Source organism: Eptesicus fuscus, chromosome 18 (genome assembly GCF_027574615.1).
Source record: "Eptesicus fuscus isolate TK198812 chromosome 18, DD_ASM_mEF_20220401, whole genome shotgun sequence".
NCBI classification, from domain to species: Eukaryota; Metazoa; Chordata; class Mammalia; order Chiroptera; family Vespertilionidae; genus Eptesicus; species Eptesicus fuscus.
The window spans coordinates 6,238,829-6,299,776 of NC_072490.1; the positions used below are offsets into that span (position 1 = coordinate 6,238,829).

A 60,948-nucleotide genomic window follows, 5' to 3' on the forward strand; every position below is an offset into this window, starting at 1 on the left:
TCCTTCCTTCCTTCCTTCCTTTCTTCCTTCCTTATAGAGCCAGATCCAAAGTCACAGTCTACTCTTTTTAAAAATATATATTTTTTATTGATTTCAGAGTGGAAGGGAGTGGGAGAAAGATAGAAACATCATGATGAGAAAGAATCATGGATCGGCTGCCTCCTGCACGCTCCCCACTGGTGTTTGAGCCCACAACCTAGGCATGTGCCCTGACCAGGAATGGAACCGTGTCCTCCTGGTTCATAGGTCGACACTTAACCACTGAGCCGCGCAGGCCGGGCTCACCAGGGGCTTTTTCTGACAGGGGCACTGCATGCCTTCATTCTGCCTCCTAACAGCCTCTCCTCCTTTCAGAGAAGGAGAAGCCATCCTAAGACAGCTCCCAGACTCTCACCACCCACTCCCCCACCTCTGCCATCTCCCCTCCCTCTTGCGGCCCTGGAAGAACTGCCCTGCACAGAGCTGCTAGGGGGCCAGGCCCGAGGCTCAGTGCTCACCGCTGCCCCCGATAGATCTGGGAGCAGCAGAAGGGGGAGCCTGAACCGCCTCTGCCTCTCCTCCCACCCCACCTTAGGCCTGGGGACTGAGGACGGGTGAGTTGTGTCTGGGCAGATGGAAGAACTTCCCTCAGTGGAGGTGGGACCTTTAAGGGGAGGGTAGGGGCTCCAGGAGCCGGGACCAGTCTGCACAAAGGCCTGGAGCTGGCTCACGTGGAGACTTTCGCACCTGCCTTGCCCCAGCCTCTCCCTGGGGTCTGTGGCCAGTTATGCCCCTGGAGTAGAATGCCGCTCCTCGCCATGCCTACCCCACCCGAGCACTCCCCGCCCCATTGTGACACTACTTCCTGGCCACCAGAGGAACCCAAAGGTTCTGCTGCCAACCGCCTGATTAGGCCTGGAGTATGCTCAGGTGGGTCCTGGCTTTGGTTGTGGTTCTGTCTCCTGGGAGGAGGGACAGGGCGGGTGGGGAGGGTGGCAGTTTTGATGACACCTGGCAAGTGTGGGGCCGTATTCTCAGCACAGATGTGGACAGGAGCCTGCCAGGACCGTTGGACTGTGGGAGTGTGGGAGGAGCAGGCTGCCCTCACAGGCGGTGTGGCTTCAGTGTGGCATCTGGCCATTTCCTGCCTCAGATGGAGATGGAGCATGGCTCCCGGCTATATGTTTATTTTCCAGGCCTCGGTTTCCTCTTTTTCTGTTGTCATTCCTCAACCTAGGATATTTTTTCCATTGATTTTTTTTTTTTTTTTTTTTTGGAGAGACTGGGTGGGAAGGAGGGAGGAGGCGGGGGAGAGAGAGCAAGAACATTGATGTGAGAGAGACACATAGATTGGTTGCTTCCCGCATGCACCCTGAATGGGGCTGGGGTTCAAACCTAAAACCCAGGTAGGTGCCCTTGACCGGAAATCGAACCTGAGACCCTTCAGTGTTTGGGCCGATGCACCAACCACTCAGAACACCGGCCAGGGCTCACGGTCCTCTTTTGTACATTGAGAACCAGTGACCTGGGGCCTGTGCACCTGGCAGGGCACCTGTGGAGTCAGTAGAGGGGGCAAGTGCTCCAGGGCCTTGCTGACTGTCAGAGCCCTGCGGGCATTCAGGGGATGCTGGGGGACACTGAAGGCAACCCCGAGGGCAAGGCGGAGGCAGCTGGCTCCTGGAAGCCAGATCTCTGTGGGCAAAGCAAAGTCCCCTCCCTGGGAAGTCTCCTCCATCCACCTCCGCCGCCCTCAAACCTTACACATATATGCACTGTATTAGTTTTCTAAGGCTGCTGTAACAAATGACCACAAATCTAGTGGCTCAAGACAACACACATTTATTACATCGCAGCTCTGGAAGTCGGGCGTCCAGAATGGGCCTCGCTGGGCTCCAGTCAAGACATCAGGCAGCAGGACTGCGTTCCTTCCTGGAGGCGCTAGGGCGCATTCCTTCTGCCTTTTCCAGGTGCTAGAGCTGCTGCAGTCCTTGGCTGCACTTTTACATTCCCAGCGGCAATGTGCAAGGTCCCAATTTCTCCACTTCCTCAACAACACCTGTTGTTTTCTGGGTTTAAAATAAAAAAAGTGCTAGCCACCCTAATGGGTATCTTTGCACATATTTCTTTAAAAATATTTTTTTTCTTTTAATATATTTTATTGATGTTCTTACAGAGGAAGGGAGAGGGAGAGAGAGTTAGAAACATTGATGAGAGAGAAACATCAATCAGCTGCCTCCTGCACACCCCGCACTGGGGGGATATGCCCGCAACCAAGGTGCATGCCCTTGACCGGAATCGAAACGGGGACCCTTCAGTCCTCAGGCTGACACTCTATCCACTGAGCCAAACTAGTCAGGGCTTAAATATACTTTACTGATTTTTTACAGAGAGGAAGGGAGAGGAAGAGGGAGTTAGAGACATCAATCAGCTGCCTCCTGCATACCCCCTACTCGGGATGTGCCTGCAACCAAGGTACATGACCTTGACCGGAATCGAACCTGGGACCCTTGAGTCTGCAGGCTGACACTCTATCCACTGAGCCAAACCGGTTTGGGCACACATATTTCTTAAAATATGTTTTTATTGATTTCAGAGAGGAAGGGGGAGGGAGATAGAAATATCAATGATGAGAAAGAATCATTCATCGGTTGCCTCCTGCTCTCCTCAAACTCACAACCTGAGCTTGTCCCCCAACTGGGAATCGAACCGTGACCGCCTGGTTCACAGGTTAACTCTCAACCACTAAGCCATGCTGACTGGGCTCATCCTACTCTTTTGGTGCCTCACTGCATCAGCCCCATCTCTGTGGCCTTCGTTCCTGGCCACTCCTGATCAGATTTGGGGGTGTTTTTGTTGTTGTTGTCTTGAAATAGTGTTCTCTGGACAACTCTACTTTTGCAAGAGTGGTAGTGCCTTGGTGTGTGTGTAAAGTAAGTTTCAGCAATTGGGAAATTGTCAGAGAACCTAGCACTTAGCAGGGCATTGTCTATAAGAGTGGTTCTCAACCTTTCTAATGCTGCGACCCTTTAATACAGTTCCTCATATTGTGGTGACCCCCAACTATAAAATTACTTTCGTTGCTACTTCATAACTGTAATTTGCTACTGTTAAGAATCGTAATGTAAATATCTGTGTTTTCCGATGGTCTTAGGCGACCCTGCTAGCGGTTCACAACCTGTGGGTCGCGACCCAGGTTGAGAACCGCTGCTGTAGAGCCAAAGACGATCAAAAAACACAGATATTTACATTATGATTCATAATGGAATGAAGTAGCAACGAAAATAATTTTATGGTTGGGGGTCACCACAACATGAGGAACTGTATTAAAGGGTCGCGGCATTAGAAAGGTTCAGAACCACTGATCTAAAACATTAAAGAAATAGGAATGGGCGGGCCAATGGGGGACAAATTAATTAAGAAACTTCAGAAGCAAAGGCGGGAGCTACAGAGAACATCAAGGTTGGAATCCAAACTGTTCCAAGACAGAGAAGCCAATTTCTAGTCAGTGGCTCCACGCCAGCCCCTGACCTGGTTGGTAGACACTGAGCCGCATCCTTTCTCTGAACAGATGGCTGGTAAAGACAATCCAGTGGAGCTCCAATCCCAGCCTTCCCACAGGAACTTACAAGGGCATGAGGCGGCAGAACACCCCCGTTCCTGGTCTGTGGAGTTGTTACGCAAGTTGAGGACCATGGAAATCAACCAGAATGACAAGTTTGCCAATATCATGGAAGCGATGGGGACGTTTGGCCCATTCCAGAGAAAGCTGGTGGCCCTGGCCTTCATCCCCCACCTCCTGGCGGTTGTGTTCATATATGCCGACCTCTTCGTGGCCGCAGAGCAGAAGGCCTATTGCAACACCAGCTGGATCCTGGCTGTGGGCCCTAACCTGTCAGTGGCTGAGCAGCTGAATCTGACCCTGCCCCGGCACAGCAATGGCAGCTTCATGACATGCCGCATGTTCCTGCCTGTGACCTGGGATCTGGATTCCATCATCAAGTTTGGCCTCAACTACACACAGTCATGCAGCCATGGGTGGATCTATCCTGAGAGCAAGAGGAGATCAGTAATCAATGAGGTGTGGCTTGTCCTGAGTTGCCTGTAGCATGGGCCGGGAGATGTGCCCTCCCCCTCCCCAAACAAGTGGAGAAACTGAGGCTCAGGGATGGTTAGCAGTTGGCCCAAGGTCACCCTGCAGGGGAAGGGCCGGGGCAGAAACTTAGGATTCTTGCTGCCCAGCCCTAGCCTTGCCTGTCTTAGCCAGAAAGCTAGAGTGGATTTGGGGGTAGGGGCAGAGGGCAGATGGCAGGGTTTGCCATCTCTCCAAGGAGCTGCTTCTGCAGTTGTGGCTCTACCCTCTGCCCTCTGAACTCACAGAAGGTCGGAACGGAAGAAAAAAGCAGTCTAAGATGCAACCTGAGCCCTTCACAGCACAGACCTGCCAATCTGAACCTCTGGGCTGGAGCCCAGCATCTGTATTGGGGGAAGGGTCTTCAGTGATGTTGGCCTTTATACAGGGACCTCTCCACCTACCCCATAGCTTGGCTCTGCCCCTGGTCCCTCTCTTCAGGCCTACCTCCCAGAGTCTGCCAGATGCAGGATGGAAGGCAGGGGTGACAGAGCTGAGGCCTGCTACCTGTCCCTGTCCCAGGCCCCTTCTGTCTAAACACCCACTCTGGGAGGAGGCTCTGTCTCGGGAACCAGACGGCTGACCCTGGGTGGAGGCCTGTGGCCAATCCCTGCGTGTAATCCCCAGTTTGATCTGGTGTGTGGTGAGGACTTTTCCCCGGAAGCCGTGCAGTCCATGTTCCTGACGGGCCTCCTGACAGGGGCACTCATCTTCGGGTTCATAAGTGACAAGTGAGTCTCCCAGAGTTCCTTCTGGTCCCTGGGGTGCCCCTGCCTCCTCCTCGTGGGCATGCAGAGCTGAGGAGTCTCAGGCTGAGGGAGGCGAGGGTGGGGACACTCTGGAGGTCCATGGATGGCTCAGGACCTGGCCCGAGTGTTGGGCTGGGTCCAGACACGGAGGTCCATGCGCTTGGCACAGCCTTCCTTCAATGCCCACAGGATTGGCCGCTACCCCTCCATGCTGCTGTCGAATGTGGGGATAATCATCTTTGGCTTTGGGACAGCCTTCGTCAACAGCTTTCACCAGTACCTGTTCTTCCGCTTTGGGGTGTCCCAGTCCCTGGTGGGCCACACCATCAGCAGCATGGCTTTAAGTGAGGCCAGGCTGCATGGGGTGGGGTGCATGGAGGGGAATGTGCACCGGGATGGTGGGTTTGGGGAGGCAGGGAGAGGGGTGGGGGAGCTACGAGCCTGCAGGACAGAGTTGCCATCCAATGGCACGTGGAGTGGAGGAAACAGCCTCCGCCTCAGGCTGCCTGGAGGTGCAGAGAATGTGTGCCCAGTCTGAACTGTCCCAAGGAGGGCTGGGCATCTCAGAAGGCTGGCTGCAGGAGCAGCCCCAGGGACCCTGAGCTGACCAGGATTTTGTCCTCTTGGCCTCTGCACAGCTGTTGAGTGGCTAGTGGGCGAGCACCGGGCCCACTCCATCATCCTGAGCCAGAGCATTTATTCTCTGGGGCTCATGTTCCTGAGTGGGCTTGCCTACAGCCTTCCCCACTGGCGGTTGCTGTTTCTGTTGGTCACAGCCCCTGTGTTATTCCTCATCTCCTTTATCTGGTAAGCCATGGGGCACGGGGCATGGGGAGGGCTGGGTCTGATTGAGTGTTGGGAAGGATCCTTGAAGGGATGGAGTGAATGGATTGTTCCCTGGGAGGAATGTGGGGATGAGATGAGAGAGAGCCAGGGGCAGAGCCTCTGGAACCCCAGCATTAACCCCCCTCAGAAGAGACCCTTAAAGGGATGTCAGACAGCTGGTCAGAAAACCAAAAGGCAACATGTCAAAAGGCAAGATTCAAGGACAAGGAATGGTCAGGTTGAAGGCAAACCAACCAAAAAAGTCTAGTAAAGTTGGGCTTGATAACCTTGAGTTGACTTCCCTGGAGCGACAGGGAGTTGAGGAATGAGGAGGGCCTGATAAACGGAGTTGCTTTAGGGGACAACCTTTTCAGTGTTGGGCTGAAGTCCCAGCTATGTGAATGGGCTCTAATAGAGGGCGTTAGGCATGGAAGACAGTGCCCTCCGTGTGCCTGGGCAGGTGAGGATGACCCTTGAGATAGAAAGTAGTTGAGCTCTTCAAGGTGGCAGAAGGGAAAGACACTGCCGGGCAGGGGCAGTAATGGCCAGGGTGACACTGAGCAGCTGCGGGACCTGTGTGTGGCTTAGGCAGGGGAAGGGATGACTTTCAAGGAGGGACAGAGGACATCTTGAGGTTGATGGTCACTTGCAAGGCCTCCATCATCTGAATGGCCTCATGCTGGAACAGGCTGGCCACCACTGAGGCAGGGATGGGGCCCACTTGGTTGTCTGGGGCATCTTGGAGTGATGGATAAAGGAGGGTGTGCTATGCAGGATTTTCCCAGAGTCCCCTCGGTGGCTGTTGGTGAAGGGGAAGGTGGAGGAGGCCAAGAAGGTACTGTGCCATGCAGCTGACATAAACAAGAAGACCATTCCTTTAAGTCTGTTGGACAAGGTAAGAGGCCTCAGGCCCAGAGTAGGGCAGGGCTGGGGCTTGTGGAAGGGCCTCTTCCCAGCCTCATCCTTTCAGGTGTGACCTTGGCCCTGAGGGTGTCTCCAGCCCACTTGCTTGAAGGGAACAGTGACAGCAAAATCAAATCTCATCAGGGGAAGACCAGAGACCAGGCTGGCACTGTGGGGGCAGGTGGACCTTGTGGGTCTTGTAGGGGTGGAAGCAAGCTGGGGTCTCAGCTCTGCCTCTGGCTGGTCCTGTTTGTCCTGTAGCTACAGGTGCCTGGAAAGAAGGTGACTAATGCCTCAATCCTGGACTTCTATAGCAACAGGCAACTGCGCAAGGTGACCTTGGTGATGGGCTGTGTGTGGTGAGTCCCCAAGGCTGGCCCTCAGGGACTGCAAAAGGAAGTGCATGCCAGGAGCTCTGGTGAAGAAATGGGGCATGGCCTGGCTGCAAGGGAGCAAGGCCTAAGGACCGGGCGTGGCCCATAGATTCCATATCTGTGTTTATTTCTCCCTTCCATTCCCACACTGCCCCCCGCGCCCCCCCCCCCCTCCCACTTCCCTTCTATCTTAACTTTGGCCCTTCTGCATGAGGGTATCTGTGTGTGTGTCTCTCTCTTGTTCTCTATGAGTAGTTCTCTTCCGGCCTCCTTCCAGGTTTACTATTGGTCACAGCTATTCTACGCTGACCTTGAAGATGAAGGATGTTGGTGTGAGTCCCCAGATGAGCGAGATAATTCCTGGCATAATGGGGATGCCTGCCCGGCTGTGCTGCATCTTTCTTTTTGAGCATTTTGGAAGGAAGTGGTGTATGGCTGGGGCTCTCTTCCAAGGCAGTTTCATGAACTTGCTTATCCCTTTCATCCCCTCAGGTACAGCCTCCCTCCCTCTCCCCATGCCTTCTGTCCAATCCCTCCCTCATGCCTCCTGCCCTGTCTCTCCAACAAGACACCCTGGGAGTCAGCCTCCTACACCTACAACCCACCTTCTCTGCAGGGGCCCAGGTACCTTCAGAGCAGGCACTAATCGCTAGAGCACTGCCCTCCCTGGGCGGTGGGGTCCCCAAGACCAGGCACTCACAGCTTCCAGAGGCCTGGGAGAGGGGGAGCTGTGTGGAGGAATCATCCCTGCATGGGCAGCCTTCTTCCATCTGCTTTCAGTCCTCATTAGATCGGGTGGTTAAATGTGAACAGATGCATCCCTGGGTGTGCACAGATGCATCAGTGCAGCGAAAGGTTGCTGATTCAATTCCCAGTCAGTCAATATGCCTGGGTTGTGGGCTCCATCCCCCATAGGGGGTGTGCAGGAGGCAGCTGATTGATGTTTTGTTCTCACATTATTGTTTTTTCTCTCTCTCTCTCTCTCAAAATCTATTTTAAAAAACCTTAAAAGAAGCCCTGACCGGTTTGGCTCAGTGGATAGAGCATCAGCCTGCGGACTGAAGGGTCCCAGGTTCGATTCTGGTCAAGGACGTGTACCTTGGTTGCAGGCACATCCCCAGTGGGTGGTGAGCAGGAGGCAGCTGATCGATGTTTCTCTCTCATTGATGTTTCTAGCTCTCTGTCTCTCTCCCTTCCTGTCTGTAAAAAATCAATAAAATATATTTTAAAAAATCTTAAAAGAACATGTGAACAGCTCTGGCCAGTTTGGCTCAGTGGACAGAGTGTCAGCCCGCAGACTGAAGGGTCATGGGTTCAGTTCTGGTCAAGGGCACATACCTTGGTTGCAGGCTCAATCCCTGGCACCAGTGAGGGCCTGTATGGGAGGCAACCAATCGATGTTTCTCTCTCACATGGGTTTTTCTCTCTCTGTGTGTCTCTCCCTCCCTTCCACTCTCTCTGAGAATCAATGGAAAAATATCCTCAGGTGAGGATTGACAAACAAACAAAGACAAAAATAATGTGAACAGATGCAGCAAAAAGAATCTTTCCACTGCTCCCCAAGGCCTTGCTCTGAGCTGTAGCCTCTGATTGGAAAATGCCTGTTAGCTGTAACTTTACAGGAAAGCAGAACTGCCCGCTGAACCCAGGGGCACAGCATCCTGGTGTCCCGTAGGCTCAGAACAAAAGAAGGAAAGCTGGGGGTTTGGGGAGCTGGCAATATTTTAAAAATTTCAAAGAGCCCTAGGGCGAATGAGTACCCGCCTCCACACCCCCAGGTCACGTCACAGGGCTCGAGAGTGACAGGGCTGAGGATGTGGACATGAAGATGTCTGTTCTCACCCAATCAGCATCGCTGCCCACATGGACCCCTTAAATGCTAAGGCCTGGACTAGGGCCACTGTGTCCAGGGTCTGCCTCAAGGGGGCTCCCTCTCTTTCTCTGGGGGTTGGAATTGTGAGCCACTTGACTGGGTGGGACCTTTCTTTTCTGAGATGTTGGTAGTGTGGACTGGCTAAAACAAAATGGTGAGACAAATTCATTTTTCAATTTCTGTTGCTTGGTGTTTGGTGGGTTTTTTTTAGATTTTTAAAATATATTTTATTGATTTTTTACAGAGAGGAAGGGAGAGGGAGAGAGAGTTAGAAACATTGATGAGAGAGAAACATCAATCAGCTGCCTCCTACACACCCCCTACTGGGGATGTGCCCGCAACCAAGGTACATGCCCTTGATCGGAATTGAACCTGGGATCCTGGAGTCTGCAGGCCGATGCTCTATCCACTGAGTCAAACCGGTTAGGGCATTGGTTTGTCTTTTTAAGTGAATCTATAATGAGTCAAGCAGAAATGTTTAAAACTCTCCAACGAGTGAGAGAAACTAGGACTAGAATGTCCACTAGATAGGTCTGCTCTCATCCCAGGGCCAAGAAAAGCTGGGTTCAGATTGGGGGGTGGGGCCAGCAGGACCAGGATCCAACAGAGGCCGACGAGGAGGGGCTGTGAGCCCTCAGCTCCAATGGGCTTCACCTGCCTGAGGCATGGCGTTTCCTGGTTTCTTTCTCCCTCCAAAGGTGCACCTATGGATGGGGGTGCCTGTAGGGGAGGATGTGGAAGACAAGAGACCGTCTGGAGGCACAGATGGGGGGCTGAGTCCGGCAAAGTAGATGGTGGCCCTAGAGGCTACAGGGGTCCCTATGGGACCTCCCATCCTACTGACAACTCTCCCCCTGCTGGCTGGGCCTCGGCACACAGTCCTTCCTCTGACCAAGTGCCTGAGTCGGCTGGCCAGGTGGTGGGGATGGACTGTTGAGATGCCTTCTGAGAGGGATTCAGGGAGAGCTGATGCACAGGCCTCCCCACCTGGCCTGATGGGAAGATGGCCCCAAACTCAGGTGGTCACATTGTCTGGTACAGAGTTGAAAACCACGATGTTGTTGTTGATCCTGGTGGGACAACTCAGCCTGGCCGCCTTGATGAGCATGTTCTTCGCCTACAGTGCGGAGCTCCTGCCTACCATCCTCAGGTATGACCTGGTGGGAGCAGGCCATGGGGGTGAGAAGGCAGGACAAAGACAAGATGCACAGCAGCGGCTAAGCTTGGGCATTCACCCCGTGACAGGCAGTGTGCTGAGAAGCTTACATGGAGTATTCCATCTAGCCCTCACAAAAACAGCTCCCCAATACCATCATTAGCCTACGTAAGACAACAGAATCCAAGAGGTAAAGGCACTGGCTCAAGGTCAGACAGAGCGAGTGGCAGCACTAGCGCTGGCCCCAGGCGTCTGCCCCAGTGTCTGCCTTGCACTGACCAGCTAGGCCACTCTGAGTCTCAGGCCCTTCAGTGCGGGAGAGCTCGCTGATGGCCCAGTGCCCTCCTACCCACGCTCTCTCCGCACACCTGCTCAGTGTGGCGTGGGGCTTACTTCTCCCCGTCCTGACCCCATGAAGTAGGCCCAGAGAAACGACTACCTACTTTGATCAGTGGAGAACTAAGTTCTCCAAGGCCGCACTGTGTGAGGACAGGGTGGAGACTGGAGGGTGTGGGTTTGGGGGAGCTGCTGCTTCCAGCCTTTGGGCCTCCGAGGCCTCTTACACAAGCTCTGATCTTTCCTTCCAGGACAACGGGTCTGGGGCTGCTGATTCTGGCCTGGGCATCTGGAAACATGGTGTCCCTGGCACTCATCACCTGGAGTCCGCCCTCCGTATCCAATTATATTGGCTACGTCTCAACCATTTTGTCCCTGTCCCTCTTCTATATGCTTCCAGAGACGAAGAATCAGCCCCATGTCGATATTCTGGAGCAGTTTTCCTCATACAGAAGGTAGGTGTGTGCGGGCTCTGGTCAGCACAGGGCCTGGTTCTCAAGCTCTGAAAGTATGTCAAGTGCTGTCCATTCCTGCCCCTTTGCCCAAAGGGCCTGTGACATAAGAGCCACTGTGACCATAGCCTTCTTCCGGCTCTCCTGATGCTGCCACCCAACTCTCCCCAGCCCAGCCTCTGCTCTCCCGTCCCGCCTGGGCCAGGTCCTTCCCTCTCTTTACCTCCTGGAAGCCTGCCTGGCCTTGAGCACTGCCTCATAGATGCCCTGGGCTCCCTGCCCTCCCAGGGCAAAGGGCACTGGCCGAGATCAGCTCTCTTGGCCTCAGCAGCTCAGGACCCTGTTTAAGAATTAGGCTCCACCCCATCCCCTTCATGGCCACGCTGGTCTCCTAAGTGCCCGCTGGAGAAGACTTGTGATTGGCAGAACCATCATTTCTGGGATTTGGGCCAACAGAGTGCATTACTCTCTCCCCGAACCAGAGGGGTCCCGAGCAACAGTGAGGGCCCTCTGCTCATACTACAGGGGTCGCTGCCTCTCTCCTTGTCCTGCCTTCCTCCCCACCATTCTCCTCAGACTCTCTTTGGCACCACCAGGGTTGGGCTGTCAGTGGTCAGAGCAAGCTATAGTTCATGGGGAGACAGATATGCACTCAGTTATCAGTAATGGGCTCTGACAGAGGGGTGTCAGACCTACAGGCGCCCCAGGAGAGAGGACCATTCATCTGGGGAGTTGGGGAAAGCTCACTGAGGAAGTGACACGTGAGTTGGGCTTTGCAGGATGAATAGGAGTTTGCCCCGTTGTAAACAAGGGCGTGTAATGCAGCAGAGCGACAGCACAGTAGTTAAGAGCACGGGCTTTGGAGCCGGAAGGCCTGGCGTGCTGTCTCTGCTACCACTTCCGAGATGTGCACAGGGAAGTTACCTAATATCTCTGAGACTCTTCATGTACCTTGAGTTTCTTCATTTTCAACATGTAATGATAACATAGTGATAACAAAGCTAACAGGCATTGAACATGTACTACGTGTCAAGTCCTGTCCTCTACATGCCTGTTCACACTTTATCATAAGCACCACTACATGCACAGTAGGTCCTGTCACTATCCCCCATTTTACAGATGAGGAAACTGAGGCACACATAGGGTAAAAAACATGCAGCCCAGCCTTCCTCTCTCACAGGGTTTTTGGGAGGCGTAAACCCACATAAAGCTTGGCACTGTGGTGAAGATGGTGGGCAGGACCCCAAAGGCGCAGGAGGTGGAAGGGTCTGGCTAGGGTCAGGAGACGGAAGTGGCCCGATGCTAGAGGCGGGGGTCCAGCGCAGGCTCACGCCCCGCAGGTGTGGGAAAGCCCCTCCTCTCAGGAAGGCAGAGCCGGTCATGGGGAGGGGGAGCTGCCCCCGAGGTGCTGCTTTTTTCAGCTCCAAGACTTAAGGCTCATGACTTGTTCTCCAATGGCTTGTTCAGGGCCTTTAGCAAGGATATGAGCAAAGAAGACTTGTTGGCTGAGACTAAATTATGTGGTGAACTGAATGAGGAAGTGGCAAAGATCACCCTTCTCAATGCCATGATGGAACCGGAACCAGACTTATTCAGCCCACCTTTGACTACCAAAGAAGAGTCCACAAGCAGTCAGGAAGCCTGAGGGCAAGGCCCTCAGAAGATCTCGGATGGAGTTGAGTGGCTGAGTATGGGGCCGTGAACTTCAAGCCGCAAATTCTGGGCCAAGTTCAGCTTCGGGGACAGGGTCAGCCCTACTCTGAGGTTAGCCCTCGAGATCCAAAAATAGCTCCTCTGGGGGGAGCTAAGGCGTGATTAATTCTAATAAAGGTACCATGTTAGACTTGAGATGGCTCCGCCCAATTGGTTTTGGAGAACCTGGAGACCCAGGCCCAGAGGATGGTGGGTCGGGAAGGCTCATCCAGAGTCCTTACTGTCTTTAGTTAGTTACTCCTTGGGAACAGCAAGGAGCTCCCTGGTTGGGGTGTGGGGTGGGCCGTGTCTGTGAGGGCCAGGAGTGGGCAAGGGCAAGACTGACCTCCACCTTGCCACGTCCTCTAGCCCAGGCATCTGCTAGTGTGAGTGCGCTTCCCGCTCCAGTGCAGGCCGAGGACACACTTCAGTCCCACTGGGCGCACCTGTCAAGATGGGGCTGGGAGGTGCAGGAACAATGAGAACTCCCATCTGCACTATCACATCGAACTTTACTTCCCTCCCTCCCGGCCTTCCTTCCTTCCTTCCTTCCTTCCTTCCTTCCTTTCTTCCTTTCTTCCTTCCTTCCTTCCTTTCTTGTAGAGCCAGATCCAAAGTCAGACAGTCTGACTCCAGAGTCCGCTCTTTTTAAAATATATATATTTTTTTATTGATTTCAGAGAGGAAGGGAAGAGAGAGAAAGATAGAAACATCATGATGAGAAAGAATCGTGGATCGGCTGCCTCCTGCATGCCCCTCACTGGGGTTTCAGCCCACAACCTAGGCATGTGCCCTGACCAGGAATGGAACCGTGACCTCCTGGTTCATAGGTCAACACTCAACCCCTGAGCAACACTGTCAATTTTCCTTTTGACTCTCCCAAATAAGCATGGCCTTGGGGATTACCTATCTCAGCCTCCTATAGGGGTACCTTTCCTGATGTCACTAGCTAGGCTGACCTCTGACCTCCACCACCCTGGGAATAAGTCCCAGACCCTAGCTCACAGTCCCCACTGCCCTGAGCGTGAGTCTGCCTTCCCAGCGTGAGAACTCCCTAGGTAGAACCCAGGAATCCTTGCCCATTAGCCAGATGGAAACCTTTGGGTCAGGTCCTGGGCTCCACCTCCTCTCTCCTTGGAAGGGGTGAGGGAGGTGGTTCCTGAGGGCAAGGCCTGGCTCCTCCTCTCCTCTCTCTGCCAGTTTATTGGAAGATCAACTCACAAGGGAGGAGCTAACTCCCTGGAGCTTCTGAGAGCACACAGAAGGGAGCAGGACTGGGAGGCCTTGGGTCTCCTGGGCGGGGCTGGCGTGCAGAGCAGCCAGGCCAGCGTGGCTTCTGGCACCTGGTCCCAAGCTTGGTGCTTTGAGCGTGGCCTCCCAAACCTTGGAACAGCAAGAAGCTGGTGCCCTCGCCTTCTCTTTCAGCGTCATTTTCTGGTCCCTCTGTTGTTTCCCAGGATCGCCCAGATAAAGGATCTCATAAAGTGTCACGACAGGATGGTTTCGAGGCCCCCCCTTTCTTTTTCTGGGGGACTTCTCTGTGAGCTGTGAGGGCAAAATATTAACCACGTTAAACACCTCACCTCGAATTACTTTGCTGGAAGGATTCAGCCAGCGCTGTGTTGGTGGCCGCAGGACAAAGCTGCTGGCAAGCCCTAGCTCACCCCTGTGTGACTTAGATTTTCTGCAAGTGGCCAGGATTGTCAATCAGTTCCAGATAGGACCTACCTAGTTTATCCAATCAACAGCTAAGATTACCTGGAGTTTGACTATATATATATAGTCAAATATATATATATATATATATATATATATATATATATATATATATATATATATTAATTTATTATTATTTTTGGTTCATATACAACAGAAATTTATTTCCCATAGTTCTGGAGGCTAGTAGTTCAAGATCAGGGTGCCAACACATTGGGGTGGGACCCCTCTTCCTGCTTCATAGCCAGCATCTTCTTGCTGTGTCCTCATGTTACAGAAGGTGCAACATTATATATTTTAACAGGCTAGACCCATGCTGTCCCATACAATAGCCCCTGGTCAGATACAGCCACTGGGGGCTTGAAAGGTGGAAAGTTGGAATTGTGATATGCTATGAGTATAGCAAACACTGGATTTCAGCGACAGTACAAAAACAAAACAGGAAATACCAGTATTTTTATATTATGTGTATATATATATATATATATATATTTCCTATCTAATAAAAGAGTAATATGCAAATTGACCATCACTCCAACACACAAGATGGCTGCCCCCATGTGGTCAAAGATGGCTGCCCTCATGTGGACACAAGATGGCGGCCACAAGATGGCCAGCAGGGGAGGGCAGTTGGGAGGGACCAGGCCTGCAAGGGAGGGCAGTTATGGGCGATCAGTCCAGCAGGGGAGGGCAGTTGGGAGGGACTAGGCCTGTAGGGGAGGGCAGTTAGGGGTGACCAGGCCTGCAGGGGAGGGCAGTTAGAGGCAATCAGGCTGGCAGGGGAGCAGTTAGGCATTAATCAGCCTGGCAGAGGAGTGGTTAAGGGGTGATCAGGCTGGCAGGCAGAAGCGGTTAGGGGCAATCAGGAAGGCAGGCAGGCGAGCAGTTGGGAGCCAGCAGTCCTGGATTGTGAGAGGGATGTCCTACCTGGATCGGGCCTAAACGGGCAGTTGGACATCCCTCAAGGGGTCCTAGATTGGAGAGGGTGCAGGCTGGGCTGAGGGACACACCCCCCCCCTCACGAATTTCGTGCACCGGGCCTCTAGTATATATATAAAAGACTAATATGCAAAGTGTCCTTTTGGGAGTTTGACCGGGAGACCAGGAGTTCGATTGCTTGCTATGATGTTCGCTGACCACCAGGGGGCAGCACAGAACATGGTGGGCGACTAGAGGCATGGCAGGATGCTGAGGTTACAAGGGAAGGAGGAGGCAGAAAGGCAGGGAGGCGGGGAACCTGATCAGCCCTGATCGCTGGTCAGGCCTAGGGACCCTACCCATGCACAAATTTCATGCACCGAGCCTCTAGTATGTAAGAATGATAACCTTTGGGATATATTGAGTTAATAAGATATTTTTATTTTTATTTTAAATTTCTTTATTGATTAAGGGATCACATATTTGTCCTCATCCTCCCATTCCCATCCCACACCCCTCCCCACGCATGCCCCCACCCCCTGTTGTCCTTAACCACTGGTTAGGCTCATATGCATGCACACAAGTCCTTTGGTTGATCTCTCCCCTATATCCCCACCCTCCCCTACCCTCCCTGAGGCCCGACAGTCTGATCCATTCCTCCTTGTTTCTGGGTCTGTTCTTGTTCATCAGTCTATGTTGTTCATCATTTCCCCTAGATGAGTGAGATCATGTCCTACTAGAAATACACTTATAAGAACCAAAAATGAGACAAGCAATAATGGTTATGCTGAAAGGCAAATGAATCAGTCTGTAGTGAGTTTCTTTCTGGGCCAACAGTTCTTTTGCGACCCCATTTCAATGTCAAACAGTTCCTTATGTGCACATGTCAGCAATGATATTTCGGTTCTGGATGGTGGACAAATGGTGGTAATGCAGGTCCGACCCTCTCTGGTTTGGTCCTGGGCAACCTGTAGTGACGCACAGCTGCTGACTGCTAGTATGGCAAGGCGACGTCAGCATCTTCCATATCTGGACTGCTTCTTTTCTGTCTTCAGGGCTGGAGTAGTCCTGTCGATTCCTCTCTGTTGCCGGAATCCATATGGTCTCGGAGTTGTTTTCTGAAAATATACAAGCATATTCTCGACCAAAAGTTAATAAAGGAATATTTCCTATAAATTTGACTTGGGATCCTTTTTCATTTTTGCCCAAATGATTTTCCTCTGGCTTGTTTTGACACCATGTGTGTTTTTCATGGGTGTCTTGCTTTTAGCATTACAATTATTTTTCTAAAGTACAAATTTTCTAGATGTAATTTACTTACAGGATATTTTTCCTTACATGATATTCTTCTACTTTTCCCACTTTTTTTGATTTAAATATTAGGAGGCTTTTGAAAAATTTTTTAATGTAGGCTTGATAGCTTTTAAATTTTATTTTTTGCACTATAATATGACTGCTTTAGGTTAATTACCTGTTATGCAATTTTATCATGAGATGAACTACCAATAAAAATTTTAGTTAACACTTTAGAAACTGTTTTTTGTCCAGTACTATTAATTTTTCTAGAATATTCGCTTGCTTCAATTAGCCAATTTAAATTAGCCTGAAAACTTGACTACTATTTCACTGTCAAATTTATTACTCTAACAACAATCTTATTTTACCCTGTAAATATTAGTGGAAAGGATTATTTGCCTTCTTGAGTAGGCCCTGAGCATTCCTGGTGGTAGGCTGGATTTAGATATCATAAACCCACTTCCCCTCACCATGGGTTCAAGACAACTCAAACAATTCTTGTTGCAGTAAGAGGGCAGCTGCTGTTGGCCAAGTCTCTCTCTGTTACCCGGGTCCCAATTTGAGCTGGGCATGGGACAAAAGCAGCCATGGGGGCAGGAGACTTCCTTCAGAAGGGGTGAGGGTTCAGGCCCCTGCTAAGTTAGGGGGGTGAGGGTCTGTGCCCCACCTCTGTTAACCCCCAAGTTCTCTCCTGATGGCCCCTCTTTGACTGTGCCTGTCTTGGGTTGTTCCTTTCCTGAGGAATCTTACCCGTCTCTGGCTAACCAGCCATCCTCTGGGGCCAAGCAGGGTGATGTGAGGTTCAGTTCTGTCTCCGTGGTAACCTATGTCCCCGTGGCCTCCACGCCCAGCACCTGCCTTGGGATCCCCTCGCTTGCTGGCGGGGCCTCAGCATTGATCACATATCTTGGAGTTAATAAGATATTAACATTGATTGCACCTGTTTTTTGTTGTGTTTAAAAAAAAAAAAAAAACACAACAAAAAACGTTTAGCCGAAACCAGTTTGGCTCAGTGGATAGAGAGTCGGCCTTCGGACTGAAAGGTCCCAGGTTTGATTCAGGTCAAGGGCATGTACCTTGGTTGCAGGCACATCTTCAGTAGGGGGTGTGCAGGAGGCAGCTGATCGATGTTTCTCTCTCATCGATGTTTCTAACTCTCTATCCCTCTCCCTTCCTCTCTGTAAAAAATCAATAAAAATATATTTTAAAAACAACAACAACAACAAAAAAAAACGTTTAAAAATGGGACTGACAGAAAATTTAAAACTACCCACGCGACTTGCATTTGTGGCCCACGTTCTATTTCTACTAGATAGCACTAGCCTAGAACCTTCCTTTTTTATTGGTCTCACACATCATTCAGATCACACTGGTTTGTTGGGGTAATACGGAAAGTGAAATGTCAAAATTGCATGAAGTTTCACTTGTTGATAAAGTATCCTATAGGCCCTGGCCAGGTAGCTCAGTTGGTTAGAATGTCATCCCCATACACCAATGTCATGGGTTCGATCCCTGGTCAGGGAACATACAAGATGCAACCAAGGAATACATAAACAAGTGGAACAACAAATTGATGCTTCTTTCTCTCTCCTCTCTCTTTAGAGTAAATTTTAAAATTTCTTTTCAGTCTCTAATAAAAACATTTAAGAATGTGCACTTACCTCTGAGTACATCCCAAAGATGGTGAAAAGGATGTTTTCATGCTCCTGCTTCCTGTAGAGTGTGTTGTATTTTGATTTCCCCTTTGACCCCTGATTACTTCAGAGACTGATTTAAAAGTCCTTAGCACCTTGAGATCCCCCTATTATTACTGCTTTGTTGGCTGGTTTTCTTTTTCTTTTAGTACAAAAGTTAAAAGTTCATAAATAAAGAGGTTATGAAAATGCAGAAGTCACCTTCTAACCACCAATTTCTAAATCCCTCCCACAGATAATTGTTAATAACTTAGAGTACGACTTCCCAGAACTTTCTTTTGTGTATACAGGGCTACTGGATTTAATTATCTGCCTCAAACACTCATGTACTAGGGGAAAGACAGGCGCCAAGGGAGGAATGCTATAAAACCAGAAAAATGGCCCTGGCTGGTATGGCTCAGTTGATTGGAGCATCATACCATACACCAGAAGGTAGTGGGTTCAATTCCTAATCAGGCCACATGCCCAGGTTGTGGGTTTGATCTCCAATCTCCAGTCAGAGGCAACTGCCCGCTCAATGTTTCTCTCACATCTATGTTTCTCTCTCTCCTTGTCTCTCTCCTCCTTCCCTTTCTCTCTCTGACATCAATAAAAGTAATAACAATAAATAAAAGCAGAAATACGGAAGATATCCACAACAATATTTCATTTTCCTACAATCAAAATGTCTTCTGAGGTGAGTACAAATACATACACAGCAGAAGTATTCACACTTGGTAAAAATAAGCACTTTTTTTCCCCCCACAGAATTCTTTGGAATCTGTTTTGCTTAAACATCAAAGTCCATCAAACTTTTCTTCAGGTTGAAAACAAAATCAGCTTTAAAAAATCTTAACCTCAGTTGCATGAGTTATTTATTTAACTGGAGACAGGACTCACCCCTCACCCACCAACTATGATGTTGGCCCTGGGGCTATAGTTCAAACCTCTATATTTTCAACTCGTAACAGCAAAGATAGAATGGGAAGATTTACTTATTTCTAACATATTCCAAGATGAAATCTTTTACAAAATGTCAGACAGATATGTATAATAAATTAGTGAGCCTAAATTATAATTGATTTGTCTATTTCATTTCCTAATTTCTGATTATTTTTGCTTTAGTGACTTTTATCTTTGTCTTAGAAGTTAAGGGATAGGAATTAAAGCTACCAATATACTTCTAACTTTTCTCTCTTTTTTTAAAAAAATACGTTTTTATTGATTTTAGAGAGAGGAAGGGAGAAGGATAGAGAGATAGAAACATCGTAGATCAGCTGTCCCCACCCTCTCTGTGTTCCCCCTGCTGGGGATCAAGCACACAACCTGGGCATGTGCCCTGACTGGGAATCAAACCTTGGTTCATGGGTTGACACAACCACTGAGCCACACTAGCTGGGTGTAACTTTTCTCTCTTAAAACTGCTCATTTGGAAAACTATATATAAGTCTGATGTCCACCCAAGTATCACTCACAGGGAGCCTGCGCAGTAAAATGTGGGGTCGACACACCATGGACTGTGATAGAGCAAGTAGATACCTCCAACTACATCAGGTTTCCCAAATGGTTGGACTTCGTGACACTGTTAGAATCTCAACCATTTTTCCCCACGGTACTCCTAGGACAACAGAAATGCTAACAGTTCTGTTTATTAAGTAGTTAGGTCCAAACAGCTTCATATATAGAGGCCCGGTGCACGAAATTCGTGCACGGAGGGGGGTTGTCCCTCAGCCCAGCCTGTACCCTCTCCAATCTTGGACCCCTCAAAGGGATGTCCGACTGCCCGTTTAGGCCCGATCCCTGGGCCTCTAGTGTTCGATCCCTGGGATCGGGCCTAAACAGGCAGTCGGACATCCCTCTCATAATCCAGGACTGCTGGCTCCCAACTGCTTGCCTGCCTGCCTTCCTGATTGCCCCTAACCACTTCTGCCTGCCAGCCTGATTGCCCCCTAATCACTCCCATGCCAGCCTGTTTGCCCCCAACTTCCCTCCTCTGCCGGCCTGGTCACCCCTAACTGCCCTCTCCTGCAGGGTTGATCACCTCCAACTGCCCTTCCTTGCAGGCCTGATCCCTCTCAACTGTCCTCCCTTGCAAGCCTGGTCCCTCTCAACTGCCCTCCCTTGCAGGCCGGGTGCCTCCCAACTGCCCTCTCCTGCTGGCCATCTTGTGGTGGCCATCTTGTGTCCACATGGGGGCAGGATCTTTGACCACATGGGGGCAGCTATATTGTGTGTTGCAGTGATGATCAATCTTCATAGTTCTCTTTTATTAGATAGGATAGAGGCCTGGTACAGGGGTGGGGGCCAGCTGGTTTGCCCTGAAGGGTGTCCCTGATCAGGGTGGGGTTCCCTTGGGGCGTGGGGCAGCCTGAGCGAGGGGCCTGTGGTGGTTTGCAGGTGGGCCACGCCCCCTGGGATGCAAGCGGAGACCCTGGTATCTGGGATTTATTTTCCTTCTACAACTGAAACTTTGTAGCCTGGAGCAGAGCCAAGCCTGGGGCTCCCTCCGAGGCCCGAATCCATTTCTGTTGGGGTTATAATTGAAACTTTGTTGCCTTAAGCTGGTGGGCCCAGCCAGGGTGTGTGGAAAGCTTTGCTACCCCTGTTGCTGGCGGCAACCCTGGCCTGCTCTCTCAAGCTCCATTCTACCGCCATTTGTTTGAATTTGTTTACCTTCTATAATTGAAACTTTGTAGCTTGAGTGGAGGCTTAGGCCTGCAACTGCTGGCAGAAAGCTTGGCTTCCTATGTTACCTAGGGAACCTTGCTCTCTGTGGCTGTAGCCATCTTGGTTTGGGTTAATTTGCATACTCGCTCAGATTGGATGGTGGGCGTGGCTTGTGGGCGTGGCTTCTGGGTGTGTTGGAGGTGTGGTCAATTTGCATATTTGTCTATTATTAGATTAGATATATATGCCCTAACAAGTTGGTAGCTGCTTGAAGAAAATAATACACGTAAGTTGGAGGAGAAAGTATTTCATTTTTAATCAAAATTACTTCCCAAGGGGGACGTGTGTGCCTATGGGGCGCTGTGCAACGTCTCAGATATTGGGATCAGATTGGATACGCCATCCTTATTTCCTGTTTCACCCTGATTTCCCTGCAGTACTGGCTCCTCACTGCAACTGCTGAAAGCACACTTAGCAAAGATAGGATGGTACAGCCTAGAGAGGAACGTAGCACAACCTAGAAACCATTAGAACACAGGGGAGGTAACATTGTGCCAATTCTACCCCCAACGTGGTGCCTGCCAGATGTTGAGTATCACTGTGTCTTCTTCAAAGAGTAAAAATACCCCACAGCACCCTTATGGGTTCCCTGCAGCTTCTCAGGCACGCAGTTTGGGACCCACAGTAGATATACGTATAACAAAGGACACAAACCCTAAAAACAGTGCTACGTAAGAAAGATCTTACAGACTATGGCCTATGGGGCACCCCGAGTCTGCTCTTGCAAGGTTTCCAGCACCTGCCTCCTCACTGCTGAGCTGGGTCGGGCCTCCATGCAGCGCTTGACCCTGTTGAGCGTCAGCTCCCAGGAGGGTTCTTCCACGGGCTTCCAGCAGGCCCCTCACGCATGGTCTCTTCCTGCGCCTTCACTTGTCTCTGCAGGTCCCTCTGGGGGTCTCCCGCTGTCCCACTCCGCATCCTTCCTACACAATCTAGGTCACTCCCATCGGGACCTGCTGCTCATTTCCAAACCATTGTCTTCAGCCACATAGCCAATGGCTTGTTCACTGCCTCTATGAGACATCACAGGCACCACAAACCTCCATGTCCTGACTAAGCTCACCTTCTTCCCCCAGCCTGCTTCTCCACCCATGTTTCCTAACTCAGAGAATAGAGCCGCCCTCATCTGGGCGGGGCCTGTGGCAGATTGCATCGGTGGCCATAGTTCTCCCCCACCGCCCCATGTCACACCTTTGCCATGGTCTCATTCCCACCACTTGCCCGTGGGGGCCACAGGGCCTTGGCTGGTGACAGAGAGGCAGAAGTGCAGATGCCATTTCCAAGCCTCACACGTTTGCCCTCGCCCTCTTCTGCTCTGCTGCTTTAGGAGAGGGGCATGCTGGGAGTACTCTGCTGGTCCCAGGAAGAGAAGGATGAGAGACACGGGCAGCAGAGCCACCCCAAGTGGCCATAGTCTAGGTCAGCTCACCCTCTGCTGACCCGCTGACGTGTGAGGAACAATAAAAGATTGTTGTTCTAGCCACCAAGTTTGAGGGTGTTTTTATGCATCAACAGTTAACCAACCAGGTCAACTAGACCGGAAAGCTGGGCGTTACCTTTGACTTCTCCCTCTCTCAGTCCACGGAGTCCCCGGAGCTCCTTAAATATCTCTCGAGTCCATCTACTTCTCTCCATCCATTAGCACCTCTGCCCTGGGTCAGGCCTCCTGCAACTGCATTGGAACCAGTTTTCCCTTCCTCCCCTTTGCCCCCATCCTCCGAGTAGTATCTTTAGTGCTCTTCCTAGTATGCAAACGGGATCACGTGACTCCTCTTCTGTGGGTGGGCTTTGCCCATTTAGAGCCTGGGTAAGAGAAAGAGCCTTGCTGGAGACTAAGAAACGTTGCTCTAAGAAACGTCCAAACCAACAGTTTCCCAGAATCCCTCTCTTACCGGGTGCCCCTTTTTAAGACATCAACCAGGAAGACAATAGGAGAGGCACTGACCGTTTGGAAGTAAGATATCTGTCTTCATTCCTTGCTAATGGTCAGACCTCACGTAAGTCAATGGGCTTTCGGACGCCCAGTCTTCTCTGTGGCCTCCGTGAAAGGGCTGTTCCCTCAAGAGAAAGGATGAGTCACCAGAATGGCAGACGTGCCTCAGCCCAAGAGGAAGGTACCCTGAGCAAGACAAGGCCTCCCAGTGAGGCCTTGAGAGAGGAGCTTGAGAAAGAGCCTTCATGAGACGTTTGTATATTGCCACCAGCCTTCTCAACAAGGCTGCCCAGCCAACTGTCTTGTGTAGTAGTTAAATGTGGATTCTGGAGTCAAACTCCCTGGCTCTGGGCCCAGCTCTGCTGTGATCGTGGGACTTGGGGCCAAGAGGAGGATCTGGGCTCCAGGCAGTTCTGCAAGAGAGAGCTGGGTAACTAGACCATTGCATCTGGGGGCCGGGAAGCTCCTGAGGGGAGCACCTCACCCAGGTGGGTGTTGGCAGCGCTTTGGGCAGAAGGCAGTCCCAGGGACAGAAGGTCATGGCCAGGTGGAATGAACGGAAAGGAAGGTGTCCCCAGCTCCAGGGAGAAAGGGAGTGCGTTACTGTAATCTCGGTTCTCTCTCCCCCTTCACCGTGCCCTGGCGCATCAGGAGTTCTGGTTTTGGATACGGAGGTGGACATGGGGAAACACTCAGATTGGCTGGGTCAGGACAGGGCCTGCCGGAGCCCTCTGCCCCAGCCCAGGGCACATTTCCCTGCGACCCCGGAGTCACCCCCATGAGTGGGCATCTGTTCCAGTACCCAAGGTCTCCGGGCCGAGGGCCACCAGAGATAGGCAGGGGCAAGCTGGCTTTAAAGCTGGACGGGGCGGAGGGACAGGGCGGGGAGTTGGTGCGAGCGGGTTGCGCAGAGCGCGCCCGTCCTGTGCACAGGTTCAAAGTCCCAGCGTCCCAGCCCCGGACCGCGCGCGTCCGTGCCGCCGCCGCCCGGCAGGCGGAGCCAGAGCACAGCCGGCGGGTGACTCGGTCCAGGAGGCCGGCCCGGCGGGGCGGGGCGGGGCGAGGGGCGGCCCCTGCGTCTCTGGGCGTTGGAGCGCGGCGACAGTCACGCCGCGGGAAGGACCGGCGGGCGGGCGGGCGCCGGAGCTTCCAGGGCCATGGCCGAGCCCGCCGCTCGCCTCTGCTGCCTGGGCTGGGACTTCAGCACGCAGCAGGTACTGTCTCGGGGCCGGGCCGCCGCCTCCGCGTATCCCGGCGCGTTGGTGGGGACCCCGGTGCGGGGACACCCAGGCCAAGCCGTGGGCGTACCTCCCGCTCGGACTTGTCGGGACCCGGCGCCCCAGCCCGACGACGCCTTGCCCGTCCTCCCTCCCCGCCCCCCCCCCCCCCCCCCCCCAGTTTCACCAGACGCCCGACAGCGATCTGGCCTGTACCCCGCCCTCCCGGAAACGGCGCCCTCCTGCTCCCCCCGCGGCGGGATCCTGGGGGCGCGCGGTGGGGATGTGCCCAGGGCGCCCCGGGGACGCGCGCCGTAGGGGGCCCCCAAGTGACAGGACCCCGAAGGTACTCGGCTAGTGTCAGATGGGGGTACAGACGGACGGGTAGGTGACCTGGAACCAGGTGACCGCTTGAAAAAAAAATTTTTTTTTTTTTTTTTTGGTGAAATGGAACAATGTACTCTGAACTTTGTTCCGCCCTTGGTTGGCACCAGCCTGCCCGGGTCAGCATGCCCAGCAGTGGTGACAGGGGACGGGCTATGCAGTCCCCAGGACCCCATGGACAGGCAAGCAGTCAAAATTGGCCCAAGGCGCCCCTTTCTTAACGTGGGGGGTCAGCACAGTTGTAGTCAAACCTCTCTTCTCAGATGGGCCGGGGAGGCGGGCCAGTCCGTGAGCAGAAAGTCTTGTGGGACCCTGGGTGAGGCTGGTTGCATTGCAAGGCCTCGTTTTCCCCATACGTCTGGGGAAGGAATTGGACCCCTGGGTGTGGAGGTCTGCCGCTTTGGGACACTGTAAGTCTCTGGACCAGGGCCATGCCCTATGCCTGTGGGAACAGCCCAGGGGCCTTGCCTGGTCTCTCAGATCCCTGCAGACATGGTCGCCCAAGAGGCATCTCCAAACCCTAGCCTGCCATCCCTTCGCCTCGAGGGCTTTCTCCGGCCTCCTGGCCAGGAATCCGCTCATCTCTGAACATTTATCTCTAAGAGGGTCTTGGCTTTGGGCGTTTGGTGGGCAGAGATTCCTTGAGCTACAAGGGGGTTTCAACTCAGTCTCAGCTTCTTTTTTTGTACTAAATCTTTGGGCACGTCCCCAGATGAGGCTCGGTTGCCATGGTTACGACAATGCACCCCAGCCTTCCAGGAGGTCTCCAGGTTGAACCACTCAGGTCACCTGATGAAGTTTGTCCCTGGACCCGGGTAGCAGCTAAGGAAGATTCTCTGCCCGGTCGTTTCGAATGCTTTGCAGGTGAAAGTGGTTGCTGTTGATGCAGCGATGAAGGTCTTCTATGAGGACAGTGTGCATTTTGACAGAGACCTTCCAGAGTTTGGGTACGTACCTCATGTGCATTATTTCTCTGTGTGGGGGGTGCTGGTTTGGGGGGCCCCCACTCAGCCTTTAACATCCATGAACATGCTATTCTGGCTCCATCCAACTGCAGGAGTTGTGGTCTTCAGCACCCTTTTTCTGTGCCTGGAATGTTCCCTCCTCCATTCCTTTGCAGGTCCATTCATTCATCCATCCATTCATGCATTCATGCATGTATGCAGTAGGTACCAATTGAGACTTTGCATCAGGTACTGTGCTGGGTCTGAGAATTTTGTATAAAGGGAGTAATAGCTATGTACTCTTTTGTATCTGACATTTTAATTCAATATAATCATTTTGGGATTCATCCATGTTTATCAGTAGTTTGTTCTTTTTTAAAAAATATATATTTTATTGATTTTTTTACAGAGAGGAAGGGAGAGGGATAGAGTTAGAAAGGTCGATCAGCTGCCTCCTGCACACTCTCTACTGGGGATGTGCCCGCAACTAAGGTACATGCCCTTGACTGGAATCGAACCTGGGACCCTTGAGTCTACAGGCCGACACTCTTAAACTCTTATCGACTGAGCCAAACTGGTCAGGACTGTAGTTTGTTCTTTTTATTGCTCAGTAGTATCCATTGTATGAATGGATCACAACTAGTTTATTCATTCACCTGATGAGAGACATTTGGGTTGTTTCCAGTTTTTTATAATTATAAATAAGGAGGCTATGAAATTCACATACAAGTCTTGGTGTTGACATAAGCTTTCATTTCTCTTGGAAATGAAATACCCAGAAACGGCTAAGTTGTATGGTAGGTGTATGTCTAACTTTTTAAGCAATTGCCAGTTCTCTTCCAAAGCGGTTGTTTTAATAAAACCGTTTTGTTAATAGGCATGGCATGTACTTGGTACATCATTCAAAAGAAACAAAAGGCCTACATTGAGAAGTTCTAATCCCTCTATGATCTCATCTCTTCCCTCCTGGCCTCCTCTACTTCTTTAGTTAGTTTTTGGTGTATCCTTCCAGAGTTTCATATGGAAATATTAGCAGATAAGAATACTCTTATTTTCTCCCTTTCTTACACACAGAAAAGCATACCACATATAGCATTCTGTACTTTGCTTTATTCATTTCACAATCACTTGGCTGTGTTTTCCATGTCAGTACATGGAACTGCTTTGTTCTTTTTATAGATGCACTAGAGGCCTGGTGCACAAAATTTGTGCACTGGGGTGGGTGTCCCTCAGCCCAGCCTGCACCCTCTCCAATCTGGGACCCCTTGGGGGATGTCCGACTGCAGGTTTAGGCCTGATTCCCACAGGGATCGGGCCTAAACCTGCAGTCGGACATCCCTCTCACAATCTGGGACCGCTGGCTCCTAACCGCTCGCCTGCCTGCCTGATTGCCCCCTAACTGCTCCCTTGCCGGCCTGATTGACACTTAACTGCTCCTCTGCCGGCCTGATTGCCCCCAACTACCCTCCCCTGCTGGCCTGATCATCTCCAAGGCTTTTATAAGTATAGATAATATTCCATTGGGTAAATATACAATCTCCTGTGTAGGATATTGGGTTGTTAGCAATGAAAAATGATGTAGTAGCCCTGGCCGGTTTGGCTCAGTGGATAGAGCTTCGGCCTGGGAGCTGAAGGGTCCTGGGTTCGATTCCGGTCAAGGGCATGTACCTTGGTTGCGGGCACATCCCCAGTAGGGGGTGTGCAGGAGGCTGCTGATCGATGCTTCTCTCTCATCGATGTTTCTAGCTCTCTATCCCTCTCCTTTCCTCTCTGTAAAAAATCAATAAAATATGGAAAAAAGCACACAAAACGGTCTCTGGAGAAAAGTATTTAAAAAAGAAAAAGAAAAATGATGTAGTGAATTTCCTACATATGTGCCAATGTATCTGTAAGATAAAGGTTTGGAAATAGGATTGCTGGATCAAAGAGCAAATAGATTTATAGTTTCGGAAGGTGTGGCCAAATTGCTTCCCGTAGGGATTGAATTGATTTGCAACCCATCAGCAATCCATGAGAGAGTTTCCCACAGCACTGGCAATTCAGTGTGGTCGTAAAGGAGTTTTTGGTTCTTTGCCAGTCAGAGGTGAAAAATGGTAACTCCGCCGATGTACTCTGCATTTCTCTCCTTGTGAATGAGGCTGAGCATCTTTTCAAATGTTGGAGACCTACTTGAATTTTTTTTTTCTGTGAAGTTATTTTTCATGTCCTTTAACCCATATTTCTGTTGGATTGGTTATCTATTATCAATTTCTAGGAGCTCTTCACTTATTAGAGGAATTGTCTCTCTTGTTACATGAATCACAGATATGTTTCTCAGATTTTTGTTGGTTTTGACTTGTGTGTGGTTTGTTGCTAGTGTTGCCACACATGGGTCTTTGTTTTCTATGCCATCGAATTTCTCCATCTCTTTCTATTCTAGATCTCGAGTCATACTTTAAAAAGCCTTCCTTACTCAAGATTATGAAGGAATTCACTTACGTTTGCATCTAGTTCTTATAGGATTTCAGTTTTCCAGTATAAAAGTATTTGGAGTTTCTTTAGGTGCATGTCATGACATTTACTAGTATACATAAACTTAACTTTTTCCAGATGACTCTTCGGTGGTTTAACACAATTATTTATTTATTTATTTTTATTTTTTTAAATATATCTTATTGATTTTTTTATAGAGAGGAAGGGAGAGGGATAGAGAGCTAGAAACATCGATGAGAGAGAAACATCGACCAGCTGCCTCCTGCACACCCCCTACTGAGGATATGCCCGCAACCAAGGTACATGCCCTTGACCGGAATCGAACCTAGGACCTTTCAGTCCGCAGGCCGAAGCTCTATCCACTGAGCCAAACTGGTTTCGGCCATAATTTTTTTTAGAAGCCTATCTTTACCTCACTTATTTGAGACACCAGCCTTATCCTATGCTAAATTTCTCTCTGTGTGTTTAGGTCTATTTCTGGGCATTTTCTTTTGCGCGATTGGTTGGTGTGTCTGTCCATGAGCCAGTAACACATCGTTTCAATTATTCCAGCTTTTGAATAGGATTTAATATCTAGAATTGTTGGTCCTCTCTGATTGTTCTTCTTCTTCAGTTTCCATGGCTCCTCTTTCTTGTTCTTAATTGATGCTTACTTTAGAATCAGCATTTAATGTTCCAGAAAGCAAAGTTATTAATATTTTTATTGAGATCATATTACATTTATAAATTAACTTGGAGGGAATTGACAAGAGGTCAGGTCTTCCTGCCTAAGCTCCTACTGTGTTTTCCCATTTGCTCAGTTCTTCTTTTGAGCACTTCATGTGTCTCTTAATATGCTTAACGTATGGATTTTGCACATGGTGGTATATTGCAGAAATGACCGTAATCCTCCACGCCTCCCTGTACCCATGCCCTTTGCTACGTGACTTTGTAGCTCCTTTCGTTAAGAGATGGGGTCCTTTCCCCACCTGTTGATTTTAACCAATAGAACACGGGGGAGGTAACATCGTGCCAGTTCTAACCCCAACCCTTGGTAGGCTTTGCGTGCATCTCCTCTCATTCTTGGAATCCTATACCGCCACCACATGAACAAGCTCAGGGTAGACTTGCTGGAGATTGAGGGACCCGTGGCCTCATTGCCCCCATATCCCCAGCTAAGAGAAGCAGAATTCAGCCTCCAGAATCAGAGCCCTCTAGCTACAGTGAACTGACCACAGAGGCATGAGTGAGACCAGAAGAACCAACCAGCTGAGCTCAGCCCAGCGACTGACCAACAGAAGCGTGAGCTAAGTGGTTTCAAGCCAGTACGTTTTGAAGTGGTTTGTAATGAGGCAAAAAAGTACCCAGTGCACATAGTTATTTTAAATCTTATTTCTAACTCGTTTATCATTTTGGATGAGGGTCTTGCAGGGGTGAGGAGGAGAGGGAGAGGGTTCCAGGTAACCTTCCACAGATTGTAATCCAAGGACTCGGCCTGATAGCCGAGAACTTTTCTCACGGATGCAGCACTTCCTGTAGCCACACCTTTCCCTCTCCAATTGCAATGGATTTGGGGGGACTGCTCCTCCAACCCTGTGCTCCCCCAGTCCCTTCTTGATCGTTGCACCAAGTGACACCAGTGCCTGCCTTCCGAGGCTTGCTTTTGCTGGTGCTTTCTGAGAATTGCCACTCTGGGCAATTTTCATGGTTTCTCTTTCCATCTCACTCAGCATTCGTGCCTGTTCAATCTAGCGTCCCCTCTTAAGGTTGGAGGAGGGGGCATGTCTGCCTCCACTGGAGTTATCCAGGACCTGCTGCTGCTGGCCCCCTGCCCCAGCTCTGCCCCTCATTCTTTCTTGTTCTCCTTGTAGGACTCAGGGTGGGGTTCATGTTCACCAGGATGGTCTGACAGTGACTTCTCCAGTCCTGATGTGGGTCCAGGTAAGCACAGGGATCCCTGTCCCTCTCCTGTCCCCAGCCTGCCTGGCCAGCAGACCTGGTGATTTGCTAGGAAGCCCAAAGGTGGCAGCTCATGAGAGCATCTGTTGAGACCAAGTCCTCATGGGGAACTGGAGGCCGTGTGGTTCCTAGGGCCAGGCTCGGCCTCCGCTGGTGTCAGCACTGAGCTGAGAGGACTCTCAAAGGGCTTCTGGGTTCAGGAGCCATAGCAGCTGGGAAGTCCAGCCAGTCTCCATCTCCCAGATACCACAGAGCCGACCTTTCCAGATACTCAGGCCCTGTGACCCCCCTTATGCCCTGAGATCCACACGCAGCCTTGGGTTCTTAGCGCTCAGTCCCCAGACCCCTCCTCTCCCAGAATGGTGGCTGGTGACCTGCCCCACCAGGTTCAAGCAGGCCTGCCCACTCAAGACCAATGAGAAAGGAAGGTGCCTGTGGCCAGATCCAGGTGACCCATGGGGCCACAGGACCGAGGGTGCGGACCGCACAGACAGGCAGGATAGGGCTGGGAGCCGCCTGATATGCCACAGGGGTCGCGAAGCCCTGAAACAGGAGGCCAGCCAAAGGCAGAACGGAATGTGTCTGCCCAAAGCGTTTCCAATCCTCCAATACCCGTTTAACCGAATTCCTGTAGGAAATTCTTTCCGTTGAGATAGCTAGTCTGATTTCTTATGTATCAGCCTGGCCCTGACTCATCCTGGAGGACTGGGGTCAAGGATGAATTTCCACCAGGCAGGCTGGCCAGGACGTGCTTCGGAGGGCGGAGCCAGACCGCGGGGCATTGGTGGAGGGGTTGGGGGTGACAGGCAAGAGGTGGTGTCTCGAGGTCCCAGTGATGATGTCAAGGCCTTGATTTGGGGGTGAGCGGTGGGTAGAGAGCCAGGCGTGGGGTTGGGGCCAGGTTTCTCATGATGAGCAGCCTCGAGGATTGGACGAGTTCTGCTTTTGCCCATCCTTGCCCCAGCTGTACCCACACTCCCTGCAGGAGGTTGGCCAGCAGAGGTAGAGTTGACAGCCACAGCCAGGCTTGTGGAAGGAGTCCTCCCTGCCCTGGGTGGGATGGCGGGGCCCGCCAGAAGCTCAGGTGGCTTCTCCGCCCACAAGGAAATCCCTGCCTGTGGTGACTCTCTAAGTCTTGCTCTGCAGTCTTAGGGGAAGTGTCGAGCTCTGCCCCCAGGGGGTCTTGCTAGAAAGAAGACGCTGACTGGATGGCGGATGGCGGATGGCGGATGGCGGATGGCGGAGGGGTTGGGATAAATGGCCATCCCCTGCCTGCTGTCTCTCCAGCCTGGACATGGGGACTGTGGGTCCGGAGCCCCCTTCTGGTGGGAGCCCTCTGCTTTGCTTTTCACTTCTCCATTGCAGTGAAGTGACGTCATTACTATCACGGGTTGGAAACACAAATAAACGAAACCAAAATTTGAGGCGCCTTGCTTTCTCCCTTCCCGAGTGCTTGGACGTCACAAATCGGAGAGGCAGAATTTAAGGATTAGTCATTAGTGCTTCCATTCTTTAAAAAGAGTTTTAGCCTAGCCCCGGCCAGATGGCTCAGTTGGTTGGGACATCATGCTGTCAACTGAACTTGAGTCCTCTCTCTGCTACTCACTCTGAATGTGTGAGTTTGATTCCAGGTCCAGGCACATGCCTAGGTTACAGGTTTGATCCCTGGTCGGGGCGCTTACCAGTGACTGTTTCTCTCACATCGGCGGCTCTCTCTCATCCATTGTATCGGTTCCTTCTTCGTCACCTCCGCTGTAATGGCAAGCCCTTCCTTCCGTGTGCGCTTTGAGGCTTGTGCGGTTGTGTGGTTCCATGGGTCAGCGCAGTCACGGTGTGTTCTGCTTTTCTCCTCAGGCTTTGGACCTCATCTTGGAGAAGATGAGGGCTTCGGGCTTCGACTTCTCTCGAGTCCTCGCCTTGTCCGGGGCAGGCCAGGTTTGTGTGCAGCAGCCCGCACGGACCACGCGAGGGCGGCTGTGTTGGGCAGCGGAGCCGGGGGCGGGGTGCCCGCTCCCCGAGAGGGAAGGCGCTCGTGCTTGAGACCCCCTGAGCACGTTTTGTTGTAGGAGCCCCTATAGCTGCTTTGCCTGGGAGGGTAGATGGCCTGGCTCCTTGCAGAAAGATCGGAGACAGTTCTTACGATTGCTCACTGCGTGACATAGGACAGCGGGCGAGGAGGAACGCGGGGATGGAGGGATTGGCGTGAATTTGTGATGACTGGGGCACTAACATGGCTTTTCTATTTCCCGGACGTGAAACCCAAGTCAGGAATTACACTAACAACGGTCGCAGTGTTAGTGGTAGAGATGCTACCGCCGCTGCTTACAAGGAAGGTGTGCTGGCCGCAGTGCTGAGCCTTTGCTACAAATCACCTGGGTCCTCATAACATTCCCACGAGGTGGGGTCACGGGGTGGTCAGCACGGGGGGTTCTGGCACGCTGCCTGGTCTGATCCCCAGCTCTGCCATTTTCGGCGGTGACCCGGGACACGCCATCCAGCTCTCTGCGGCCTGCTTACCCTCATCTGCCATAGGCTCAGTGTGAGCGTTAAATGCCTAAAATGTAACAGTGCCTACGTATGTAAAATCCTTAAGCTTTAACTACCAGTGTTGTTATTGTCATTGCCATTGACATGGGGGGGAGGGGGGACCCCCTGAGGCACAGGGAGGCGATGTCACTAGTCTAAGGTCACTTCGCCCCCTGCTGGATTAGCCCTTGTGAGCGAGTGCTCACTGATTTTTCGGAAGGCGCCTCTTCCCCGTGACCGGACAGGAACTGATTGCTCTCGTCCTTGTTAAACTAAACAGATTCCCCGGGTGCTCTCGTCCGCCCCTCACCTGATCCCAGGCCTAGACACCCTCTCCCTCCGAGGCATCCCCTTCACCCCCATGGCCGGGTGCCCCGTGACCACCTCAGACTTACCACGACCCAGACTGCGCACCCGTCTGCCCCCATACCTCTTCCTCAGGCTGCCTTCCTCAGGCGTCATCTTCCCACCCCCACATCCAGGGGTCCCCACGTTGCTTTGGACACGACTCTTGCATCTGTCACCGCTTCTCCAGCTCCCCTGTGGCCCAGGCCTAGTGCCATCCTTTTCCTCTGGGCTTCGGCTCCAGCCTCCCTGCCCGCAGCCCACCTCCTCCAAGGTTCCCGCGGGCCCGTTCGTACAGCCAGCCCTGCCACAGCCCGCTAATCCGGAGTCCCCACACCTCCAGGAAGAACCCCGACTTCCTGAGCCTGGGCCTCGAGGCCCTGATGCTGCCGCCTTCCCCTCCCAGCCCCATCACCCACCTCCCGCCCCAGCTTCAGGCCCACTGCTTAGAATGCCACCCTTCCCTCCGCCTGCCCCTCCTGCCTGTTCCCACAGCCCTGCCTGCACCTCCAGGGTTTTCTAATTGTACGCGTGTACCTTCTTTCCCGACTCAGCTTCAGTATCCCGCAGAATAGGGACAACACCGTCCTATTCATCTGTCCCATGCCTGGCCTGATCTAGGTGCTCACTGTTTGTGGAATGAATGGATGGGTAGATGGGGGTGGGGAGCGTCCGGCCCGCAGGCCGTAGAAGGCGCCTGCGAAATCACTTGGTCGGGCTCTGCCAAGGCGTTAGGGGTGAGTTAATGCAATGATGGACCAAAGAGGGCAGGCGCATTTTTAAGTTGATAATTTTGTCTGGCCCGAGAATGAGGTTATAAATATCCAAATGGCCCTTGGCAGGAAAAATGGTTCCCCACCCCTGGAAATGAGTGAATGAGTGAATTTCAGGTGATATTATGAGCCATCTGTTTCAATCCAGTTTTACAAAAGCACCAATATCCAGACTGATCGTTCCTCCTTGGAGTCTTCCGACAAGGTGTGAGGTGGACGGGGCAGTGTGTCCCCCCCCCCCCCCCCCCCCCGCGCCCCCGCCCATTGTGTAGACAGGAAAACCGAGCCTCGTGAAGAGGAGGAGCTCTGTGGCTGAGAGGGTCAGGGCTGGCCTGGAGCCCCGTTCTTTGCGTGCGGTCTGGGGTCTCTCTGTGCTTTCTGTGTCTCCTGAAGGCTGGGACACCAGTGTGTGGCCTCACGAGCGTGTACCTGGCTTTCCCTGGACAGCAACATGGAAGTGTCTACTGGAAAGCTGGGGCCAGTCGGGTGCTGACAGGCCTGTCACCAGGCCTCCCGTTACACGAGCAGCTGCAGGTAACTGGCCAGGATCGGGGAGTCACAGAAACTTCTCTAGAGGGGAAAGGAAGGCCCTGGGGGGTGAGGCTTTGAGCGCCGTCGGGGTGTGGGAAGGCGGCTTGGGTGGTGGTCCTGTGAGTAAGGTCTGCCCTGCCCCCCTGCGGTGGGCATACCTGGTGTCTGGACAAAGGGTCGGGTGCTAGCAGCCCTCATCACACGGCCCCCCCTGCCCAGCCTGACTCTGGCTCATGGCCCCCTGGGAATCTCCTCTTGGGGCAGGATGCCTCCTGATGCTGGGAGGCCGGCTCTGGCGTCTCCTCCCCTCCCAGGCTCCAGGTGCCCCGGCAGAGTGGCACGAGTCCTTTCCTGCCCACGTCTAGCATCGCCTGTGGCACTCGGGCATCCTCCCCAGAACCTGCAGCCTCGAGCTTTCTGGGAGCGATCCCCGTGGGCCAGGCTGAGGTGTGGGCGTGACGGGGTTGCCCTTGGGCCTCCCAAGGTCGCATCCAGGGAAGAGGCGCCCACACCAGGGCAGGATGACCAGCAGTCCCAGAACCAGCAGGCAGAGCGCAAGCCTGAGCCCTGGCGCCTTCCCTCCAGGCCTGTTTCTCCATCCGCGACTGCCCGGTGTGGATGGACTGCAGCACCACCGCCCAGTGCCGCCAGCTGGAGGCCGCCGTGGGCGGGGCCCAGGCTCTCAGCTGCCTCACCGGCTCCCGTGCCTACGAGGTGGGCAGGGCTCGCCTGGGGCTGGGGCTGGGGCTGGGGCTGGGAGGAAGGTCTGGTAGTCGGCTCCGGTCCCTTTTCTCGGGGGTGTCTGGGAGGACACAGCTGGTGGCCGGTCCCTGTGGGGATCACCTGAGGCTGTGTGGGGTCACAGAGGAGCCAGGACGAGGCACTCTGGCCCCTGGTTCCGATCAAGGCCGTCCTGCCTCCTTGTGCTGCCCATCGAGCAAGGGCAGGCCTCCCTGTGTGTTCCCAGGTGCGAACACGGCTGTGCTGCTCACACAGGTGACGATGGCGCCTGGCTTTCAGCCTCTCTGACTTAGCTCTTGGGTAGTTTTGAAGCTGAAAGGACTCAGTGCATGTAAGACAGTACAGTTCCTGTCCAAGTGAAAAAAAAAACAAAAAGTAAAAAGAGTGCCTGTTTCCTGCTGGCCTCAGCCAAGGGCCCACCCCACCCACGGGTGGCTGTCACCGGCCCAGCCCCAGCTTGGGCCATGCGACCCTCGCTGGAGTACAGGTTTTGGGGATAGGGCCAACCCCACCGGGGCCACCTGAAGTCAGAAGGATGTGGGTGGGGAAGGTACCCCCGAGTCCGCCGCTCAGGTGCCCGTGATCAGAGCAGGCCTCCCTGGGTGTCAGTGCCGAGCGAGGCTTTGTCGCTCAGGTGGCCAGCAGGTGCCACGCATTCCTGAGGCCTTTGTAAAGTCTTCACGTACTAACTGATCTCCAGAGCACGGAGCTGCTCATTCCATGTAGGATTTGGGTTGTTTAAGAATTTGCCATCTTTTTCCAGCGATTTACCGGAAACCAAATTGCGAAGATTTACCAGCAGAACCCCGAGGCCTACGCACACACGGAGGTTGGTTCAACGTTCCTACCTGATGGACAGTCACAGTTGAATTCCTTTTCTAATACTTATCTTTTCTAATACTTATCTTTAACAGAAATACACCTCCTGTGCATTGGTGGGGAAAAGACACACACACATTGATCAGCAGACATTATAAATGATATATTCACTTTGCAGCTTTTCCTCATTTGGAAACAATTTGCTTGTTTCCAAAGAGGAGGGAAAGAATGCAGTCGTGGGAAAGAGAAGCCAGGGGCAGTCCTGTTCAGAAGGGGTGGAGGTCAGGGTCAGGGTGGGAGCCCCAGGGACTGGTGTCTTCCTGGGACCACCCAAGTAAGGGGCCGGGTGCCCTTTAAGGCTCTGTCCACTCGGTCTCCTGAATGCCTGATGCAGCATGGCTGCCAGGCTCTTGATTGGCGTGGGGTCAGTGTTTTCTTAGGAAGTTGGTAAAGTTGGACTGATGTCCAGCTGTGGCCCTTCAACCTGAGCCTGTGTCCCAGGGCACCCAGATCTGTTCCTTGAGCCACAGTCGGCGAAAGGCCACACTTCATGCCGCCTGAGAAGCAGCTTGACACCCCTCAATAGTGGCTCCCATTTGAGTCATTAGAGAATGGTCAGCTCGTGTCAAACCAAAGGACCTTTTTAACCTTTTGCACTCGGATGTCGAGTGTGACTTGACACGGTTAGCAGTAGAATAAAGGAATCGAGAAAAAAGCAAGTGAGTGCAAAGGGTTAAAAATCTATATATATAAAAGCCTAAATGGCCGGCCAGTAGCTATGACGCGCACTGATCACCAGGAGGCAGACGCTCAATGCAGGAGCTGCCGAGCTGCTGTAACGTGGCAGCTGCGGTTCTCAGGCGAAGCACCCGGAACCAGAGAGGAGGGAGCACGATTCCGGGGTGTGTCACCCGAGAACCGCCCTCTCGCAGTCCCATTGGGGGATGTCAGCTGGTTTCGGCCTGATCCTGCGGGACCCCGCTGGGGCATGAATCCGTGCACCGGGTCTCGCCCACCAACCAATCAGGATGAGTATGCAAATTACCCCAACAAAGATGGTGGCTAATTTGCATATCAAGACAGCGTCCAAAGAAGCCAAGAACTGCAGAAGGGAGTAAAGCTTTGAAGAAGCAAGCAAGCCGGGGGGCGGGGCGGGGAGGAGAAGGGCGGGGCGGAGGCGAGGCCGGGGGCGAAGGGAAACGCGGGCGGGCTGGAGGAGAAGGTGAGGCGGGGGACAAGGGCGGGGCGGAGGCGGGGTAGAGTGCAGCAGGAAATCCTATTGCAGGATTTTTCCTGCAACAGGAAAGCTAGTATATATATATATATATATATATATATATATATATATATATATATAGATTGATTTCAGAGAGGAAGGGAGAAGGAGAGAGAGATAGGAACATCAATGATGAGAAGGAATCACTGATTGGCTGCCTCCTGCACAGTCCCTAATGGGCATGTGCCCGGACCAGGAATCAAACCTTGACCTCCTGGTTCATAGTTTGACACTCAACCACTGAGCCATGCTGGCTGTGCCCAACGGGCCTTTTTAGTCTTGGAAGTTAACATCCAGTTTATATTATGAGTGGTTCAAGATGACCTTGCAGCATTAGCCATGTCGGTTGTGGGCAGGGGTGAGACACGGGACAGAGGTGGCCTGACGGGGGCAGGAGGTGTCGGCGTTCTCTGCCCTGGCCCAGGGGCCCGTGGTTCCCTTGTGGAAGCACAGACCCCCGAGCCGACACCTGAAATCTGTTACCCGTTCCTGCAGCTCCTGTCTGGGTCAGTCGGAAGCTTCGAAGGGGCCTTCACTGATTCTTGCTCCGAACCCTCAAGTGTCTGTTTTCGGTCTGAGTCCTGTGGTCACACACCCACCCCACTTCCCTTGTGGCTGGATACAGAGACCACAGGGGAGGAGGCAGGAAATCGGCACCACGCTCCCGGGAGGCCGGTGGAAAACCCGCCCCCCTGCGTGTGCCTGTCTCTGTTGAACTTGACAGTTGTGTGGACGGTCAGAAACGGGGGTGAGATGCCACGGCCGTTCCTGGGGCCTCTTGCTCACCATAGAAAGCTCTTCTCGTGTGTGTGTGTGTGTGTGTGAAGTGTGTGTGTGTGTGTGTGTGTGAAGTATTCAGTTGCTTAGAGCAGCGGGCCTCTGGTGGTCCGTGAGGTCCGAAAGGTTGGCGACCGCTGGCTTAGAATATGTGGAAGTGAGTCCGATCTCCGTTTCCTTCCCTTACAGAGAATTTCCTTGGTTAGCAGTTTTGCCGCTTCCCTGTTCCTGGGGTCCTACTGCCCCATTGACTACGGTGACGGTGAGTGAGCCCGCAGAGTCGTGGGCGGGTGCCCGTGCAGTGGGCACGCAGGTGGTGTGAGCCTCGTCCTGGGCGTGTGCCCGTGCTGTGGGCGCGCAGGCGGTGCGAGCCTCGTCCACCTGGGCGGGGCCCGCCTTTCAGGCCTGCTATCGGCCGCCAAGCAGGGAGGGTGTTGGTTACCTGGCTGTTGGCAGATGACCAGAGCAGTTCCCTGCTGGAGACCAGGAATCTGGGAGCAGCTGAGCTGGGTGATTCTGGCTCAGGATCTCTCGTGAGGGGGCCGTCCAGCTGGCGACCCTGGGCTGCGGCCATATCTAAAGGCAGGATGGGCTGGAGGATCCAGGTTCACACACATGCCTTTTGGTCAGAGGCCTCAGTTCCTGGGGGGGTGGGGGGGGTGCTGTTAATGACAAAACAGCTGGATTCCCCCAGGAAGGATTGACACCCTCATCTTGGAAGTGAGGTACCATCACTTCTCCCCCAGGTGTGGGGAGGCGAGGACCTCACAGGCGTGAACACAGGACTTGGGGGTGAGCCGGGGCCAGTCTTGGAACCTGGCTCCCACAGAAGTCATTTATTGACGTTTTTGTTCACATTGGGAAACTCCTGAGAGTGGTGAGCTTCTGGAATCAAAACCTGAACCAGGCCCAGCTGGCGTGGCTCAGTTGGTTGAGAGTCGTCCCATGCACCCGGAGGTCGCCGGTTCACTGCCCAGTCGGGGCACATGCCCAGGTTGCAGGCTCGATCCTCAGTGGGGGGCGGGCAGGAGGCTGCGGATCTATGTTTCTCTTTCATCGATGTTTCTGTCCCTCTTTCCCTCTCCCTTCCTCTTTCTGAAATCAGTCAAAATTAGAAAAAATAAAATAAAAAGCCTGAACAAAAATAAACGGGAATGGTCGCAGGGAGGAAGGAGGGCTGGGAGGGGATACTGAAGGGACCCTGGGTGAGCCTGGGCCGCAGGAGTGACCAGAAGCAGGAGGAGGATGTAGAGCAGATGCCCCGACCCGGGAAAGGGGCTTCGGAGCAGAGTGGGTGCTCTCAGCCCCGCGAATCCAGCTGAAGTGTTCGAGGGCTGTCGTGTTCCAGACATTTTTCGAGTTTTCAGGGGGACAAAGTGAGGTGATTAAGGAGTGCCCTCCCCCAGCTTCACTCACAGTCGGGACAAGTAAAGGTTCCTGCAGCTAATGGCGTAGAACTCAGATCAGCAGAACTCAACCGTGGACGAGCTTGGGTGTGCACCTGTGCTCTCCACCCTCCCTGAGGCAGAGTGCCGCTGGGGAAGGTCACACCGCCGCTCCCGTAGGCACGCCACAGGGCCACCATCTTCAGCCTCCGCCGGGCCTCCCGCTCCGCTCACCCGAGGAGTCACCTCCTAACTTCCCAGCTGCCTCTCATGGGCAGGTGACTCCATCCCTGTCCCAGCCCCCTCTGTCTGCCTCCACCTGTGCTCCGGGTTCCATCCCCTCCCCCACCCCGAGGGAAGCCTTGGGAGAAATAGATCGTGTTAGCAAAGAGGAGGTGAGCTCAGTGATGAGCAGGAGGAAGGTTAGGGGAGTCTGAGCGCTCTCCCCGAAGTTTGATGTGATTGGGACGTCCCTGAGGGCTGGCCCACATCAGCAGTGGGCTACCTCTGAGGAGACACCTTGAACTTCAGGGGACATAGAGCAGTTCCTTGTCAACATCTTCCCTTCCCCTGGCCAGGCCTCAGCCAGGTCTGGGGGCAGCAGCTTTCCAGGCTAGCCTGGGCGGGGGTGGGGGGTGGATGAGGGAGGGGGTATTTCCAAGGGCCCTGCTAGCCGCTGGCTGGCTGGGTCTAGCATGACCCTGGCACATGGTATACATCCCATTGGTCCGCTCTCCCTCCCAGATCTGTGCACTTTTGCAAGGTGTTTCTAATTCTCGTTCCCTGCCTTCCGTAGGTTCTGGAATGAACTTGTTGCAGATCCAGGACAAAGTCTGGGCCCAGGCTTGCCTGGGTGCCTGTGCACCTCATTTAGAGGAGAAGCTTGGCCCCCCGGTACCGTCATGCTCAGTTGTGGTAGGTCCTCTTTCCAGGGACGTGGCTCCTTTAAGAGCTGGAGGGGAACAAACTTTTCTTCCCAGACACCAGGAAATCTCATTATTTATTTTAAACTTTCAGAACTGAAGTCAAATCAGGGAAAGGGGGGAAAAACATTTTCTTTTCCTAACTATGCTTCCTAAAGATTGTACATTGTCTGGAGGGGTCCCTGCCCTCTGGTCCCACAGCAGCTCGTGGAGGTGCCTGAGGGCCCTGGTTCCTGGGGGACCCCCCCCTCCCCACACTGCCTTTTGGATTTATTTTCTTTAGACGGTTGACATCTGCATGTGTGTGTCCAGTTATTCTTTTTTTAAAAAAAAAATGTTTATTCATTTTAAAGAGAGAGGAAGGGAGAGAGAACCATCTGTGTATTGTTGCACTTACGTATGCATTCATTGGTGGTTATTATAAGTGCCCTGTCCGGGGGTGGCACCCCCAACCTTGGCGTATGGGGACGATGCTCTAACCAGCAGAGCTCCCCGGCCAGGGCTGTCCAGCTGTTCTTGATCCGATGGCTGGGCTGATCGGGTGAGCGTGTACGGGTTTGTCTGCTCCCCTGAGTTGGCTTACCGGTGTCCTCCTGTTGTTTATTGGTTTCGTGTGAATGCTATATCCAGAATGTCAAGCTTTCATGACCCGTACAAGTTGCAGATGCGCTTGCTCTGGTGACCCCGACTCTCAAAATCAAGTGGTCTTCGAGGTGGTGGGGTGACCTCATGTTTGTGGTTCCAGGGCTCCTCTGGCCTTTTGTGAACGGGAGGGGACATCCCCGGTTTGCCACAGGCAGCGATGTGGCTCCGGGCTGTGACCTGGAGCCTGTCCCATCCCGTGGCCCGCGGGTGGACGCCGTGCTGAGAGGGCGGGCTGGGCCTCAGCAGAGTGTGCCGGCTTTTCCTCCCCAGGGGCCCGTTTCTCCCTACTACGTCCAGCGCTACGGATTTCCTCCGGGATGCAAAGTGGTGGCCTTCACTGGGGACAACCCCGGTGAGTCCCTGCGGGGCGGGGGCGGGGGGGGGAGATCGCTCTCCAGGGAGCCTGCCTGGTCCGTAGCCTGGCCTCTATGGGGCCCTCCTGTGGTGGGGCCCCTCCCTCCCTGGCTGTAGGCTGCACTGCTGAAACCTGACTCCCTGGACTTGCCCCACCTTGGCCCTGCCTGTCCTCCGGAGCCACGCAAGGCCATCTCCCCACCCAGGAGAAAACTGACCCGTGATCAGGGAAGGCAGTCCTGCCCACCGCTCCCAGACCTGCCATTTCTGCTCCAAGCTGAACCTCTCACTTCCTCTAACCCTTCCTCTGGGACTTGGTGTTGAGTCCCTGCCCCATCATTTGATCTGCAGGTGGGGCTTACTCCTCATGCACACACCTTGTTTTCCTTTCAAAATGAAAATAAGTTCATTGAGTCTCCTTAGGAGCACGTGTTCGTTCTTATACCTACTAACGTAGCCTCAGCTCACCCTGTTCCTGCCTCTACCCTTAGCATGTGGGTTCAGGGAGGAGGCGGGGGGGGGCTCCCAACTCGGGGGGGGGCGATTGTCGTTTGCTCCGTGGCTCCCAGGCGGCTAACCAGAGGCTCCCCTCCCATCCTCAGCGTCGCTGGCAGGCATGAGGCTGGAGGAAGGTGACATTGCGGTAAGGTGACTGCTCACGCCCGCAGGTGGAGCCAGCTCTGTCTGCCCTGGGGGTCATCAGCGCTGCCTGTCAGAGGGCCTGATGGTCCCAAAAGGCAGCGGAGGGAGGGGACAGGGAGACCCAGGGCCTGCCCACATCTCCTCTCTTAGAAGGCCATTTGCCTTTGCCGCGTCCTCTGCCTGCCTTGACAGTGGCCAGTCCTGGTGGGCACAGTGGCAGAAGGTTCAAACATTGGGCCCCCGGACGTGAGCTCCCCGGATGAGAAAGGCAGGCATCACCCATGCCCTCCTGGGTTTAGTGGGAAGTCGCGTGGGGAACCAGTCATCACCCACACCCTTAGTTAGACGCTGTTGTGGTACGTTCTAGAAAGTCAGCCCCTAGGATCCAGGACAGCCTGTATCTGGGGAGCTGACCTTGGGCTCCTGTGGTGCGGGAGGGTCAGAAGAGGTTTCTCCCCCGAAGCGGCATTTACTCCGCGGTCTGCAGCAGGAGGAGGGAAGCGATGGGGTCAGGGCGGTGGAGCTGGGCAAAGACGGGGTCCCTCACCCTGCCCATCTCTCCTCAGATCAGCCTGGGCACCAGCGACACCCTGTTTCTCTGGCTCCAGGAGCCCATGCCCGCCCTGGAAGGCCACATCTTCTGCAGCCCGGTCGACCCCCAGCACTACATGGCGCTGCTGTGGTAGGTTGGGTGGGGAGGAAGGAGAGGCGGGCTGTGTGCCCCCATTGGGAGCACCCCAAGTTGTCCCACTGAGCAGGCTCTGGTGGGCAGCTGAGACCCCGGGACTCACCGGGTCCTGCTGACACAGAGCTGGGTGGGGAAGACCCCAGGACCTGGAGTCCCCCAAACCCGGGTCCACATTCCAGCCCTGCCACCCACATCCTGGGTGCTCAGCCTGTGTGTGGCCTGGGGCAGTCGCCCTAGCACGTGTGGGCCACGCCTTGCTCATCACGTGAGGAGAAGGGAGCGTTTACTTTGTGTTTACATGTGTGCTACCGTGATGACATGTTTGGCACGTGGTAGATTCAGTTCCTGTAGGAAGGGGGTGCACTGAGCACTGAGCACACGCATTCAGACACTTGCTGAAAACTACTAAGCGGGGGGTGGAGGGGGGGCGGGTTCTGAGCCTCTGCGCCCCAGGAACTGCCGGAGAATATGTGGGTCTAGCACATCTAGCCAGCCCCTCCCCGTTGTCCAGGTGGCACCGCGTGCAGAGCCCCAGCTCCCTGCCCCGCTCTGGGCCCCTCTGTGGCAGGCTCCTCTGTCAATAGCCCGAGACAAGCGCGTTTCCAGGCGATTCCTGGGACCTGAGCTGGGCCTGGGACCCGGGGGAGAGCCTCAGGTCCCTGCCAGGCAGCGGCGGGGGGTTGTGGTCCAGCCTGACCTGCAGCCCCTCTTCTTGGCAACACGTGTGTCCAGTCCGCGAGCACTGGGACACCCCCTCAGGGTTGCGTGCACTTCTGCAGCTTTAAGAACGGCTCTCTCATGAGAGAGAAGATCCGCGACGAGTCGGCTTCCTGTTCCTGGAGCGAGTTCTCCAAGGCGCTGCGGTCCACGGAGATGGGGAATGGCGGCAACGTGGGTAGGCTGCCTGGTGCTGCGCAGGCCCCCGTAGGGGCAGCAGCTGCCTGTGGGAGGGGCAGGGCCTGGCGCCCCGTGAGAAGGGGGAGAGGAGGGCCAGGGAGAGGCCCAGGGGAGCCCCGTGTGTCTACGCGTTCGCTCCATGGGCCTGACAGCTGGTGCGAGACCCTGTGTTCTGAGTGAGGCCGGGCTGGAGGCTGCCCTGAGTGGGAGACTGGGCCATCGCTGCATCTCCTGCCCCCTCAGGGCGCCTGGTGACAGCCTCAGAGGTGGCAGCCACAGTGCCCACTCTCTTCTGGGGCATCCCTGTGCACAGCTTTCTGCTGCAGACGCAGGTCCTGTTGGAGAGGTGCCCAGCGTCTGGAACAGGCCTCTGAGCAGGGAGGGGACGTGGGCAGGTATTTCGGGGCTCGTGGGGCAGCTGCCCGGTGCCCGGCTGCCAGGTGAGCGTTAGGGAGAGCTGCCTAAGGAAGCTGGCCGAGGCCTTTCCGGGTGCCCTCTGTCCTGCCAGAGGGCAAGGGACGGAGAGTATCCGTAGATCTCATCCCGTGGGTGAGTGGGGCCCAGGGACAGAGAGGTGGGGTCATTGCACCCCGCCCTTTTCTAAGTCTTGAGACGCCCGCCTTTTGTTTTTGATCGCTGACAGCTAATCTCTCGCTGGTCTGTTTCAGGCTTTTACTTTGACGTGAAGGAGATCACCCCTGAAATGATCGGGCGTCATAGGTTTAGCCCAGAAAACCGTGAGGTATGTGCTACGTGTGTTGGAGCTGCATCGGCTCCGTTTCTGAGTGTTACATTGAACAGTTGCCTGTGAAATTGTGCTACTTTTAGGGGCTTCATTCATTCACTCATCTATTGATAAAACAAGCATTTTTGAGCCTCTGGCCGGGTAGCTCAGTTGGTTAGAGAGTTGTCCCGATATGCCAAGGTTTCGGGTTTGATCCCTGGTCAGGGCACATATAAGAATCAACCAATGAATGCATGGATAACTGGAACCACAGATTGAGGTTCTCTCTCTCTCTCTCTCTCTCTCTCTCTCTCTCTCTCTCTCCCCTATTCCCCCCGCCCCTGCTCTTGCTTTTCCCCCCTCTCCCTCCCTCACTCTCTCTCTAAAATCAATTAAAAAAATTTTTTTTGATGTGCCAGGGTTCATGCTTGTTGTGGGGAGCCAGCAGCTATGCCTGAGCTCCATTGGAGGCCTGGGTCATGCATTCCGAGTCTGGGTCGTCGTTTAACATGCTAACACACACACACGCGTGGACAGTGAGAGCGCCTCACTCTGGGCTCGCTGTCTCCTGGACACAGGTCCCAGCGTTCCCCAAGGATGTGGAGATCCGAGCACTGATCGAAGGACAGTTCATGGCCAAGAGGATTCACGCCGAGGGCCTGGGCTATCGAGTCCGTAAGTGAGCTGTGGCGGGAGCCAGGGTCTCGCTCGCACTGCGGGGCTTGAGACCCTTTTTAGCTGTCAGACATGGCCTGGCGGGGTCTGTCTGTTAAGGCTCCATTGCAGGGGCCTCAGGCAGGAGAGAAAAGGAGCCGGGCCCCTGGTGGGGCTTGAGAATGAGGTGACTGGCTCTTGTGGGCAGGCCTACACGAGGAGACAGGTGTTCCTGTTCGTCCGCTCTGTCCCCTGGAGCCTCATCTCCAGGCCAGGACCTATAGGACTTGACGATCTTCCTTTTCTTTCTTTTTTTTAAAATACATTTTTATTGATTTCAGAGAGGAAGGGAGGGGAAGAGAGAGATCGAAACATTAATGATGAGAGAGAATCATTGATTGGCTGCCTCCTGCACGACCCCCTCCCGGAGGATTGGACCCGCAACCCGGGTAGTGCCCTGACCGGGAATCGAACCGTGACCTCCTGGTTCATAGATAGACGCTCAATCACCGAGCCACACCGGCCGGGCTCGGCAATCTCTCTGTAACCCTAAGCTCCAACCTGCAAACTGAACGTTTCAAGCTCTAGGCCCTGAGGACGTGGGCACGCAGGTGGGATAGGTCTGGGCTGGAGCCATGACTGGACTTTGACCTCAATCTCGCCTGCCGGGCCCCATCTCCCCGGGGGCACAGTTCCGGGCACTTCAGTTTGGATAGGGAGGAGTGGGGATGTGGAGCCACTGTCTGCACTGAGTGGTCTGAAACGGAGCGGCAGAACCAGGACTCGGGGAGGCCCATGGGAGAGAAGGGGGTTTCTACAAACTCGAGCTATGGAATGGGCAGCTTTAGGAGGCGAGTGAGTCCCCCGTACTGACGGCGTTGGTATGGTCTGGAGGTTCTGCAAGGAAACCAGGTTTCTAACATGTATTTGTCCCTCTGGGCAGCAGCTGTTGTCCCTAGAGGAGGTGGAAAACTCCTGAAGCCCCTTTGCTGGATGGCCTCCTCCTGGCACTCCCCTGGGCAGTCTAAGTTCTAGGCAGCACGTGTTACGTTTTTGAACCCACCAAGTAACCGGATATTGTAAAAATAAGCGTCAGGGAAACCTTCTGAAAACCTGTTAAGGCAGCACCTACTAAGCTGCATGCACACCCCTCGGCGAACGTGAATCAGAAGTGTGTACCCGGGTTCTGCAAAGACGTGCCGGAGACCGCTCATCAGGGCTCTGTGCCTGGTCGCCCACGTGGGAAACACCCCAACCCCCACTGATGACAGGCAGGATACGTGCCTTGTGGGTGTTCACGCGACGCGATCGTACACAGGAATGACCATGACCCGGCCTCACCCACATGCAACAGAATCGATGCTCTCACCAATGGAAGTCTGAGCAAAAGAAGCCAGACCCAAACACACACGGCAGGATTCCGTGTGCACCGCATTCAGAAGCAGACACGGCTGTCCGCTGTGGTTGGCAGGGTGCTCCAGCTGTCAGGAGGGGCAGCCGGGTGCGCAGGGAGAGGCCGCGAGGGCAGAGAGGTCCTCCTGGGCTCAGGAGGGTAATGTGATCATGTCATTCCCAGCCTCTAAAGGTTTCCTGTGCAAAACAGCGTAACGTTACTTATCCTCTTAGCGAGCCTGAAAGCACAATCAAACCCGCCTGGCCAGCTCTGCTGGGTTCCTCTCGAACAGGATCATGTAAATGAACGGGCTCGCTCCCCCCACACACACACCTACACCGCCCATCTTCCCCCCACGCCCCCCTTGGCACTAAGAGGCACCATCTTCCAGCTGCTGTGTGGATGGACCCGCTTGGGTTCCTTCTTGATCAGCCCTAATCTTGTTATCATAGTGTTTAAGGAGAACAAAGAGGCACTTGATGTAGGGCTGATGGTCATGATGATAATAGCTTCCAACACTTATTAAGCACCTACTGTGTGCCCAGCCTGGTTCTAAGCACTCATTCCTTATTAACAGCAGCGCTCCGAGGTAGGTGCTGGTATTACTCCCACTTCCCAAAGTAGGAAACGCGTTAAGTCGCTTGCTTAACACGTTGAGGCTGGCAGAGCTTCTGAACCAAGCTTCTGGCTCCAGACTCTTGGTTCTTTTTATTTATTTTTTTAATTTTTATTGATTTCAGAGAGCAAGGGAGAGGGAGAGAGAGATAGAAACATCAGTGATGAGAAAGAATCATTGATAGCTGCCTCCTGCATGCCCCCTACTGGGGATTGAGCCCACAACCCAGGCATGTGCCCTTGACTGGAATCGAACCTGGGACCCTTCAGTCCGCAGGCCCGATGCTCTATCCACTGAGCCACACCAGCTAGGGCCAGACTCCGAGTTCTTAACTACTGGCTACAGATGCTTTATTTAAAGAACCATCGCTCTCTTGATGTTTAGACACCATCAGACATGCACCCATCTGCGCTGGGCTAACACCACGGTCCCTTTCAGCTTATGTTTCTGTGTATATTTCATCTTGTTTAGGTTGGTTTGTAAAAGCAATAAAACCTTATCTTAGCAAGTTTGGAAAGTAAAGAAAACTACTTAGAATCCCCTCTCCCAGCCCCTTGTACCACCTGGAAGTTCTTCCAGTCTTTATGGGCTTATTTCTGTCTTGCGGGAGTCCTACTTCCTTCGTGCATACGATCCCTGCAGTTCATCGGAAGCCTTCCGGTGCTTTCCCTGCAGTCAGGTACAGATAGCTGCCTCCTTCATGCCCCTACTGGGGATTGAGCCCACAACCCAGGCATGTGCCCTTAACTGGAATCGAATTTTTGTTTTGTTTTTAAAATATTTTTATTGATTTCAGAGAGGGGAGAGAGAGAGAGAAACACCAATGATGAGAGAGAACCCTTCAATCAGCATGAGCCCTGACCAGGAATCAAACTGTTCAGGGTTCATGGGTCGGTACTCAATCACTAAGCCACACTGGCCGGGCAGCACACCTGTCTTTTTTTTTATTTTTTATTAAGGTATTATATGTGTACATATCTTACCATTGCCCCCCCACCCCACTCCCATATATGCCCTCATCCCCCAGAGTTTTGCGTCCATTGGTTATGCTTATATGCATGCATACAAGTCCTTCGGTTGATCTCTTATCTTCCCCACAGCACACCAGTCTTAAAGAGATTGCTTTTAAATGTTTCTGTTAAGAATGATGTGTGTTGTACATTTTGGATGTATGGCCTTCATCAATTTAATTAAGGTCCCTTCTTTCCTGTTTTGTGGAGAGATTTTGTTTTTTAATAATTAAAAGAAAAGGAAGATGTTAAGAGGTGGGCGGGACAGCAGCCTCACAAGCCCATTCTATGACGAGCCTGCAGGGACAGAACCAGCTTAGGGTTTCTCCCCGCATCCTCCGTGACGAGCAAGAAGCCATGGGCCGACCCAAGCCCCTTTGTGCTGAAGACGTCTGGGGAACCGCCAGTCGTTTTTTTCTTTTTCCTTGCAGTGCCCAAGACCAAGATTCTGGCCACTGGAGGGGCATCTCACAACAGAGACATACTACAAGTAAGTGTTGAAAGGATCTCTCCCATATCTGTTAATTCTTTTTTTTAAATGTATTTTATTTTATTTTTTTTACAGAGAGGAAGGGAGAGGGATAGAGAGTTAGAAACATCGATGAGAAAGAAACATCGATCAGCTGCCTCCTGCACACCCCCTACTGGGTATGTGCCCGCAACCAGGGTACATGCCCTTGACCGGAATCGAACCTGGGACCCTTGAGTATGCAGGCTGATGCTCTATCCACTGAGCCAAGCCGGTTAGGGCTGTTAATTCTTTTTAAAAAATTGGTGGTTGTTTTTTTTTTAATTGATTTCAGAGAAGGGAGAGAGAGAGAAACATTAATGATAAGATAGAATCATTGATTAGCTGCCTCTTGCATGCCCCCTACTGGGGCCCGCAACCCGGGCATGTGCCCTGACTGGGAACCGAACCATGACCTCCTGGTTCACAGGTTGATGCTCAACCATCAAGCCACACCGGCCGGGCCCATGTCTGTTACTTCTAAGAGCCAGACACTCAGCAGGAGGACTGCCTGTTCCCACTCCTTCCCTCCCAGGAAGCCAGATCTGCTGCCTTGCAGCGTGCACTGTGCCCTGAGCAGGTTGTCTTAGACTCGGGAAACCCGCTGCCCTGTGTAACTCCACTCTCTGATACCAGCACTGGCCTCTGTAGTCACGCGGAAAGTGCCTGTCCCACACGTCAAACCTGACATCGCACGCCAGTGTTCTTGCCTTCCTAAAAGCGTCTGCCTTCCGGTTTAAAGATCTCTGATTTCTCAACCATTCCTCTTGTCATACAGTTGCCAGACTTGGTCACTCTTTCTGATCCTCCCCTATGCTAGAAATATGTGGCCAAAATTGGAGTCAACCTGCTGATGTCTGACAATCAGGCTGTTATATCTTGGGGCTGAGTATTTTGGGATGTAGCCTGGGGCTGCCTTAGCTGTTTGAATAACTGCATCGACTCTTGCCTTGTAATATACCTGCCTTAGGTCAGATTCTCTAGAAGCAGAGTCTGAAATGGGCATTTTCTAATCAAGTGATGTGTTGAGAGAGTTCTCCTGGGAGAGAGGGTGTGGGAGATGCAGGCAGGGCAGGCGAAGGGCACGCAAGGGTGTGCTTTTGGCTGGCCTCGGCTTCAGCTCTGTCCCGTGGGGAGATCTGGAACATGAACTCTACCACAGACTTGTTTTCATCTTAGGGTAAGGGGGCCAACTGGCCATCCTGGGAGAGGTGAAAATAACCTGTGAGAGGCAGCTTCTGTTCAGCAGGGAGGGACAGCTGTGAGCCATTGGTAGCCAATATTCATAGCATCTGGAGAGGGGTGCACAGTGGTCCAGTCAGGGGATACCTATGGGGCATCAGTGGCACCTACTAGAATATCTCTGGTCAATTAAAACCCTCAAGTCTTGCCCTAGCCAGTTTGGCTCAGTGGATTAAGCGTCGGCCCACGGTCTGAAGGGTCCTGGGGTCGATTCTGGTCAAGGGCACATACCTCAGTTGCAGGCTCGATCCCCAGCTCTGTACAGGGTGCTTGTGGGAGGCAACCAATCGATATGTCTCTCTCACATCGATGTTTCCTCTCTCTGTCGCTCCCTCCCCCCCTTCCACTCTCTGTATAAATCAATGGAAAAATGTCCTCTGGTGAGGATTAACAACAAAAAAGACCCCCAAGTCTTTTTTTTCCATGTGAGCTCCTCTTAGCACATGTCTTCCATTCTACATGCGTGCAATTTATTTGGAGGGCCTAAATGGAAAGCTTTATACTTATTCCTGTAAAACATGCCCTTGTTCATTGGGTTTGGGCTTGTGAATATTAGTCTGATAGATAACCAGCTGTCTCCACCTGGACCATTTGCTAAGCATACTTCCTAAATCTTCCTCCTTGTCTTGGATGCAGTGGTTAGATAGTGCAGGGACAGCCTGAAGAGCTGTGGTCCTCCACTCGAGACTTCCTGCAGGTCATCCAGACCCTTTTATCACGGGCACATGGCCAACTACACTTCCTTTAAGGCGGTAGAGGTGTCCTGGGAGGCATCAGAAGATGGATGAGGGAAGAGCTTGAAAAATGTGTGCCAGGCTCCCCGTGATCCCTCTGAGGAGCACCCCGCCACAGTCAGAACCTCTGTCCTCTCCAGGTGCTCGCGGATGTGTTTGGCGCCCCGGTATATGTCATAGACACCGCCAACTCAGCCTGCGTGGGCTCCGCTTACCGAGCTTTCCACGGTAGGTGGATGGATGGGGGAGAGCGGGTGGGCACTCACTGGGCTGAGGAGGGTGGAAAGGGGAGACTGGGGTGTCCCCAGTCTTTCGGGACATTGGAGTCTTGTCGGCTGTACCTTCATTTTCCTCCCTCCCAGAAGGCGAGACCCAACCCCGATTTTCAATCCCTTTATCCTCTACGTAAAGTGGGGAAAGAGCGGCAGGGTCCTGAGTGAGGCCTGGTCAGAATCAGGCTCCGCACAGGCTCACTGGGAATGGACGTAGGCATAGTGAGGGCACGAGTGCCTGGGAGTGGACAGCTGGTGGGCAGGGGAGGTGGATGAAGTCCCGAGTCTTTTCAGCGAGAGCGGGGCGATGAGTCAACCGTGAAGGCTTAGGAGCCAAGCACTTCAGGACCTTGGACAGTGCCACGGGCGGCTTTGCTCTCCTGGAGGCCTCCCCTGAAATCCCGGGTAGGAAAGGAATCTCCCCACTTAGGAGCAGTTGTGGCAGGAGCAGCACGTGCCCACAAGAGTGTTCTTCCTTCCGTTTGGTCAGCTTTCTCTGCCCCCTGGCGGCTCGGGCTGCGCCTGCGGCTGCCCGTGTACCTAAGGGCTTTGTCTTTTCCCTCTAGAGGTTCCGTTCTTCACACGCTTATTTTTAACTTTTTAACACACCTTTAAAATATATAATATATTTTACTTATTTTATTATTTATTTATTTATTTATTTATTTATTTATTTATTTATTTATTTTAGAGACTGGAAGGGAGAGGGAGAGAGAAATAGAAACATCAATGATGAGAATCATTGATCCGCTGCCTCCTGCACACCCCCTACCAGGGATCAAGCCCGCAACCCAGCTATGTGCCCTGACCAGGAATTGAATCATGACCTCCTGGTTCATGGGTTGACGCTCAACCACTGAGCCACTCCGGCCAGGCTTAACACACCTTTTAAAACATATATTTTCTACTAACATTGAGAATTAATTCGGGACCATATCCTCCTCTTAATAATGACCTCTTTTATTCCCCTCCTTCCACACCCCATCCACCTCACACCACTTCCCACCAGCTCTTGTATCATGATCATTGGACACTTTATTTCCAGATTGTTATGTTTTCAGTTAAAATTTACATCGTTTTGGGTTTTACTTGCACTTACCTATGAGTTTCTTTTCTTTTCTTTTCTTAACTCACTGCAGTTTCTCCTTCGAGTCTATGCTAGTCTTTTGTTGAAATATACAACCTAAACACATTTTTAAGAGGGAATTCAGTAGGTGATAATTTTCTGAGGCCTCACATGGCCAGCAAAGGGCTTTGCTTTGTCCTCCCCAAGAATGTGACCTTGGCTGGACAGAGGACTCTGCTTCGGGACTTTGAAAACACGTCCACAATCTTCCAGCCGTCAGTGTTGCCCACGAGGAGCCTGTGTCTGCCTCCTCCTTTTTCTCCTCCTCCTGCCAGAGCAGGGAAAGAACTCGTTTTGGGGGAGGACTCCGCCGCTCTGCTGCATGCGTTTCTCTCCCATCTTTCCTTTTCTGTGCCTACTTAGTTGCCAAAGGTTATCTGGGGCGTTACCCTACTCTGCCCCCCAAAACCAAAACCTGAGCTAAGTCCAGGCACAGAGGTGGGGAATGCCCGGCCCTCGGGCCATACGAGGCCTGTGAAATCATTCAGTCCGGCCCTGCCAAGGCATTAGGGGTGAGTTAATTAAATGTTTGACCAGATATATATAGCAGGCTGATTTTTAAGTGGATAATTTTGTGTGGCCCGAGAGTGATGTTATAAATATCCAAATGGCCCTTGGCAGAGAAAGGTTCCCCACCCCTGTCCTGGCATATCAGTTCCCACCCCGAAGTGTCTCGGCCACTTCCTCTAGAGACCTCGTCTCCCCAGCTGGGTCCCGGGATGAATTTCACACGTAGCAGTCCGTGAAGGAGCGGAAAGGGAGCTAGATCTTTTGCTTAGTCTCACCGCTGGCCACCGCACCACTCACCCTCTTCGCTCATCCGCACAGCTCCGAGCGGGGGTCCTCCAGCCCTCGGATAGGAAACTGCGCCTCACCTCTTCCGTGGGCTCCTTCACTCCTGGTGGGGGCGTTTCCCTGTCAGTCCGATGCCACTCCTTAAGTTGCCTGCAAACCCTTCACTGTCTCTTGCCCACCTGCGGCAGCCTCCCCTCTTTTCCAGCCCTGCCACTCGTTTGCTTGGTGAGTATTTATTGAGTGCCTCCTGGATGCAGGTAGTGTGCGAGGCCCCAGGCGCTAGTGGAGACCCAGGCCCTGGCCTCACAGAGCAAGGCAGGGACTGTCAACCCCCCTGTGGCCGGGAACTGTGGGAAGTGCTCTGAGGGAAGCCGGTGGTGCTGAGAGGCAGGGGGTGAGGGGGCCTCCCCAGCCAGTGATGTTCTGGGCCGCCGCTTCTCCGAGGAGAAAAGTACATGGGAAGAGAAGAACATTCCTCCCAGTGAAAAGGCTCCCAGGCAGGAGGAACTGAAAGCCGCTGGGGTGGCTCGAATATAGTGAATGATGGGAGGGATGCGTACTGTGAGGGAGAAGAGGCAATCGGCCCTCCCCTCTGTTAGATGCCAGGGCTCAGCCGAGGCCTGACAGGTGCTATCAGTGAGCAAGACAAACCAGGCCCTGCTGAGGAGGCCTGCACGTGAGATCTTTCTTTTCTCTCTCTCTTTGTGAATGGTTTTATCGAGGCACGATCATATGATATAAGAATTACCCAGTTGTGAGTATACAATTCAGTGATTTCTAATAAATTTACTGAGTTGTGCAACCATCACCCTAATCCCATTTTAGAACATTCTATCACTCCAGAGATAAAATGCTATTTCCGGTTAATGTCCTGATTTGCAGCATACACTTACGTGAAATGAGCTTTCCTTTCTAGGCCTTGCAGCTGGGACAGGCGTGCCCTTCTCCGAGGTTGTGAAGTTAGCCCCAAGTCCCCGATTAGCTGCTACCCCGAGCCCAGGAGCTTCTCAGGTGAGAGACCATCCGAATTTGCTTATAGCGTTTGCACTGTGAAAACCAACCGGGTTCTCCCCTTCCCCTCTCAAAAGTTAAGTTTTTCTTTGTTGCCTACATTAAAGTTGATGTGCTCAATGAAAGGGGAAATGCTACTTTTTAAAAAAAATGTATTTTATTGATTTTTACAGAGAACAAGGGAGAGGGATAGAGAGTTAGAAACATCGGTTCAGCTGCCTCCTGCACACTCCCTACTGGGGATGTGCCCGCAACCAAGGTACATGCCCTTGACCGGAATTCAACCTGGGACCCTTCAGTCCACAGGCCGATGCTCTATCCACTGAGCCAAACCGGTTAGGGCTTTTTTTTTTTCTTTTTTTTTTAATTGTCAAGGAACCAGAGCAAAAGAAGCCGGGTTGTCAGCTGAGATTCACAGATACCAGTTACTGCTGATTTTACAGCCTCAGGGGTCAGATAGATTGCTGGGCACATCTTCATTGTTCCGTATGCCTCAGGGCAGGCCTTTCCATTTCACCAGTTACAGAAGCCAGGGAAAGACTGTCGCTGAAGCACAGGGCATGCAGGGTTTCTAGCACTCAGATCTGAAGTCTGGATCCAAGACAGCCGTGCAGTCCCTCAGGCCAGGAAATCCCTGTGTGTTGGCCCCCACGGTTACAGGTTAGCTTCCCCGGAAAGCAGGCTGTAAGATGGCGATTAAGGATGCAGGGGATTTATGAGGGGCTACTCTTGGGACTCTAGTCTGTGGAAGGGAAAGGAGGAGATGAGCTGCAGGGCAGGCCCAGTGGAGCCCTCAGCCAACCCTACAGGAACTTCTGAAGCTGGGATGACCCTTTAGACCAATTGGGGTGCGGGGCCAGGCCTTTATACCCCATGTCAGCCGGTCATTGCATGCAGGCTGCAGGCCATCCCAGAACGGGGTAAGGCAGCCCTCCATAGCTGAAGCCATCTCCAAAGGGGGCTGTCAGCTAAGGCTGGAGAGTAAGCTCTCCATTCCTGCAGGGCAGTCTGGGTGGTCTGCCACAGCATCCACCTCACCGGTCCTTGTGCCCAGGGGCAGGGGCGGTGCAGGCAGAGGGCTTTATTCACGGCGGTCCAGCGGGCAGCATGAGCTTCAGGCTTGCTTCATGTTTCCTTCATCCTGAAGTGTCCTGGGGTGATGCGGAGTGGGCCCAGGTGGACACTGTGCACGCACTGTGTCTGTGTCACAACTGAGGGACCCTGAGCTTAGACTCCTGTAACCTTATAAAGGAGTGGCAAGCAAAGCTGCCCAACCTTTGTCCCTAAAGGAGACACTATCTTTGTTATCCCAGGCGGCAAAAAAATGTTCCCTCTGCCCCAGAGGCGGACGCTGTCTCTGTCTTCCAAGGCTGCTATATAAACGTCCTTGAAAAGATGGTGGGATCAAAAGCTGTGACATAGAAACACCACTGAGAATTGCTCCCAGCATATTTTGGAAGCAGAAGCTCATACTTTCCGGGTGGCAGGGCAACCCACACACATTGGTGTACCCAAGATTTCATTTACTACTAGAGGCCCGGTGCAGGAAATTGTGCAGGGGGGGGAAGGGCGGGTTCCTCAGCCCGGCCTGCACCCTCTCGCAATCCAGGACCCCTGGGACATTTCTCCCACAATCCGGGACCGCTGGCTCCTAACCGCTCACCTGCCTGCCTGCCTGCCTGATTGCCCCTAACCACTCTGCCTGCCTCATTGCCCCTAACCACTCACCTGCCTGCCTGCCTCATCACTCTGCCTGCCTGCCTGATCACCCCTAACCACTCACCTGCCTGCCTGCCTCATCACTCCTAACCACTCGCCTGCCTGCCTGATCACCCCTAACCACTCTGCCTGCCTGCCTGATCGCCCCTAACCACTCTGCCTGCCTCATTGCCCCTAACCACTCTGCCTGCCTGCCTGATCACCCCTACCCACTCGTCTGCCAGCCTGATTGCCCTTAACCGCCTCTGCCTTGGCCCCCACCACGGCGACTTTGTCCGGAAGGACATCCAGAATGACATCTGGAAGTTGGTTCGGCTGTCCGGTCTAATTAGCATATTATGCTTTTATTATTATAGATTGTGTGTCCTTGTGTTTAAGAGACAGCTTAGTGCAGTAGAAAGATCCTACATTGAGATAAAGGAACTTCGGGTTCTGAACTCATTCTGCCTCTCCTTCACCATCTGACCTTCATGTGACCTTGAGCAGCACTCCTCCTCTCTGAACCTCTGCTTCTTCATCTGTGAAGTGGGGACAACATCAGTCCTGCCTACTTTTAAGCTGCCAGTTGTGAGGCTTAAGGAGCAGCCTTGACTATCGTGGCTTTCTTATATAACAGGAGGTCTGAAGGTCATTGCAAGGTTGGTTCAGTGGTTCAACAGTGTCAGGGCTCCGTGCCATGATCCCTGCAGTTCTCCAGATCAGCAGTGGACAATGGGAACCTCATGAGAGCCACCTAGGGCAGTGGTCGGCAAACTCATTAGTCAACAGAGCCAAATATCAACAGTACAACGATTGAAATTTCTTTTGAGAGCCAAGTTTTTTAAACTTAAACTTCTTCTAACGCCACTTCTTCAAAATAGACTCGCCCAGGCCGTGGTATTTTGCGGAAGAGCCACACTCAAGGGGCCAAAGAGCCGCATGTGGCTCGCGAGCCGCAGTTTGCTGACCACGGACCTAGGCCATCTAAAAATTTCCAGTAGTCTCATTTTTTAAAAAGGTATAAAGAAATAAATGACAACTTTTAATAATATTTTATTTAACCCAGTAAGTCCAAAATATTGTCATTTCAACATGTAATCATTAAGAAGAAGTGCTAATGTGATATTTTGCTCCTTTTTTTGTCTGGAGCCTTTGAAATCTGGTGTGTGCTTAGAGCACCAGCTACATCTCAAGTGCGCACAGGCCCAGATGGCGTGTGGCTCCCGTATTGGCTCCTGCAGCTCTAGACGTGTCCCAGATGGTGGCAGGGAGTCTGCAGCTGCTCCAGACATCGTGTCCCCCACAACCGCATTCACTGGGCAGAGTCTCTCCTCACACACTTCTCAAGACGTCCTGTCTGTTCCCCTCAACTCCCCAACAGACTACGCCTTGGTCACGTGGTCAGCCTTGGTTGTGAGAAAGGCTGTTGCAGGGTCTGGCTCTCTCATCCTCTCTGGGATGCAAGGAAGCAGGTAGTTGGGGAAAGCTAAGGAAACAAACCACTGCACCTGCCTCGTTACAGGTAGTAAATACCTGTGTACGGCCACTCCCCCTGGCCTGGGCATGGCCAGTCACTAATAGCTCGTGGAACTCTACCCCTAAAGCCAAGTGTAACCTCAGAGTCCTTCTCAACACCAGGCTGCAAGCAGTGACAAGTCCCTGCCTGTTGGCATAAGTGACGTAGGTGCGGACTGGATTGTAAATTCCTGGAGAGCAGGGTGACGGCCTGATTTCTCTCTGCGCCTCCAGAGTGCTGTGCTGTAGTGGAAATTCGGAACAGTAAGAGTGTTCAATGTTTTCTCTCTGGGCTTAGCTGAATGTTGCGATTTCTTCCCTGGAGGGGAAATTGAGGCCTCCTCACTTCCTCTGTGTGCACAGACAGAGCTGCTCTAGCTGCACCAAGAGTCGGTCCTTATTGCAGTCACTTACTAAAGTACTTGACTTTGGAGCTGATTCAGCCAAATGGAGCAGGCACGGGACTGGCTGGAAGTAGTAGGGTTTGTGAGCCCCAAGGAAACTGGCCGTTTGGTCTGAAGTGTTGCTTGTCTGTAAGATAGCGTGTGCTCATATGGAGTGTGCCATTTCTCAGACGGGCTTGTGGAGCCACAGGAGAAAACAGCTTTAAAAAAAAAATGAATAAAGGGTAAGAATTTGGGGTTTATTTCCTTGTGGTCCTTTTTCCCTGGTTGATTTTTTAGGTTTGGGTTTATTATACAGCACACTGTACACATAATTTTGTCTGTATATAATAATTATATGTAATACATATGTATATGTAATATAATAATTATGTATAAAATACATATATATATAAAATTCTGCATCACCACATAGGTATTTACATTCTTAAAAATGCACATGCATGTTATTTTTAATGATTGCATAATATTATCTCTGGCGAATGAGCCATAACTTACTTGAGCATTTTTCACGTCTTAGAGCAGTTGCTTCTAATTTTTCAAACATTCTCATCAACTCCGTGTGGGTAAAGGGTATTCTGTTACCTTCCCAGCTCGGTTTCCTTTGAGGCTTAATGAAATGGAATGAACACAGTGTGGTGGCTTCTCCTGGGCATGGCTCTTGCCTAGGGGGTTGTTGCAAGAGGCGCCTCTGTGGGACATGAAGTTTGAAGGCCAGGGTGGTTCTCGCACCTGTTCAATGTGCACGTCATCGCTTTGCACCTGAGCTATAACCTGGAGGGAGAGGAAGGGAGAAGGCAGGGAGGCTCAGAGACCCTCTTCTGGGCACCTGTGCGGACTGCCGCGTGCCCACTCTAGGGCCTCCCGTTGAAGAGGGGCACCCGCGGTCACTGCCAGCAGGTGTGTTTCTCCAGTGCACCCTCTTGAGAGCCAGCGTGTGGCCCATGCTAGTCGTAGGAGTCTGAATGTTCCGTGGTGTCTAAGAAGACCTTTGGTGGGCCTGTCACCCTGCCTTTAGGATTATTTCCAGAGGAGAGCTTTGCAGAAGGAGAATCACTGGGTCAAAGGCTACGGGCATTTTCAAGCTCCTTGATACAGGCATCAAGTCAAGTGATTCCCAAAAGGGTTGCACCAGCAACTTCCCAGCTGTGCAAGGAGACAGCCATGTCCCAGTCTCTTCACCAGAATTTTTTTTTAAAATATATTTTTATTGATTTTTCACAGAGAGGAAGAGAGAGGGATAGAGAGTTAGAAACATCGATGAGAGAGAAACATCGATCAGCTGCCTCCTGCACACCCCCTACTGGGGATGTGCCCGCAACCAAGGTACATGCCCTTGACCGGAATCGAACCTGGGACCTTTCAGTCCGCAGGCCGACGCTCTATCCACTGAGCCAAACCGGTTTCGGCCAGAATTTTTTTTTTAAATTTTGTAGATTTGATAACAAAAATCGGCTTCTTGTCATAATTTGCCTTTAAAAACATTTTGAACTCTAGGTTTGAGAAGCAGTAGCATTTCCTTTTTTTTTTGTGGTTTGACGCTTCCTTTCTTCTGCCCAGCAAGAACATTAAATGGCCAGTAAATGGGATGTAAAGATTTTCAATTTCAAGTTGCAAAGAGATGGAAGAGGCCGCTCCCCTTTTCCTTCTAAACTGCTCTTTCTGCCCATGCAGGTCTATGCTGCCCTCCTGCCACGGTATGCCCAGCTTGAGCAGAGAATCCTGTCCCAGCCCCAGGGGCTCCTGGAGTGAGTCCTGTGGACCCTGCCTGCTCAGACTCGCTGACCCCACTGGGAGACGTGGCCGTGGACAGCAGGGACCCTCTTCCCTGTTCTGGGTGCCTGGCCCCTGGCTCCTGACGTGCTCCAGCGCTGCCCGGGACCACCTGGACCTGCCTCGCACATCTTCCTGAGCATAAACGGGCTGCGTGTGTCGCCGTGTGCTGTGCTCAGGCCGGAGAGCATCTCTTTCCCATTTCAGGAGGCAGGATAACACGGAGCCTGGGATATCTCCAATAAAGATGGACATTTTCCTTTCCTTTATTTTTTTAAACTATATTTTTTTTGTTGATTTCAGAAAAGAAGGGAGAGGGAGAGAGAGATAGAAACACCAATGATGAGAGAGAATCATTGATTGGCTGCCTCCTGCACGCCCCCCATAGGGGATCAAGCCCACAATCGCAACCTGGGCATGTGCCCTGACTGGGAATAGAACTGTGACCTCCTGGTTCATAGGTCCACGCTCAACCACTGAGCCACAATCAGCTGGGCTGACATTTTCCTTTCCAAAGGCAGAAATAAATCTAATCCAAGGAACTAAATCAGCAAAATAGGGAAGAGAAATCCATCCCACCTACCCTGACCCCAGCCCATCCCCTTCTCCAGTCATGACTCTCTGGTCACTTGGGAAATTGTCTCAGAATGACCAATAAGAAATATCCTAGCTAACTATTGCACGTTAAAGGTGAAGAGGGGGAAGGGGGCTCTCTAGGCCAAAAGACCTAGTTTTTTACAAGGAAAGATCAGGTTGGTATCAGACTTCTCAAAGAGTCAGTAGCAGTGGAGCAACATTTTCAAGAAACTCAAACTAAAAATAGGAACTAAGTGTTTAATACCCACTAAGCTGCCCAAGTATCGAGGATAAGTTTTAAAAAGTTTTAATCATGCAAGAGCTCAGGAAGTAACGCCTTGGGATTCTACTAAAAGACAAGCTTCATCCAACCAGGAGATGATTGGTGAAACTGAAGCACAAGGACATTGTGATCATTGAATACCTTTAATTTGGGATAAAAGACCAAAAGGAACGCGGGGATAACGGTGGAAGAATAGTATCCAATGGTATATGCTTGACAAGGTAGAAGCAACACAACTAAATAAACGAAAAAGGAGAGAGGGAGAGGACAGTACGAAGAGCTCTTCATTGCAAAGGCAATATGTGTGAGTCACTATCATTTAAAGCTGACAGGCCAAATAGTTGAGGCTTCAGTAAGGAAAAAGGGAGACAGAGCATTATCTAAAGGCAATAGTGTATGGTATTAAAGGTAATCAGTAGGACAAAAATAGGCATCTCCTTCAATGCCCACACCAACAATAATACAGGGAACAGAGCACGTAGTAAGTCATAAAGATCACACATTAACCAGTGAAGAAAACAGGAAAAAATAGAATTAATAAGTGAACAGTATTTTGAGTATTTGAAAAAAAAAATCAAAATAGGTAAACTAATAAAAAGGGGCGAAAGCAGTAACACAAAATAAAAATAGTGAAAAATTAACATTGAAACAAAATTTTTAATTTTAAGGACTACTTTGCACAACTCTGCAAATTTGAAAATCTAGAAGAAATGATAAACACCTAGGAAAATACCTAATTTACTAAAATGACTCCAGTAACAGAAAGTTTAAGCAGACTAATTTTCATAAAATAAACAGAAACGATTGTAAAAGAACTACCCTATCAAAAAGGCACTAGGTTAGGTGGGGTCACGGGGGAATTTGACTAAACCTTCATAGACCAGTTAATCCCTATGCTACAGAATGTATCCCAGAACCCTGGAAAAGAAAACTCTTCCAGATCATTTTTATGAAGCGAATATAACATTGATCTCTGTACTAAGTTGCAAATGCCCCAATTCCTCACTTCTCTCTATAGCCATGTATTTTGCTATGGGATTTTATTACGCTCTCCAATGGGATTTTCTCAAGCATGATGTAAGCCAGGGCTTGAAAAGCCCTTATGCAATTGGGTTTGCCCTCACTCTGCTCTCTGCCTTTTTCACGAAAGTCCTGTGCCTAATAAGCTAGCCTGACCAAACCCATCCTGAATCAGCCATGGGGTGACTGACTGCCCCCGACATGTGAGTCCAGATGAACTGCCCAGCAAGCACAATGTAAATCACCAGCCTACAGATGAATGAGCTAAATAAATATGACGTTAAAGCGTGGAGATTACAGTCGTTTATTACACAGCAATAGATAGCTGATATAACAATGGGTGCCAACACAAAGGAAAGATATGTGACATTGAAACTGGGTTGTGGTGAAGAGAGGAAAAATGGTGAAAAAATCCTTACAGGAGACTGAAAAAAAGCAAGGTAACTGAGTACCCATGGTAGTGTGGAAGATAGGAAGTTGATCTACTGGACATTTGGGCTTAAGAAAAGACATTCCTAAGCAGAATGTTGAAAATGTCAACCTAGCCAGATTTAAAGTAGAATTTGGAGGGGGATATAAAGATGCT

At 52.2% G+C, this 60,948-nt stretch overlaps 2 protein-coding genes across 6 annotated transcripts; both read left to right on the plus strand.

The window, feature by feature from the left end:
• Window positions 1-856: 856 nt before the first annotated feature.
• SLC22A14 (solute carrier family 22 member 14) lies at window positions 857-12,624 on the plus strand. Its single transcript, XM_054708079.1, has 11 exons — window positions 857-909; window positions 3,548-4,057; window positions 4,736-4,839; window positions 5,047-5,201; window positions 5,496-5,664; window positions 6,457-6,577; window positions 6,847-6,944; window positions 7,237-7,451; window positions 9,874-9,982; window positions 10,576-10,779; window positions 12,244-12,624. The coding sequence occupies exons 2-11, from the start codon at window positions 3,548-3,550 to the stop codon at window positions 12,419-12,421; spliced, it is 1,863 nt and encodes a 620-aa protein (XP_054564054.1). The 5' UTR covers window positions 857-909; the 3' UTR covers window positions 12,422-12,624.
• An 11,202-nt stretch (window positions 12,625-23,826) lies between these two features.
• XYLB (xylulokinase) lies at window positions 23,827-58,746 on the plus strand. 5 transcript variants are annotated; one of them, XM_054708002.1, is made up of 19 exons: window positions 23,827-23,945; window positions 25,197-25,279; window positions 29,599-29,668; window positions 31,541-31,621; window positions 33,778-33,864; window positions 34,447-34,575; window positions 35,366-35,431; window positions 37,664-37,736; window positions 39,656-39,774; window positions 40,698-40,779; window positions 41,384-41,424; window positions 41,990-42,105; window positions 42,891-43,006; window positions 43,677-43,750; window positions 44,311-44,407; window positions 47,837-47,895; window positions 50,030-50,117; window positions 52,999-53,093; window positions 58,385-58,746. In XM_054708002.1, the coding sequence occupies exons 1-19, from the start codon at window positions 23,889-23,891 to the stop codon at window positions 58,460-58,462; spliced, it is 1,611 nt and encodes a 536-aa protein (XP_054563977.1). In that variant the 5' UTR covers window positions 23,827-23,888; the 3' UTR covers window positions 58,463-58,746. The 5 variants fall into 5 exon arrangements, 4 of the variants coding, with proteins under 4 accessions (XP_054563977.1, XP_054563975.1, XP_054563974.1 ...); XR_008554446.1 differs by lacking the exon at window positions 50,030-50,117 and having other exon boundaries at window positions 23,851-23,945; window positions 58,385-58,457; XM_054708000.1 differs by lacking the exons at window positions 44,311-44,407; window positions 50,030-50,117 and having other exon boundaries at window positions 23,851-23,945.
• Window positions 58,747-60,948: the final 2,202 nt, after the last annotated feature.

What these genes read in the sequence shown, in the direction of transcription:
- SLC22A14 (XM_054708079.1), top strand. Translation starts at nt 3,548, where the DNA reads ATGGCTGGTAAAGACAATCCAGTGGAGCTCCAATCCCAGCCTTCCCAC. An exon ending in TTCGGGTTCATAAGTGACAA is followed by an intron (nt 4,840 to 5,046) that starts GTGAGTCTCCCA and finishes CAATGCCCACAG; the next exon opens with GATTGGCCGCTACCCCTCCA. An exon ending in TATCCCTTTCATCCCCTCAG is followed by an intron (nt 7,452 to 9,873) that starts GTACAGCCTCCC and finishes TGTCTGGTACAG; the next exon opens with AGTTGAAAACCACGATGTTG.
- XYLB (XM_054708002.1), top strand. Translation starts at nt 23,889, where the DNA reads ATGGCCGAGCCCGCCGCTCGCCTCTGCTGCCTGGGCTGGGACTTCAGC. An exon ending in GGGACTTCAGCACGCAGCAG is followed by an intron (nt 23,946 to 25,196) that starts GTACTGTCTCGG and finishes AATGCTTTGCAG; the next exon opens with GTGAAAGTGGTTGCTGTTGA. An exon ending in CAGTCCTGATGTGGGTCCAG is followed by an intron (nt 29,669 to 31,540) that starts GTAAGCACAGGG and finishes TTTTCTCCTCAG; the next exon opens with GCTTTGGACCTCATCTTGGA.